At 39.6% G+C, this 72,089-nt stretch overlaps 4 protein-coding genes across 10 annotated transcripts in view; 2 read left to right on the top strand and 2 right to left on the bottom strand.

Annotated features, from left to right (window-relative positions):
• The window catches only part of LOC127444152 (poly(A)-specific ribonuclease PARN-like), an 11,610-nt gene extending 3,291 nt beyond the window's left edge, over window positions 1–8,319 (bottom strand). The window contains exons 1-12 of the mRNA XM_051703375.1: window positions 8,252–8,319; window positions 8,003–8,080; window positions 7,843–7,922; window positions 6,923–6,990; window positions 6,028–6,109; window positions 5,891–5,951; window positions 5,644–5,806; window positions 2,168–2,230; window positions 1,977–2,015; window positions 539–581; window positions 382–459; window positions 233–289 (exon numbers count right to left, since the gene is read on the bottom strand). Coding sequence (XP_051559335.1) covers window positions 233–289; window positions 382–459; window positions 539–581; window positions 1,977–2,015; window positions 2,168–2,230; window positions 5,644–5,806; window positions 5,891–5,951; window positions 6,028–6,109; window positions 6,923–6,990; window positions 7,843–7,922; window positions 8,003–8,080; window positions 8,252–8,273 — 834 coding nt within the window. The 5' untranslated portion in view covers window positions 8,274–8,319. The remainder of the gene's footprint in view (window positions 1–232; window positions 290–381; window positions 460–538; window positions 582–1,976; window positions 2,016–2,167; window positions 2,231–5,643; window positions 5,807–5,890; window positions 5,952–6,027; window positions 6,110–6,922; window positions 6,991–7,842; window positions 7,923–8,002; window positions 8,081–8,251) is intronic.
• Window positions 8,320–25,634: 17,315 nt separating this feature from the next.
• On the top strand, window positions 25,635–27,226 carry LOC127444235 (axin-related protein-like). The gene is made up of 5 exons (XM_051703507.1): window positions 25,635–26,181; window positions 26,287–26,358; window positions 26,574–26,749; window positions 26,889–27,020; window positions 27,091–27,226. Exons 1-5 carry the CDS (start codon window positions 26,173–26,175, stop codon window positions 27,224–27,226), a joined length of 525 nt encoding a protein of 174 aa, XP_051559467.1. The 5' UTR covers window positions 25,635–26,172.
• Window positions 27,227–28,101: 875 nt separating this feature from the next.
• Window positions 28,102–41,848, top strand: LOC127443762 (general transcription factor 3C polypeptide 1). 5 transcript variants are annotated; one of them, XR_007897702.1, is made up of 11 exons: window positions 28,102–28,470; window positions 28,651–28,780; window positions 33,646–34,086; window positions 34,375–34,652; window positions 34,770–34,942; window positions 37,886–38,052; window positions 39,083–39,255; window positions 39,387–39,764; window positions 39,987–40,172; window positions 40,256–40,536; window positions 41,531–41,848. XR_007897702.1 is itself a non-coding variant. In XM_051702621.1 (5 exons), exons 3-5 carry the CDS (start codon window positions 40,103–40,105, stop codon window positions 41,735–41,737), a joined length of 558 nt encoding a protein of 185 aa, XP_051558581.1. In that variant the 5' UTR covers window positions 38,085–39,255; window positions 39,387–39,764; window positions 39,987–40,102; the 3' UTR covers window positions 41,738–41,848. The 5 variants fall into 5 exon arrangements, 1 of the variants encoding a protein (XP_051558581.1); XR_007897701.1 differs by lacking the exon at window positions 37,886–38,052 and having other exon boundaries at window positions 28,103–28,470; window positions 33,646–33,819; window positions 33,971–34,086; XR_007897700.1 differs by lacking the exon at window positions 37,886–38,052 and having other exon boundaries at window positions 39,087–39,255.
• A 185-nt stretch (window positions 41,849–42,033) lies between these two features.
• LOC127443759 (cytochrome P450 3A30-like) lies at window positions 42,034–57,642 on the bottom strand. 3 transcript variants are annotated; one of them, XM_051702616.1, is made up of 14 exons: window positions 50,613–50,787; window positions 49,390–49,492; window positions 49,159–49,252; window positions 48,831–48,883; window positions 44,878–44,977; window positions 44,584–44,697; window positions 44,396–44,484; window positions 44,013–44,161; window positions 43,713–43,840; window positions 43,520–43,607; window positions 43,274–43,434; window positions 42,914–43,140; window positions 42,660–42,822; window positions 42,034–42,470 (listed from the first exon to the last, which is right to left on the bottom strand). In XM_051702616.1, exons 2-14 carry the CDS (start codon window positions 49,458–49,460, stop codon window positions 42,363–42,365), a joined length of 1,545 nt encoding a protein of 514 aa, XP_051558576.1. In that variant the 5' UTR covers window positions 49,461–49,492; window positions 50,613–50,787; the 3' UTR covers window positions 42,034–42,362. The 3 variants fall into 3 exon arrangements, with proteins under 3 accessions (XP_051558576.1, XP_051558577.1, XP_051558575.1); XM_051702617.1 differs by lacking the exons at window positions 49,390–49,492; window positions 50,613–50,787 and adding an exon at window positions 57,572–57,642; XM_051702615.1 differs by lacking the exon at window positions 50,613–50,787 and having other exon boundaries at window positions 49,390–49,612.
• Between the last annotated feature and the right edge of the window lie 14,447 nt (window positions 57,643–72,089).

The raw sequence follows: 72,089 nt of genomic DNA, 5'->3' as shown, positions 1-72,089 counted from the left end.
GTATTCTTTTCCCACAAACTAGTTTACTCTGATAGTAACAATTAGATGGTAAAGGGAATAAGACTTCCTCTAACTAGGATTTGTATAAAGTAAACTCTTTTATAGAGTTTTAAAACTGATGTTTGTGTGTAAATCTTTCAGGATTACACAATCACACAGTTTTATACATGAGGCTCCTGGTGTTTTGAACACACACAAACAGAAATGTGTTAAAGCGGCTTGAGTGACGTACAGACTTTGAGATGATACGAATAACCCTGGAGAAGCCCACCGCATCATTCAGCTCTTCCTGTCAACAAACACAACATGAAGTGTGTCAGATATGACAGTCAATCAGCTGTAGAGGGACATGTGTGTGTGTGTGTGTGTGTGTACGAGCACCTGTTCTCTCTGTTGTTTCTGTTGTTCTCTGCTCTTCCTCTCCTCGTCATCGACTTTACTGATCTGAATGAAACGCTCCTTCAACAGAGACACACACACACACATAAACTACATGTACAGATAAGTGTATGGAAGAGTAATAAGTGTGTGTTTGTACCTTGTCAGTCTCAAGTGTCTCCACATGAAGTCCTTTAGAATATCTGGACACAAACAAACAAACAATAAATCCTTGTTTACACCCGATATCCAAATCACATGAATTCAGTGCTAAATACAGGTGATTGAATCACTGAAACTACATATTAAAAAAAAAATGACCACATTGCATTTGATCTTTAAACCCTAGGGATGCACCGATACCACTTTTTTGTCTTCCGACCCGATTCAGATACGGGTCAGGAGCTTCAGTTAATGTTCACATCAACCATCAGAATGGGGAAAAATGTGATCTCAGTGATTTAGAGCGTGGCATGATTGTTGGCCGTTCTAAAGTGAACCGAACTATTGAGCATCTGCATGCGAGATGTTGTTCGTGAGTAGCGCTCAAATATTGCTCACCGCGTGAAGGCTAAAAATAGTCGCGAGTGTGTGTGTGTGTGTGTGTGTGTGTGTGTCTCAGAGCAGTGCAATTCACTGCATTTTATATATTTACTTATTAAACACAGCCTTTTGTGATTCACAGAGCTATTGCACATCTTCAAGCAGCTTTGAATAAAATGCACGAATCATATGAACTACTTTGTGTTCAGTATCGGATTAGGATCGGGCTCGTCAGACCGATACCCGATCCATCTAAAAACGTCAGTATCGGAGCCGATACTGATCCAGGTATCAGAGACATACCTAGACACTAATCCGTTTGAAGCAAATATACATTCAAATATACATTCACGTGAACTTGACAAATCTTGTCATCTGTGTCACTGCATGTTAATATCAGAAACACTGAAGAAGCGCACACATCTGAAGCTCAGTTAATACAGGTACTCAACTAAAATATTGCACTGTTGTTTAGATTAAATAAATGTATAACCGGGGGCCTGGGTATCTCAGCGAGTATTGACGCTGACTATCACACCTGGAGTCGTGAGTTTGAATCCAGGGCGTGCTGAGTGACTCCAGCCAGGTCTCCTAAGCAACCAAATTGGCCCGGTTGCTAGGGAGGGTAGAATCACATGGGGTAACCTCCTCGTGGTCGTGATTAGTGGTTCTCACTCTCAATGGGGCGTGTGGTGAGTTGTGTGTGGATCGTGGAGAGTAGCATGAGCCTCCACATGCTGTGAGTCTCCGCGGTGTCATGCACAACGAGTCACGTGATAAGATGCGCGGATTGACGGTCTCAGAAGCGGAGGCAACTGAGACTTGTCCTCCACCACCCGGATTGAGGAGAGTAACCGCGCCACCACGAGGACCTACTAAGTAGTGGGAATTGGGCATTCCAAAATTGGGAAAAAAAAATAGAATAAAATAAAAATATAACTGGAGAAACTGTCAAAGAAAATTGTCCATCATCATGCGGTAACACACTGACGTAGTGATTGATCTCAACATGTAATCATACTCTCCCCTCGATCAGTGGACACACAGATACTTACTTTGAGTTGAGTGTCTGATAGATGAGTTTCCTCTGAAAACTGAAACACACATGATCATACTGAGTGCTGGATCTCTATCACACACACACCTGCACCTCAAACACCCTTTCACTGGAGTACGACACACACATTATATAATAGAAAATACAGTCATATAAAAACCCAGATCAGCCAATGAAATGGTGTCTCACCCTGTACAGGGCTCCAGGTCCAGAGATTTCTCAGAGTTCTTCAAAAGATCTTCAACCTTCTTCCTACACACACACACACACACACACACACACACACACACACACACACATTTGAACACTCCACTACAGTACAATACTGATATCTCACTGTATCAGTGTTTGTGCAGTATTACAGATGGGAATTGTAGATAACTGAATGATTCCAGTCATGATCCCGGTTCATTTAAGATTCCACATGGCAATAAAGTGTGAAGTACTAATCAGTGATGCGTCACATGAATTATCCAGTAATCATTAGACGTAATTCAAAATATTAGTGGCAAACAGGGTCAAAGTTGAAATGGCCTCGAGCATCACATTACTACACTGAAGCAGCACACATCACTATCAAACAGACACCTGTTTTCAACGTCCAGTCTCCAGTGTTTTCACTCGCACCGGCGCATGTTCCAAGCAGATAATGTGATGTTTAGAGCAGTGTTTCCCAACCTTTTTTCTGCCACGGCACACTTTCTACGACTAAAACATTCTACGGCACACCACTATCCCACACAGGCTAACCATCCTCAATATTTTTCCTTTTCAAGAACTTGTCCATGTTTTCTGTCCATCTTAGTAGTGTGTTTACTTGTAATGTTTGAAATTCAGCTATGCAAAAAAAAAAAAAAAAAAGGTAGGCTACGCTGTGTGATGTCACAGGGGTAAAGTATGTAAGTACTTTCATTACTAAATGGGTAAAGAAAAAACAACAAATTACAGGGATGCAAACTCACGAGGGGTGAAAAAGGTAAGACAATCACTGGTCCACGAAAACATTTTCTGGGGATATATTTTTTAAAGAATAAGATAAAAGCACCAATTCCAGCTATTTTAGAGATTCATGTTTATTCAAGTTTACAATTGTGCAGAATTAGCTGCAAAATAAAGAGTATTTTGGTGAGGCTTGCTTCTGTTTCACAAATTTCTTCAATTTTATTATCTGATTAGTTCAGTGACCCCTTCTGGAAATGTCTCTAGGTGGTAACAAATAAGCATCTTATGTGCTATGAGTCAGTGAATCATTTTCAGTCTATAGTCTATAGTCTTCCTTCAGTCGGAGCATTATTTTTCATCCAAAAAGACAACAATAATAGTCTAATAATAGTGAGTTCCTTCTCCTCTTTTAAAACTTGCATGATTATAAATCTACTGACTTCAGTATAAGAATTATAAACACAAAGCAGATCTATGGTATCATTTTCCTACAGTATTTAAACTGCTGAGCATGACTTTTATCAGAAAAGACCTCAATAATAGACAAATAATAATCATTTGGAGTTTCAATAATGTTCTTTTGTCATTGTAAAGCTCATTTCACATGAGTTGAGTCGAGGCGTCAACGCTCCGTTCAGCGCCAGCGTCAAGCGCCGCATTGCCCTCCACATGACAAGAGTTGCAGAAGCGTCACAGAGGGGCAATTTTACGAGTTTGTCACGTATAAAAGCGGGAGGTGTGCACAATAAACATTGAAAACATGTATTTGGAAGAGAGAAAAAAAAGCTTGCAGTTGCTTTGATAGCAGAAAGTAATAAAAGGACTTGTTTATGTTTAGGCGTTTTCTTGGTGAATTTAAATGAGTTCAATAACTGGGGTCTCTGATATTTGTAAACGAGGTAATATTTAATTAAAAGAAATTATGAGACATTCAATGTCTCTTCACACATTTGGACAGTTTTTAAATATTTCTTGTTGCTCTCAAAGACATTATTGGTGAAGCAAAAACGTGTGTGTGAAAAACACTTTGGTGTAAAGTGACGTCACTTCATAGACTTCAGTGTATTCTGCAGCGCTGACACGAGTCATGTGAACGCCCCTTAATGCGTATAAATATCACTCACTTTTACACATTAATCATTGCTCTTCACAATCACAAAAGTGACCAATTATGGTTTCTAAACGGTGAATTTCTCCGAAAGGTGATGAGTTTGTATCCCTGAAATTATTATTTTCATGCATTTATTTATTTTGTGGAATTTGATAATTTTCCACGGCACACCTGACAATCTTTCACAGTGGTTGGGAAACACTGGTTTAGATTATTACATTTGTCAGATAAGCACATGGCACCTTATTGCTGATACTTCAGAGTCGTCTGATACCGGAGTAGGTAGATTTCATGAAGTGATGGATAGAGGTTACTTATGTTGATTTCATCAACTTTGACAACTCTGTGGAACTGCCAGCAGGTCCAAAAGGGGTGATATAATTCGCAAAAACCATTTACGCTTAAATTGCTCAAGTCCCAGAATACATCAGTCAGGTATATGAGGTATCATTTGAAAGCTTAGAATCTGAACTTTGAGATAACATCACTTCTGCATTTATGTTACAAAAAATAACAAAATAAGGCCTTAAAACATCCGTGGCACAAATAAGCGCCATCGAGTGGTTATGTGGTAGAAATATGAATATAAGTCTTTAAAATAGCACTTAAATAGACATATCAAATGAAAACTCATTCTCAGGAATGTTATTTTGTTGCACTAATACCAGTTTAAAAGATTTTCAAAAGAATCACAAAGTGAAATATGATTTCTGTCTTCATCAAATGACCACAAATAATTAAAAACTTTATATCTGCTTTTACCTTAGAGTTTTTTACTTGTCTGTGAGCTTGTTTGTGTGAATAATCCAATGTTATATCTTAGATGTCCAGAATAAAATATGCCATCCAGAAGAAAAAAACATGCAAAACATATCATAAAAATATGTTTTTTTACTATTGAAAATGTTAAAGGGGAGGATCTCAGCTTTCTAATGACACCTAGATTGAGCTTCTAGTCCACTCAGAGGACGAGATATTCAATTGAACTGAACATTAGACTGAATGTCTATGGACGAGCACATCTGTGAGGGATAAAATGTGTTAGAGCGCCACCTACATTTCAGATCTGTATAGTGATATTACAAAAATATACATTTTTGTAGTGATTTCCACCATCTAGTGGAATAAAATGAGACTATTTGGAGAGAGATGGAGTGAACAGAACCAGAATTACATGTTTCAAAGTTAGAATTTAAAAAGGAGAAATAGTTTTTGTAGTCCTAATCATCATATGATTGTTAACATATTCAGTATTATTTATTAATAAATTGGCAGTTAGTCCACAGTGTGTGTGAATGGTGAGCTTTTAAATTTGTGAGTGAAAAACTGCGGCGGCTTCAGTTTTGGAACAGGTGAACTGCTTTATGATCGCAAATAACTGCACAAGCGGAAACTGAAATTCATTTTTACTCCAACTAACACTTAAATGATTGTTGTTCTCGGTCCAGATCACTTGTTTTGGTAGTTTTTACATTGCTTCCTGACACCAGAAACAGAAAACAGGCCATTAGAATCATCATGGCGCCGCCCACAGTATCTACACATCTGAATCATTTCAATAATTCAGTTCAAACAAACATCTCCCGGAATAATACATGTGTAAGAGACTCACTCCACCAGCTTTATAAACTCTCTCTGCTCTTCCGGTATGTGCTGGACACTCGTGCCGGAGGTGGGCGTGTAAGTGGGCGGCCCCGAGCCGTTGCTCTGACCCCGCCTTTCCTCGTACTGTTCCCTCAGTTGAGACTCCTCCTCCTGTGTCAGATACGGGATACCTACGGCAACCACAGCAGTCAGTTGTCAGTCAGTCACACCAGACTCACAAATGATCACATTTATCTGTGGAAACACACACTGACCGCTGCGGAAGACTTTGTTGAAGTCGAATCCTTGACTGGCCAGGAAGTCAATGCTGGAGCTCTGAGGAGGAAACACAATCAAATATTACAGATAGTGTTCAGTACGGGTTTATCAACAGCTGATCATGGTTTCTCACCTGACAGATGAATTTAATATCTGGAGACATGCGGTTGAAAGGTTTTGGAAAGACATAGAAGTTGAATGTTTTTGTGACATATCTGTAAATCAGAAAGAGAATATGCACATAATATACATGTTTAACAGTCAATAAACACACAATTAATTCTTCTGTCTATTAAATGAAAGTGAATAGTGAGACTGAATCCTTTTGTGTTGTGAAGTCATACAGGAACAACATGAAAGTGAGTAAATAAATACAATTGTAATTTTTTTGGCTGATATTAGAGGTCGACTGATATAGATTTTGTTGTTCAGTAGATATAAGTTCATGTTAATTCCATGTTTTTATTACCGGATGGCTGATGATCTGCTATTGATGTATTCCTGTATTTATTAGCCTATTTGACAATGTTTAATTTATAGTGTTTATATTGTAATACATTGTACATGATTGTAAGGGGGCATGTTCTGTTTCCCATGCGTGTTTGTGCGAGCACATTTTTCAAAATAAGAGTCCCCTGGTGTATTTTGTGCGTGTTTACAGTTAAAAGTCCTGCGATATGGACCAAATCTTATTTTTTGTTTTCTGGTTATTTTGATGATTTTGGTTGCAAAATAAAATGCATCTGGGATTTTATTCATTTTAGACTATTGTGGCCTCAGAGTCTGTGCCTGTAAGGAAAAACTATTTTTTTTTTTATCATTCAATAAATCGATTTTAAAAACTATCGGCCTTTCCCACCAGCTTTGTATCAGCTAAGTCCACTATCGCTCGAGCTTGACCTCAAATTCCCAAATGGTGTTATTGCAAGTGCTTCAATTGTAAAAAATGATTCCTGATCTGACTTTCTTCAGATATTAAAGTTATCAGAGCAGTGTGGATTCTGATATGATGAATGTGTTTAACTCACGTGGATTTGTTGTGGTCGTATCTGAAGGTGCAGATGCCAAACTGAAAGAGCAGGAAGTTCATGGAGTGCTGCAGAACATCAAAACATCATCAGGTCACAGCTCAAACTACACACAAAAAATTGATGCATGTAAGTGTGTATGTGTCCATCTGAGTGTGTGTGTGTATGTAGTGCGTGTGTGTATGTGTCTGTCTGATTGTGTGTGTGTGTGTGCGTGCCTGAGACTGAGTGTGTGTGCGAGAGAGTGTGCGTGCGTGCGTTTCTGAGTCGGAGTGTGTGTGCGCGTGCCTGAGTCGGAGTGTGTGTGCGCGTGCCTGAGTCGGAGAGTGTGTGCGCGTGCCTGAGTCGGAGAGTGTGTGCGCGTGCCTGAGTCGGAGAGTGTGTGCGCGTGCCTGAGAGTGTATGTGTCAGAGTCCGAGTGTGTGTGTGTGTCCGAGTGTGTGTATGTGCGTCCGAGTGTGTGCGAGAGAGTGTGCGAGCGTCTGAGTCCGAGTGCGTGAGAGAGTGTGTGTGTGCGTGTCTGTCTGAGTGTGCGTGCATGTCTGAGTCCGAGTGTGCGTGCACGTGTGAGAGAGTGTGTGTGCGCGTCTGTCTGTTTGAGTGTGTGTATATGTAGTGTGTGTGTGTGTCTGTCTGAGTGAGTGAGTGAGTGAGTATGTAGTGTGTGTATGTGTCAAATCAAAATCAAATCACTTTGTCACACAGCCACATACACAAGTGCAATGGTGTGTGAAATTCTTGGGTGCAGTTCCGATCAACATAGCAGTCGTGACAGTGATGAGACATATACCAATTTACACTAACATCAAATTAACACAACACAATTTAAACATCTGATATACACATAATGTGTCGGAGTATGTGTGTGTGTGTGTGTGTGTGTGTGTGTGTGTGTGTGTGTGTGTGTGTAGAGAGTGTACCTTCCTGAGTTTGCAGTATCTCTCTTCAGGTGTGTCGAGTCCATTGGTCAGAGCACTGACTGACGGTCCATCACTGATTCCTACACAACAACACACATTTATCAATACATTGTGTATTAATACCGTATAACACACACATGAATGATTTTTAAACACCGGCCTGTGAATTCTCCGTCTATAGAGATGAAATCCGCCTCCTGTACAGCAACACACACCTCTGGAAGAACCTCCTTAAAATCTACACAAACACATCACCGCTCAGTATACACAATAACACAACACTATAAATAATAACACTCGTGGATACACACACATACACTACAATCACACCGTCACATGAACTCACGCAGTCGCTCGTGTATGTGTTCTATATTAAAGTGGAGTATATTTGTTAATTGTTTTGTCTTACTCTGTCTCGTTACTTCCATCATGTAAAACAGCGACAAACACAAACACTGGAAGCTTTAACCCCCGCCGCCGGAAGCACTGTCACAAACACTTCCGCTCACAGTGACACGTCATTCGGTGTTCCTCCTGCAGGGAGCGCGCGATGGCCCAGAGTCACAAACCTCCATAGAGTCTCATTCAAATATCACGACGAGCTCTGCCTTACTGGAGACACGTGCGCTCTAAATAGTACATTTTTTCAAATATATTCATTACAAGTATTGATACATGACATATAAATGTAAATTTGCTTTAGTAATCTATGTTAAATACTGAAATATAAAACGCTTAACCGGGATCCACAATCCATTCTGATTGGTTCATTCTGAAGAGCGCTTAGAAAAGTAACAGGTATCACGTGCTGCTTCAATGATTAAATTGCGTGCCAAATTCAAATGGGTGAAGAGGAAGAGCTTGAAGTACACTCGCTAAACAGAGACGGAATGTGTCAAGGGGATCAAACAAAACCCGCTTCGGAGAGGCGGTCCGGTGTGCCACCGAGTTTACGACCCGTTTCCACCTGGTATTAAGATATGTCTCGGGTGATCCGATCACATGTGGTCAGGTGAGACACATGACTGTTTACACCTGGTCACTTAAATGCATCTCTTGTGACCACTTGTGTTCGGATTTGGAGGGGAGGGTCTCTGTTTCATGACGACATACATCAGTCACTATGTCAACGTGTTACTGCATGATATTAAAGCGCAACAAAGCCATTAAAGACAATGTTTCAACCAGATGCAGATAAAATTTAATCTAAGTACAAACACAACATGTCGAGCAGAATTATCTGTTATTTTAGTGGATTACCTGTATTAAAGGAGCTTCATGTGTTCGTGATTGTCATCTGTGTTGATATCAGACACACTAAAGAAGATCCGTGAAGCTCTCATGATTGTGTATGTATCCATTTTTTTTATTTTCAGATCTGGTGGTTATTTCCTTTTAAATCTGCTTTTATACAGCAAACTTTAAACTCTTGTTTTAGCACAGCGGTTCATTGACAGGTGAGGGGTGACGCTTCACTGCTGCTGGGACGCATACAGGACGGATTAGCATTTACACCTCAAATGTGATGTGGTCACGAGCGTTTTTGACCACATTCGTATGTAGTTTTTGTGCTTTGATCACAAAACATTTTAGACGCCATTTAGACCTGAATTTAAGGGTGACCACATGTGATCGGATCATCCGAAATGCATCTTAATACCAGATGGAAATGGGGTCTTAGCCCATTGCACACTGCAGCAAAAAGTCTTTATTTTTTTTCAATTGTTTTCTAATATAAATATCTAAAACTCCTTTAAAACAACGTACATTTACTTTAGCAGCTATACTGCAGAAGAAAATAAAAATTGTTGTTGTCTAATAGTCGTTTGATCTCATTTAACACAACATGAGATCATATGAAATTCTAATGATGACAGCACTATAGCTCGTGTCTGATTGAGGAGAGAAAACACAGATCACAGTCCAGATGCACTCCAAACTGTCCAAACAGCCAAAACGGTGATGTAGATCATAAAGTATGAGGCAATTACAATGAAAATATACAAAATAAGTCAAATAGAAGCTGCTGGAGCAAAACTCGCACGTCAGGGTGTCTAAAAAGGAAACACCCCGGCGTTATATCTTTAATGCATCCTTTATTAAAGTTCAAATAATAAGGAAGTGGGTCATGAAAATAAACTCAGAAACTGGCCTTTCTCTGTGCGGTCAGAGCAGCTTCTATGAGTTGTGTGAAGTAACACAATTTAAGGGGGAGAGACTGAAACTGCACACAGAGCATGTACACTCTCGTCCCTAGCACACGCTTGCTGCAGTTTGAAAAGAAAAGTGATGGCTCGTGACGTATTGAATCATAATAAGTGTGGCAGTGTGTATCTTATCTAGATGTACACTCTCATTATTGTAAATGTTGCTTCTCAAGTAAATGTATCCATTTTAAGGATTTTAAGAGAATTTTAAATAGAAAACAAGACAAAAACCTTTGATAACAATAAGAATTTGATCTTGATAACAATAGATTTTTTTTTATTATTCAAACTTAATAAAAAATATTTTTTCCTTGTAATTCAGTGATTGCCATTTAGAGGTATTTTTAACCCTTTAAGCTCGGAAGCTAGAAAAAAATAGTCGTAATATATTAATAACTACAGTCTTGACCAACACAAAATAGGTATCATTTGAAAGTTTAGAAGCTCTACTTTCCAATGCATGTAGATATTATGACCAAAACTGAACAAGTGCTTTGAAATTTTCAGACAAATCAGAAGTGTTCCATTTTGATAATTTATTAATAATTTTGCACTGTACATATTATTGTAATCAGTAAAAACATCAAACTCATCAAATAGTCATGTGTCATATGTTGTTGGAAAGCTCTCAAAGAGTAGAATACAACCAATTTTTTTTACTCACAGACAAAAATATAGTGAGTAATAGCTAAGTATATGTCTTTGACAATTACTGTATGTTGGTATTGCTTATATGCCGTGTTTTTGCTTATAACTTTACGAAAAATAAACAGAACATAAAATATCATCACATACCATTAATTAGAGGAGGTGATTATCTTTCAAATGAGTCTGGTAATCAGATGCATAGATCATTAGATAATCCACATGAAGCACAATGTTACATATGGCCACCAGGAGATGGCGCCAAATACATGACACAGACTCAGTGTTGACTCAAATGACACAGAATGAAACTCATTCTGTGAAATCTCATTACTAAAATCATGTCTGCATGCTATGTAAACCTTTAGTCATTGTTGTGTTTGCATGTGTAATTAGTTCTTATGTACAATTATTATGTTTTATTTGTTTGGAGATGTTTTTGGACACTAGGATAAATTATTTTTGTAATGTTATAACTTTTGATTGCTTTGTCTTATCAACACAACATTTCTCTCAGATACAGTTGACATGATTGGGAACAAAACAAAAGCAGTTTTTCTGAGCCACCTTATTTATAATGTCAAATCAGAAAAATAAGAAAAAAACTAAATTTTTGGCTCATTTTGTTTTTGTGATTTTTTCAGCAGTTTCTTAGGTTGAGATTCTCAGAATGTATCATAATCTATATCATTAAAAATTAAAAAATGTTTCTGTTGAGCACAACATCACTGTTCAGCTACAATAACGCCTTCCAAAATAGTCAGAAATCTAGGTGTAACAACTGAAAACTAACTCACTTTTACTGACCATATCTTTTATTTTATCCCTTTTTCTCCCAATTTGGAATGCCCAATTCCCACTACTTACTAGGTCCTCGTGGTGGCATGTTTACTCACCTCAACCTGGGTGCCGGAGGACAAGTCTCAGTTGCCTCCACTTCTGAGACAGTCAATCCGCGCATCTTATCATGCGGCTTGCTGTGCATGACACCGCGGAGACTCACAACATGTGCAACCAGGCCAATTTGGTTGCTTAGGAGACCTAGCTGGAGTCACCCAGCACACCCTGGATTTGAACTCGCAACTCCAGGGATGGTAGTCAGCGCCAATTCTCGCTGAGCTACCCAGGCCCCCTACTGACCATATCTTAAATACAGCACGATCATATAGATTTACACTCTACAATATCAGGAAAATAAGACCCTTCCTCTCTGAACATGCCACACAACTTCAGTCACTTGTCATAACTAGACTGGATTACTTTAATGCTCTCATTGCAGGCCTCCCTGCATGCAAATGATCCAGAATACACGTCTGGTCTTCAACGAACCAAAGAGAGGGCATGTTACACCATTCCTTGTCTCTCTTCACTGGCTGCCAGTTGATGCACGTATCAAATTCAAGGCTCTGATGCTGGCATACAGAACAGTCAGTGGGTCTGCTCCAGTGTATCTAAAATAATTTCTGCAGAGCTACATTCCAGAAGCCTGCGGTCAGCTAATGAGCGCAGTCATGTTGTACCAACACAAAGAAGCACCAAAACACTTTCCAAGACTTTCAGTTTCACTGTATATCATTGGTTGAATGACCTTCCCAACTCTAACCATGAAGCAGACCTCCAGACTGTTGTATGTGTGTTATGTGTAAACCCTGAAATTTAGTTTTTTAATCTTGTGGAGTTTGTTCATTCTCTTCTGATTGAGATTCATATATGGCTGTATTTGAGGGGTTGCATGATGTTAGCCAACCAGAACAGTGGGTGTTTACGTTGAAGTTTAAAGGAGGCGCTAAGACCAAAACCGAGCGTTTCAGACAGAAGGCCAGAGATGACCATATATTACTAAATTATGACAGTTTTGGTGCAAAACAACTTTACTAACTGTGGTTTTGTGGGCGTGGCCAAGCGATGTCTGTGGAGAGCGAGGCCGGGAGAGGAAGAAAGGTAAGGATAGACACCTGTGGGGATTTATCTCTAACAGCTGTTCTGTGTTTCAGTGAGAGCTGGAGGGAGATAAAAATGGTGTCCAGACTGCCGGAGGGGAGAGAGAGAGACACACAACGTTGACGGAGTGTGATTCTGTTTGGGCTGAAAAGCCATTCGTTTGTGTGTTGCACTGAAAGAGTCTTGTAAATAAAAGACTCACATTGGATTGCTCACCCGGCTCCCGCTTCCTCCTTCAGAGTGTTAAAGAACCTTGTCACAGTGGTGCCCAAACCTGGGATTGTTTGGAGGAAGGAAACGTCGTCATGGAGTCCTCGCCGCTGGCCGAAATCTTCTAGACCCTCGCTGGCAGCCACCAGGCCCTGCTTGAGCTACGCATGGAACAGTAGTGGCGATTCCAGGCACTGATCCAGGCTCAAGCAGAGGACTGGCAGGTGTTACGGCATTTAGTACACCTGGAGGTATCTTCCAACATGACCCCAGCTGTGACTACAGCCACGCTCGCTAAGATGGGACCACAAGATAAACCTGAGGCTTACATCGAGCTGTTCGAGCGGACAGCCGAAGTGTGGAAGTGGCCGAACTCTCAGTGGGTGGTCTGCCTACTGCCGCTGCTAACTGGGGAAGCCCAACTCACGGCTCATCAACTTCTGGTCAACAACCTCCTGGTGTACAAGGATCTGAAAAGAGCTATCTTGCAGCGGGTCAGCCATAGCCCAGAGCAGCATCGCCAGCACTTCCAGTCACTGACGCTTGGTGAATATGGCCGCCCGTTCACCGTCTCTTGACAGCTCTGTGATGCCTGTCGAAGGTGGATGCTGGCTGAAGATCGCAACGCAGAAGAGCTACTCGATCTGGTGGTACTGGAGCAGTTCATCACCTGGCTACCGAAAGGGACTGCAGAGTGGCTCCAGTGCCACTGACCGGTGTCGCTGGATGGGGCAGTCCAGCTGGCTGAGGACCATATGGTGGCATATTCAGCCGGTGAGCCCTCTTCTTCTTCTCTCTCTCTCCCTCCCCCTCTCTCCTTCCCCTCATCCTGTTCCTTTTCATGGAAATGGAGAGTTCCTACCCTAAAACCAGTCCCCCGGTCCCGTGGGCCGTTCATCCCACTGGTTTCCACTAACCCTCTCTGCTCTCCCCCACTGGCTGGTGAATCCGCTGTTGCAGGAGTGCTGGAGCTACGGAGAACCTGGGCATTTCAAGGACCGATGACCCACGATGGAGGTGGAGACATTGGTCCGGGTCCCAGACGCACCACAGACTGTCCCCAATTGAGCAGGAGCATACCGGATACCTGTGAAAATTAAGGGGGGTACATATCGAGCCTTGGTGGATTCAGGTTGTAATGAAACCTCCATTAATCAAAGCTTGTTTCAATCCGAGGCTTTGGATACAAGCCGGCGGGTGAAGGTAAGATGTGTGCATGGGGATATTCATAATCACCCCTTAGTGCCCATCACTATTCAATTCAAAGGGCAAAAGCATAGAGTATGCTCCCCGCCTCATCCATCCACTAATTTTGGGTACGAATTGGCCGGAATTTACAACATTATTGAGGGGAATTTGTGTGGATGGGTCCTGTAAAAAAGTGTATCGGTGTGTGGGGTGCGATTCACTGGCTGGGGAGGCAGTGCGGTCTACGTCAGCTCCTCGTCAGGATGACGCAAGAGAGGGGGAAGCCCCTCTAAGCCCCTTAGAGGATTCCCTGCAAGGGATTTACCTCTGGAGCAGATGCGAGACGAGACCATTAGGCATGCCTTTGTCCAAGTGAAAGTGATTGACTGTCAACGCCTCCAGCCAGACATTGCACTCCCATACCCGTATTTTTCGATTATTAAGGATTGGTTATATCAAGTGATGCAGGACACTCAGACAAATGAGGATACAACCCAGTTGTTAATACCAAAGGGCCGTCGGGGAAATGCTATTCCAGACAGCTCATCATAATCTGATAGCGGTTCACTTAGGGCAAGAAAAAACACTAAACCGTCTAATGGCCCGTTTCTATTGGCCGGGCATTCACGGGGATGTCTGCAGGTGGTGTGCGGCATGCGGTGAATGTCAGCTGGTGAATCCGCCGGCCACCCTAAGAGCACCATTGCGCCCCCTTCCATTGATCGAGGTCCCCTTCGAAAGAATTGGCATGGACCTCATCGGGCCATTAGAGCGGATGGCATGCAGAGATCGCTTTGTGTTGGTTCTGGTGGACTACGCAATGCGATATCCGGAAGCAGTGCCTCTGCGCAACATCTCAGCACATAGTGTTGCGGAGGCGCTTTTCAGAATAATCTCCCGAGTGGGTATTCTGAAGAAATACTCACTGATAACTGCACAACGTTTATGTCACGTACACTACATGAACTGTACGAATTATTGGGATTAAATGGATTCAAACCAGCGTTTACCACCCCCAAACGGACGGCTTTTTTGGGAGGTGACCTTCAAACAGCAAAAACAAAATTCAATACGTTCTTGACCTGAGAGCAAAACCCCACACACTGGGGCAATTAACACAGGAGAATTTGTTCCAGGCTCAAGAACGCCAAAGCCAGCTGTATAATAAGGGTACTCAACTATGGGAATTTGCACCGGAAGATAAAGTTCTTGCATTACTCCCCACATCAAGCTCTAAATTACTCGCCAAGTGGCAAGGGCCCTTTGAGGTCACACAGCGAGTCAGGGAAATTGATTATGAGGTTAAATGAACGGATAGAGGTGGAGCACATCAGATTTACCACCTCAGTCTCCGAAAATCATGGAGAGAGTCGGTCCCCGTGACTTTGATGCGGTGGTTCCGGAGGAGCTCGAACCAGAGGTGAACTTAAAAGCCACCAATCGAGTCACCCTGGTCACTTGCTGAGACCACCTCTCACCGTCACAAGTCACAGAGGTTGCCAGGTTGCAAGGAGAATTCTCCAACGTCTTCGTCATTGAGACGAGCGGGATTCACAGCAAACCCAAAGAAGTGCGCAATTGGGTTGGTGGAAGTATGGTATCTGGGCTTCCACTTGGGTCATGGGCAGGTGCATCCCCAAATTGATAAAACCGCAGCATTTGCAGCCTGCCCGAGACCTAAGACCAAAAAGTAGATGAGATAATAGGCTGGCTATTATCGTAGGTTTGTGCCTAATTATTTGACCGTCACCAGCTCGCTAACTGATCTCACTAAAAAGGGGGCACCAGATCTGGTCCAGTGGATGGAGCCAATGCAGGCGTTCATGCATTCCCCTGACTTCTCTCTCCCTTTTTGTTGCAAATGGACGCATCCGACAGAGGGTTGGGGACTGTATTGTCCCAGGTAGTGGAGGGTCCCATGCTGTACATTAGTCAGAAGCTCTCGGTGCAAGAAACAAAGTACAGCATGATTGAGAAGGAGTGCCTGGCCATCAAATGGGTGGTCCTCAACCTCCGGTACTACCTGCTTGGGAGGGCCTTCACCCTCTGTTCGGACCACCCCCCGCTCCAATGGCTCCATCACATGAAGGATGCCAACATGCGGATCACCCGTTGGTATCTGGCTGTCCAGCATTTTAAGTTCGATGTGGTCCACAGGCCGGGGGCGCAGATGGCTTTAGCGGATTTCCTCTCTAGAAATGGGGGGAGTGGGGTGAAAGTCACAGGCCGGATGGCTCCCCGGCCTGAGTCGGGTGATGGGGGTATGTGGTGATGTGGGCGTGGCCGAGCAAAGTCTGTGGAGAGTGAGGCTGGGAGAGGAAGAATGGTAAAGATTGACACCTGTGGAAAAATGATCTCTAACAGCTGTTCTGTGTTTAAGGTAGAGCTGGAGAGGGATAAAAAGGGTGTCCAGACAGCCAGAGGGGAGAGAGAGAGAGAGAGAGAGATGCACGACACTGACAGAGTGTGATTCTGTTTGGGCTGAAAAGCCATTCGTTTGTGTGTTGCACATAAAAGACTCACGTTGGATTGTTCACCCGGCTCCCGCTTCCTCCTTCATAGTGTTAAAGAACCTTGTCACACTAACATTATCAGTGGATCTCAGGGAAGATAATAAAATGATAAAAAAGAGTATTTCATGATCCCTTTAAGATGCAAAAGGCTGCCATGTTTGTACCTGTGTAATAGACAAGTATAACAAGTGATCGCTGATGATCAATTTTTGATGAATTATTACTCATATTTGTATAATTCAATGTTTATAGTGTTTGCATTATAATACACTCTATATGATTGTAAGAGATTATAATTCTGTTTCGGGCTCGTTTATACTGTATTTTAGTTTTTTTCTACTTATTATTGGTATTTTGGTTGCACAAAAATTTGGTATGCACATATGTGAGACTTCATTCAATTTCTTTTAAGAAATTACTATCATAACTATTATGAGAGAGTTTAAACTAATAGATTAGCTCAAATGAGTGTGAAATGAAGATTGCTGGAGATGTCAGTATCTTCTCTCTTAGTGTAAGTGTGGAGTTATAGGTCACGGCGGCATTGTGAAACAATAGTGATTAGTCATGCCGTTCCCTCGAGATCAGGATTAGCATTCATCGTGACCTTTCCAGGAGTCAGGAGACACAGGTCACAGCAGGTGAAGAGGTCACAAATACTACATCATCATCATCACCACAACAACTCTGAGTAACTCAACATCAGCACAGTTTAACACACTTTAATGATCTTTTAATTCAGCACTGATCATCTGTTGAAGTGCACTTCAATGCCAAAGAGATATAAGAGATTCTTTCTTATGTGGAACAGTGATCAGGAGCAGTCAAACTCCAGAAAGGACAATAAAAACACCATTAAAGTCTTCTGAAGTCATATGATAGATTTGTGTTGGTCACCATTGACTTTCATTGAATGGAAAAGAGCAGCTTGGATATTCTGCTGTAAACATCTCTTTGTTTTGCACAGTAAAAGAAAGCTATTTCTTTAAATTAAATTAGATTTATTTGCTTAATTATTTTATTTACAACATACTTTATATTGCTTCAGAGTAGTTTTACAGAAAAACATGTCTTAATGTTTCAAAGCCCCCAGTGAGCAAAACCAAGACAACAGTGTGAGTGTGTGTGTGTGTGTGTGAGTATGTATGTTTGTGTAATTGTGTGTGTGTGTGTGTGTATATGTATGTTTGTGTGTGTGTGAGGTGTATGTGTGTGAGGTGTGTGTGAGTGTGTGTGTGTGTGTGTGTGTGTGTGTGTGTGTGTAGGTGTCAGATCTCCTGCAGTGTGTCAGACAGCGTGTGGTGTGTGTGACCTTTAACATCTGCTCAGTATAATTTGTTTCTTTCTCACCGATTCTTGAAGATTGTTCTGTGATATTGAAGGTGAATTTATTAAGTGCTCAGTTCTGTTAAATTCACATGATCATCTGTACACAACATACAAAACAACACCACACACTCAGAAACACATCAAACTGATCTATAACTACTAACACATATAACCTCATATCATCAGATGTGTTCATTATTCATTATACGTGTCATTTATTAAAAGCTTTGAAAATCATGTTGTCTTTCAAAATGTTCACCAATAAACCTGTTTTATTATTCCAGCTTTATGTTGAATGTTTCTGATTATATTCTCTCTCCGTCTTTATTTATAACACTGTATAATGATAACAGTGCAAAACTAAACTAGCATTAGTGCAGATAATTGTACTAATATTAATAAACAACATAGAAGTGGTGGTAAATAAAATAAAACAACAGTTTAAGTAACTTAGAAATTAGCAATCAGTGTTATATGAGGAATAAGTGTAGATGTGTGAGTTGTAGTAGTGATGATGACGATGAAGATGATGATGAAGATGATGAAGATAATGATGCGTATGAAGATGATGAAGATGATGAAGATGAAGATAATGATGCGTATGAAGACGAAGATGATGAAGATGAGGATGAGTATGAAGATGATGGTGATGATGAAGACGCAGCGCGCGCTGTGAGTGTGTTTGTTTGTCTCATGGCAGCAGCAGCAGCAGCAGCAGCGACTCAAACTCCTGTATCAGGTAAAACATTATTTTATTATTCTAAACTGCACAGACATTTACTCCACATCAGTGTTTACATCGATTAACTTACACTGATAATGCATTATAGACCGAGAATCATTTCAGTTATTATTTACATCTGTGTTTACTTTAATTACTGCATAATAACCTTTATCACATCTGTCATTAATTACACTGCGATCAGAAATCACATGATATTCTGTTTACATGGAAATGTTGTTTTTGTAATAACGGGTCTTTTGCGCCGATAAATTACGCTGAAATGTAATATTGCGAATATCAAGATGCTTAATTTCAAATGCAAATCAACAGTGACACGTAACTCATTTTTAAAGATTTTTTACTGTTAAAACAAACAAATATGAATAAAAAAGATATATCTTTAGGCTAATAGGAAAGTCGACAGATCAAATGTATTATGTTTTATTGCCATGACAAACTTACATGAGTGATTTCCAACCAGCTGAGTACAGAAGACAGTCAACAAATGTAACCAAATTTACCGAACAATAGAAGAATAATTAGAATGACAAAGATAATAAAACGGGTTTAGCTCAGATATTGCACTTTTATTGCAGTCCACAAACCTGGACTTAAAATGCGAAATAACCATATTTTATTAATTTATTTTTTATTATAACTGAACACTTACTGAGTTAAAACATAATGAGGTCGGATGACAACTTTGAAATGTTTATTGTTGCATGTTGCTTACTGTCTCACATACTATTTCTAAAAACTAGTATGTAGTAAACAGTATATAGAGTTCGGTGTGTAGTACACTAGTATTCCATTCTGTATACAGGCATACAAACATATATGTAGATACAATATATATATATACAGTGCATCCGGAAAGTATTCACAGCTCTTCACATTTTCCACATTTTGTTATGTTACAGCCTTATTCCAAAATTAATTAAATTCATTATTTCCTCAAAATTCTACAAACAATACCCCATAATGACAACGTGAAAGAAGTTTGTTTGAAATCTTTGCAAATTTATTAAAAATAAAAAACGAAAAAAATCACATGTACATAAGTATTCACAGCCTTTGCCATGACACTCAAAATTGAGCTCAGGTGCATCCTGTTTCCACTGATCATCCTTGAGATGTTTCTACAACTTGATTGGAGTCCACCTGTGGTAAATTCAGTTGATTGGACATGATTTGGAAAAGCACACACCTGTCTATATAAGGTCCCACAGTTAACAGTGCATGTCAGAGCACAAACCAAGCCATGAAGTCCAAGGAATTGTCTGTAGACCTCCGAGACAGGATTGTATCGAGGCACAGATCTGGGGAAGGGTACAGAAAAATATCTGCACCATTGAAGGTCCCAATGAGCACAGTGGCCTCCATCATCCGTAAATGGAAGAAGTTTGGAACCACCAGGACTCTTCCTAGAGCTGGCCGCCCAGCCAAACTGAGCGATCGGGGGAGAAGGGCCTTAGTCAGGGAGGTGACCAAGAACCCGATGGTCACTCTGACAGAGCTCCAGCATTTCTCTGTGGAGAGAGGAGAACCTTCCAGAAGAACAACCATCTCTGCAGCACTCCACCAATCAGGCCTGTATGGTAGAGTGGCCAGACGGAAGCCACTCCTCAGTAAAAGGCACATGACAGCCCGCCTGGAGTTTGCCAAAAGGCACCTGAAGGACTCTCAGACCATGAGAAACAAAGATTGAACTCTTTGGCCTGAATGGCAAGCATCATGTCTGGAGGAAACCAGGCACCGCTCATCACCTGGCCAATACCATCCCTACAGTGAAGCATGGTGGTGGCAGCATCATGCTGTGGGGATGTTTTTCAGTGGCAGGAACTGGGAGACTAGCCAGGATCGAGGGAAAGATGAATGCAGCAATGTACAGAGACATCCTTGATGAAAACCTGCTCCAGAGTGCTCTGGACCTCAGACTGGGGCGAAGGTTCATCTTCGAACAGGACAATGACCCTAAGCACACAGCCAAGATAACAAAGGAGTGGCTCCGGGACAACTCTGTGAATGTCCTTGAGTGGCCCAGCCAGAGCCCAGACTTGAACCCGATTGAACATCTCTGGAGAGATCTGAAAATGGCTGTGCACCGACGCTCCCCATCCAACCTGATGGATCTTGAGAGGTCCTGCAAAGAAGAATGGGAGAAACTGCCCAAAACTAGGTGTGCCAAGCTTGTAGCATCATACTCAAAAAGACTTGAGGCTGTAATTGGTGCCAAAGGTGCTTCAACAAAGTATTGAGCAAAGGCTGTGAATACTTAAGTACATGTGATTTTTTTCGTTTTTTATTTTTAATAAATTTGCAAAGATTTCAAACAAACTTCTTTCATGTTGTCATTATGGGGTATTGTTTGTAGAATTTTGAGGAAAATAATGAATTTAATCCATTTTGGAATAAGGCTGTAACATAACAAAATGTGGAAAAAGTGAAACGCTGTGAATACTTTCTCGGATGCACTGTATATATATATATATATATATATATATATATATATATATATATATATATATATATATATATATATATACAGTATGATTTCTCTTTCTTTTTTTCAGATGACATAATGAGTTTGCCGGTCTTTGGTTACCATGGTGACGTGTGTGCTAACTTTAACGAGGACGGCCCTCGTCCTCCAGTGCCCGGTGAGGAGGGGCGTGAGGTGGTCTGGGTGAAAGAGGGTGGGCAGTGTTCCAATAAGTTGCCCTCTTATTGGACGGAGGGTTTGGCTGCCATGCCCCGCCACTGTGACCCAGGATTTGAACCGTATGGCAGCGCGTCACCGGGTGTCCTGTACAAGTCTTGGTCAGAGATGCTGCTTGCGCTGCTGGACGATCAGGATGGCACAGCGCTGTTTCTGCACTTCCTGCGGGCACAGGGCTGTGCGGAGCTGCTGGAGTTCTGGTTTGCCTGCAGCGGATTCCAGAAGATTCCAGAAGATGAGACAGAGCGGCGCCTCAAACTGGTTAAAGTCATGTACCACACCTACCTGTCCGGGCGCAGTGGCAGCGTCGTGTCACATGAGATCACCGCAGAGACGAGGTGCGCCGTGAGAGACGGCATTCGCCGATTGCAGCTGGACTCTGCACTTTTTGCACAGGCGCATGCGGAGGTGCAGGCGGTGTTGGAGCACAGATTTTTCCCACTCTTTCTCAGGTCAGACGTTTACCTGAAACACGCTCAGACTGCCGGCCAGTCCCCAAGAAAACTTCAATCGTCACCAGGCAAACAAAAGGAGCCGTTACCAGCATACCTGTCGATGCCCTCGCAGGAGAAGAAAGGGGCAGAGCCTGAGACAGAGACCCTCCCTCCACTCAATGCAACCAATCAGAAGAGCCCAGATGACCAAAAGCACAGGTAGCAGCTCTGTTCCAAAATCTAGTGAGCTGCCTATGTAGACAGCATGTTAAGGAATCATAGGCATGCCGGTATGTCTCGCAAATAGTGCGGGTGATGGAAATTCCGTCATCAGCACAGTACGCTTAGACTGTCCGCATGCTGATGAGTTTTTCTAGACACGCGGACAGTCCTCGTCTTTGCACGTCATCTGTGTATGCACCTGCAATTGACTGTGCTAAAAGAGTATCGCAAAGCAATCGTAGTGGATATGCATCGAATGCATTTGTATGAGCTCACAGATAAAACAGTATACTATGAAACACTGAGCACTCGACTGTGCGTGAGTCGTCATTTTTATTTGTAAAGCGCTTTACACAACATACATTGTTTCAAAGCAGCTTTACAGAAAATTATGCCATAATATCTTCAATGTCATCATTGTACGATTTGATAAAAACTTGATTATTGGGGCCTAGGTAGCTCAGCGAGTATTAACGCTGACTACCACCCCTGGAGTCGCGAGTTCAAATCCAGGGTGTGCTGAGTGACTCCAGCCAGGTCTCCTAAGCAACCAAATTGGCCCAGTTGCTAGGGAGGGTAGAGTCACATGGGGTAACCTCCTCGTGTTCGCGATTAGTGGTTCTCGCTCTCAATGGGGCGTGTGGTAAGTTGTGTGTGGATCGTGGAGAGTAGCATGAGTCTCCACATGCTGTGAGTCTCCGCGGTGTCATGCACAACGAGTCACGTGATAAGATGCGCGGATTGACGGTCTCAGAAGCGGAGGCAACTGAGACTTGTCCTCCGCCACCCGGATTGAGGTGAGTAACCATGCCACCACGAGGACCTACTAAGTAGTGGGAATTGGGCATTCCAAAATTGGGGAGAAATGGGGATAAAAAAAACGTGATTATAAATTGTGCCTTAAAAATAAATAATAATAATAATAATAATAATAATAATAATAATTAAATAAATATTTAAATAATTATATTTATATTTAGACTGTGGTAAGGAACACAAAACTCCATAAGATGTTGATTAATGGAGAAAAATAACCTTGAGAGAAACCAGACTCACTGTGGGGGTCAGTTCCCCTCTGACTAACATCATGAATATAATGACAATATTAGTTATTTATGTGCAGTGCAAGTCATGGTTAAAGATTAGTAAATTAAGTGTGTTAAGGGCCAGTGTTTAAAACAAAGATTTTGTATGAACTGTAAGATTAATTACTAATGTCTTTGAAGTCCATCCTGGATTAACTGCAGAAGTTCATATTGATGCATTGTCCTTTGTTAGTTGGCTGATGAAGGATTTTATTGGCAATTAAATGATAGTCTATGTATTCTATTATAAGAGTGTAGTCCATCATTAGACCAAGGTGATGCAGGCAGAGATCAGTGAGGTGCATCACAGTTCAACCAGCAGGTCATTTTGGTGAGGTTCAGTGGGGCCCATCCTAAATCCAAGGTTCAGGCAGTGGCATATGAAGTATCCCATGTCTTATGGTTGGAGTTGGCATCAGTTCATCCTCTGAAGTCCATCGTAATAGACTGAAGTGATGTCTGTCTAGCACCGGCTGCATTTAGTCGTCATCACTCAGTGACACGCAGCAGTGGGATTTGGACATCAGGCAGGACCAGAGCTGGATCTGGCCGGCTCTGGTAACCTCAGGATTTTATTTAATAATTTTATTTTATTTATTAATCCCAAGGTTAAGACAGGGAGACAAATATATTAATAATTAGCGTAGATGTCATTCACTTTAAAACAGGATTATAGAATATGAGATGTGTTTACAGTTTTGGCAGACCTAACTAAAGCAGCCGAATTGTGAGTTGAAGGATAAATTAGGTGTATGTCTGGCTAAATAGATGAGTCTTTAGTCTAGACTTAAACTGAGTGAGTGTGTCTGCATCCCGAACAGTGTTAGGGAGACTATTCCATAGTTTAGGAGTCAAATAGGAAAAGGATCTACCTCCTTTTGTGGATTTTGATATTCTAGGAACTATTAACAAGCCATAATTTTGTGATCATGATGAACGTGATGGAATATAGCGTGTCAGAAGGTCACTTAAGTACTGCGGAGTTAGACCATTCAAAGCTTTGTATGCAGTTAACAGAATTTTAACATTAATACAAAATTTAACAGGTAGCCAGTGTAACAATGGGGCTAATGTGATCATATTTCTTGGTTCTCGTCGGCAATCTGGCTGCTGCATTTTGAACCAATTGAAGTTTATTTATTGATCTTGCTGGACATCCTCCCAGTAATGCATTACAATAATCTAGTCTTGAGGTCATGAACGCATGAATTAGTTTTTCGGCATCAGCAACAGAGAGCATGTGTCGTAACTTAGCAATATTTCTGAGGTGGAAGAATGCTGTTCTACAAACATTGGAAATTAGATTTTCAAAGGACAGATTGGTATCAAATATAACACCCAAATTCTTCACTGTTCAAGACGATGTAACAGTACATCCATCGAGAGTCAAATTATATTTTAGCTGCTTATTTTTAGAGGTTTTTAGTCCAATAATTAGTACCTCTGTTTTGTCAGAATTGAGTAGAAGGAAATTTCTGGCCATCCAATCTTTGATTTCATTGATACACTCTGCTAATTGGGAGAATTGTGAAATTTTGTTGGGTTTAGAAGAAATATAATGTTAGGTATCATCGGCATAACAGTGGAAACTTATTCCATGATTCCTGATAATATCTCCCAGGGGAAGCATGTATAAGGAGAAAAGCAGAGGCCCTAAAACTGATCCCTGTGGCACTCCATACTTAACTGTTGATTGTTTTTACAATTCCTCGTTTACACATACAAAGTGGTAGTGGTCTGATAAATAGGACCTAAACCATGCTAATGCAAGTCCACTAATGCCAACATAATTCTCCAGCCTATTCAAGAGAATGTCATGATCTATCGTGTCGAAGGCAGCACTAAGATCTAAAAGCACCAGAAGAGAAATGCAGCCGTGATCAGATGATAAGAGCAAGTGATTAGTAACTCTGATAAGTGCAGTCTCTGTACAGTGATGGGGCCTAAATCCTGATTGAAATTGTTCATATATACTATTTCTCTTTAGAAATGAAAATAATTGGTAATGATTTCTAGTATTTTTGACATAAATGGGAGATTTGAGATCGGTCTATAATTAGCCAGTTCTCCAGGATCAAGTTGTGGCTTCTTGATAAGCAGTTTGATAACTGCTATCTGAAATGTTCTTGGGATATGCCCTAAGGATAATGAAGAGTTAATAATATTAAGAAGAGGTTCTGAGACAGGGACTAACATACATGTTGTTGCTTTTGATGTTTCAATAAGTTTTGTTAGCTCTTCATGACCTATGACAGCGTAGGATTAAAGTTGTTCATGGGGACTAATATGAGATACTGTCTTCTGAGGTGCCATGGCAGACAGTTGCATAATATCAATTTTGTTTCTGATTATTTCAATTTTATCAGTAAAGAACACCCAAAGGAAGGAATGAGGCAAAAAATAAAGATTTATTAAATAAGTAATACAAACAGGGAAAACAAAACACTCTCAAGGGAGAAAACACCTACAGATAAAAAACAACAAAGAACTTAAAACTGAAAAACAAATTACAAACCGGACTGGAGAAAGAGCAACTAAACACAGACTGAACATGAAAACAAAATGATCCGACAAACACAAGAGGAAAAGGAGCACAATATATACAGGTAGGGCACATGAGGAACAAGTGAAGACAATTAACAGAACAAGGGCTAAGCGATAGAGCACATGACAAGAGGCTCACAATCGACGAGACATGGAGCATGAGTGTCCGGATCCCAAACCAGAACAGAAACCCAACTAGTCAGGACCCAGACACCACAAACATGAAAACAAAAACACAGAACATGAGTGTCAGGATCCTGTCACCACTAAAAACATGACTGACAAAGTGACAGGATCCTGACAGGAATGGCAAATGGAAAAAAAAGTTAAACTTAGCCTCAGCTCAGTAGTGTTTGAACAGAGGCAGACTTCATTCATTCAAACCGTTTCACTGTAAGTATGCCAGAATATGTCCACAGTGTCTTTAAATGTCTTTCTCTGGACAGACATCAGCGTCACACGTGTGATAGACGCCACAGAACATCAGGAGACAAGAGACACACACACCTGCCACACACACCAGTGAGTCAATGAGTGTGTGTGTTTGAAAATCATCCATAAATAAAATAATGTGTTGTGTAAGTTTTATTTAAGGGTTCTTCTTTAGTCATTATAATCACCTTTATTTAAAAACAATATTAGTCTACATGATGTTTGTGTGTATGCGTGTGTGTGTGTGACAGGTGAAGAAGGCTTCACACACGTTTGCAGCTGAACTGATGAGACGTTTGCAGGACCTTCAAACACAAACACAGGTGATCTCTATATACTGTATACTACATACTAGTTTTTAGAAACGGTATGTGAAACTGTATGCAGTATGTTGTATCCTGTACACATTGAGAAATGTAGTATGCATACAGACAATTCACATACTGTAATAGTGTGAGTAGTATGTGTAATGTGAGTATACTATCCCAAACATATCCTGTGTATAAATGAGTAATAACATACGTTTCTGTTCTGACAGGAAGAGGAAGTCGATAATGATCTCACTAATGTAACCTTGTTATCCCGAAATATGGCGCTTAGTCCTGCCCACTCCCACTGTTGCTGTGATACCGTCAGCCAATGGCAGGACACACATAAAGTAAACGTCACTGAACACGTGAAGAAGAATCCTGCACACACACACACAGATTATGGGTGAGAACACACACGTCAGTGTTTGAATTAAACAGTTAGTGTTTGCTTAGTCAAGCATCACTAGTACTGTACATACATGCTCTAACAGTCAGTATTAAACATTCACTGTGTGTGTGTGTGTGTGTGTGTGTGTCAGCAGGTGTGTGTGTGAGAGCGTGACAGTTGTGTATTATTTGTGTGGAGAGTGTATCCCGTACAGGACGAGTGTTCAGGGTGACGGTGTGACTCTGGCTCAGTTTAAATCACTGCTGACCCGCAGAGGCCCGTACAGGTCAGTCTCAGTCTTCATCGTTAAACTCATTATAGAAGTGAATATTTCATTATTTCTTTCTTTCAAACAGGTTTTATTTTAAGAGAACGAGCGCTGAGTTTGACTGCGGTGTGGTTTACGAGGAGATACGTGAGGATGACGCTGTCCTGCCCACGTTTGAAGATAAAATTATTGCAAAAGTGGAGAGAAGAATGGATAAATATTAATTCGATTTAATTAATAACTGAGTGAATAAATGCATCACTTGTTGCATCCAAGCATTGTGTTGTTTACTGTACAGTCAGTGTGATGTAATATGAGGTTCAGCTGAGAATGATAAAGACACTGACATTTCAATGAAGACTTTATTATTGTTAATAAATAAAGCGTCATTCACTTCAGATTCCGTTTGTGTGTTTTTATTCCAGTTATTTTATCAACTTACATAAAAATAATAATAATAATAATAATAAAATAAAAAAATTAAAAATACCATGATAATCTCAGGCCAAAATAATACTACAATGAAACTATTTCTAAATCATTATTAAATAAAATCAGCTAAATGGATATATGTAAAAAAGAATATTCCATGTTAGTTTACTCATATGATTTTACAGTAATAACAGCTGTAGTAACTATGGGATTTGAGCAGAAACTGGTTAAGATAACCTTTTTTGTTTGTTTGTGGTGCCTATTTATATGGTGAAGTAGTTTAGCTATACTATTGTGAATATTTACATTTTATAGTGTTATAATAATGTTTCTATGAGGGAACATTAGTCTCATCACACTTTCATTTGTGAATCCCATTGAATCTGACTCAAATGCTGAACATTTGACAACTTTGAGTTTTCTGCTATTTACATTTCAAGTCTCTATTTTTCAGACTCTTAGTAAAATAAATAATAAAAAATTAAGTTAACCGTGACACATCTGTGCTCATTTTATTCTTCACATTTTTCTTGTATTACATTCTTCATTATTGTATTGTATCCTCCATTATTGTATTTTATTTGAATGTTTATTTGATGGTTTTAATGTGTTTTGATGGTGTAGTACCGCAGGTGTCCGCAGGTGTCAGTAAAGAGCGTCAGTGTTCAGATGTTCAGGGACAGAAGCAGTGCTGATAGCGGAAGCAGCAAATGTCAACTCGGTTCTGTTTGATGATGATGATGATGATGATGATGATGGACCCGCTGGAGGCGGATCTGGATGAAGTGGCTCTGGAGGGTTTGGACGGCATCAGTGTTCAGACTCTGTGGTTGAGGCTTCAGACGCGTCAGCCCGTGTTCGGAATGAATCTGGACCCGCTCAGTTAACAGTTCATCTGGAGCGCAGTGAGCCGAACACCTGAGATCCGATTCTACCTGCTGCCCGAACCCAGAAAACCCGTCAGTCTGTTAATATAGTAACACATTCATTTAAGACTCATTTAAACCATAAACTAATATCCCCAGAAAATTGCAGGGTAAGTCTGACAACATAATAAGAATTTATAAAGAATGGAATATTCATTACAATGAGTCACTTACAATGGAAGTCAATGGGGTCAAAGCTGGAACAGGCCCAGACCCGGTGAGACACGCTCAAGATGATGTGCAGGCATCACATCGGGCGACACACTGATGGGCGTTTCTGTTGTTTTCAGGTGGGGTGAGAAACTGGTGATGGTGGCATCTCAGGAGGTCCGTCGAGCTCTGATTGGGCCGGAAGGGAATTCTAAGCTCAAGCTGCGCACATTCAAGTATGTGTATCAGTACAGGTCTGCAGCTAAGATGGTGAGTGTACTCCAACAGGAGTCCCGTCAAAACACAACGAGGTCTGAGAACACACGAATACTCCTAACATTACCACAACATTTATATAACATTACTTTAACATTACAACAGCATCAAAAATGACTGCAATATTACTTCAACATTAAGACAGCATCAAACATTTCAACAACATTACTACAACATTACCAAAACATCAAACATTACCACAACATCAAACATTACTTCAACATTACTTCAACATAACTTCAACATTGCTTCAACATTACCACAACATCAAACATTACCACAACATCAAACATTACTACAACATTACCACAACATCAAACATTACTTCAACATTACCACAACATCAAACATTACTTCAACATTACCACAACATCAAACATTACTACAACATTACCACAACAACAAACATTACTACAACATTACCACAACATCAAACATTACTACAACATTACCACAACATCAAACATGACTACAACATTACCACAACATCAAACATTACTACAACATTACCACAACATCAAACATGACTACAACATTACCACAACATCAAACATTACTACAACATTACCACAACATCAAACATGACTACAACATTACCACAACATCAAACATGACTTCAACATTACCACAACATCAAACATTACTTCAACATTACAACATCAAACATTACTTCAACATTACCACAACATCAAACATTACAAAAACATTACTACAACATTACCACAACATCAAACATTACACAAACATTACTACAACATTACCATAACATCAAACATTACAAAAACATTACCACAACATCAAACATTACAAAAACATTACCACAACATCAAACATTACAAAAACATTACCACAACATCAAACATAACTTCAACATAACCACAATATCAAACATTACTTCAACATTACAACATCAAACATTACTTCAACATTACCACAACATCAAACATTACAAAAACATTACTACAACATTACCATAACATCAAACATTACAAAAACATTACCACAACATCAAACATTACAAAAACATTACCACAACATCAAACATAACTTCAACATTAACACAATATCAAATATTACTTCAACATTAACACAATATCAAACATTACTTCAACATTACCACAACATCAAACATTACTTCAACATTACCACAACATCAAACATTACTTCAACATTACCACAACATCAAACATTACTTCAACATTACCACAACATCAAACATTACTACAACATTACAACAACATCAAACATTACTTCAACATTACCACAACATCAAACATTACTTCAACATTACCACAACATCAAACATGACTTCAACATTACAACATCAAACATTACTACAACATTACAACAACATCAAACATTACAAAAACATTACCACAACATCAAACATGACTTCAACATTACAACATCAAACATTACAAAAACATTACCACAACATCAAACATAACTTCAACATAACCACAATATCAAACATTACTTCAACATTACAACATCAAACATTACTTCAACATTACCACAACATCAAACATTACAAAAACATTACTACAACATTACCATAACATCAAACATTACAAAAACATTACCACAACATCAAACATTACTTCAACATTACCACAACATCAAACATTACTACAACATTACAACAACATCAAACATTACTTCAACATTACCACAACATCAAACATTACTACAACATTACAACAACATCAAACATTACTTCAACATTACCACAACAACAAACATTACTACAACATTACCACAACATCAAACATTACTACAACATTACAACAACATCAAACATTACTTCAACATTACCACAACATCAAACATTACTACAACATTACAACAACATCAAACATTACTTCAACATTACCACAACATCAAACATTACTACAACATTACAACAACATCAAACATTACTTCAACATTACCACAACATCAAACATTACTTCAACATTACCACAACATCAAACATGACTTCAACATTACAACATCAAACATTACAAAAACATTACTTCAACATTACCACAACATCAAACATTACTTCAACATTACCACAACATCAAACATTACTACAACATTACTTCAACATTACAACATCAAACATTACTACAACATTACCACAACATCAAACATTACTTCAACATTACCACAACATCAAACATAACTTCAACATTAACACAACATCAAACATTACAAAAACATTACTACAACATTACCACAACATCAAACATTACAAAAACATTACCACAACATCAAACATAACTTCAACATAACCACAATATCAAACATTACTTCAACATTACAACATCAAACATTACAAAAACATTACCACAACATCAAACATAACTTCAACATAACCACAATATCAAACATTACTTCAACATTACAACATCAAACATTACTTCAACATTACCACAACATCAAACATTACAAAAACATTACTACAACATTACCATAACATCAAACATTACAAAAACATTACCACAACATCAAACATTACAAAAACATTACCACAACATCAAACATAACTTCAACATTAACACAATATCAAATATTACTTCAACATTAACACAATATCAAATATTACTTCAACATTACCACAACATCAAACATTACTTCAACATTACCACAACATCAAACATTACTACAACATTACAACAACATCAAACATTACTTCAACATTACCACAACATCAAACATTACTACAACATTACAACAACATCAAACATTACTTCAACATTACAACAACATCAAACATTACTTCAACATTACCACAACATCAAACATTACTTCAACATTACCACAACATCAAACATGACTTCAACATTACAACATCAAACATTACTTCAACATTACCACAACATCAAACATTACTTCAACATTACCACAACATCAAACATGACTTCAACATTACAACATCAAACATTACAAAAACATTACTTCAACATTACCACAACATCAAACATTACTTCAACATTACCACAACATCAAACATTACTACAACATTACTTCAACATTACAACATCAGACATTACTACAACATTACCACAACATCAAACATTACTTCAACATTACCACAACATCAAACATAACTTCAACATTAACACAATATCAAATATTACTTCAACATTACCACAACATCAAACATTACTTCAACATTACAACAACATCAAATATTACTTCAACATTAACACAATATCAAATATTACTTCAACATTACCACAACATCAAACATGACTTCAACATTACAACAACATCAAACATGACTTCAACATTACAACATCAAACATTACAAAAACATGACTTCAACATTACCACAACATCAAACATTACTACAACATTACTTCAACATTACAACATCAAACATTACTACAACATTACTTCAACATTACAACATCAAACATTACAAAAACATTACTTCAACATTACCACAAAATCAAACATTACTACAACATTACTTCAACATTACAGCATCAAACATTACAAAAACATTACTACATTACCACAACATCAAACATTACTTCAACATTACAACAACATCAAACATTACTTCAACATTACCACAACATCAAACATAACTTCAACATAACCACAACATCAAACATTACTTCAACATTACCACAACATCAAACATTACTTCAACATTACCACAACATCAAACATAACAAAAACATTACTACAACATTACCACAACATCAAACATTACTTCAACATTACCACAACATCAAACATTACTTCAACATTACCACAACATCAAACATTACTTCAGCGTTATAACAACATCAAACATTACTTCAACATTACCAAAACATTACTTCAACATTACCACAACATCAAACATTACTTCAACATTACCATAACATCAAACATTACTACAACATCAAACATTACTTCAACATTACCAAAACATTACTTCAACATTACCACAACATCAAACATTACTTCAACATTACCACAACATCAAACATTACTTCAACATTACCACAACATCAAACATTACTTCAACATTACCATAACATCAAACATTACTACAACATCAAACATTACTTCAACATTACCAAAACATTACTTCAACATTACCACAACATCAAACATTACTTCAACATTACCATAACATCAAACATTACTACAACATTACCACATCATCAAACATTACAACATTACTTCAACATTACTTCAATATTACCACAACATCAAACATTACTTCAACATTACCAAAACATTACTTCAACATTACCACAACATCAAACATTACTTCAACATTACCACAACATCAAACATTACTTCAACATTACCTCAACATCAAACATTACAAAAACATTACTACAACATTACCATAACATCAAACATTACTACAACATTACCACAACATCAAACATTACTTCAACATTACCACATCATCAAACATTACAACATTACTTCAACATTACTTCAATATTACCACAATATTACTTCAACATTACCACAACATCAAACATAATTTCAACATAACCACAATATCGAACATTACTTCAATATTACCACAATATTAATTCAACATTACTAAAATATTACCCTACAACATTACCTCAACATTACCACAACATCAAACATTCCTACAACATTACTTCAACATTACTACAACAATACCACAATATTACTACAACATTTTGACCATTCTCATACACAGCTGCAATATTTTTTAAGAGTCTTGACTGGTTTTGGGGGGAAAATATCTGATTCCACACTTGTTCGAGTCCGGTCTCATGTACTAGAACACTGATCAAACATTATCACAACATCTATACTGCACTCTCTCAGAGTTCTCTTGTGTGATTGGCTCTCTCTCAGCGGTCTGTCGTCTGATTGGTTGTTAGGCACAGACGCGTATGCTCGCTGTCTGAAGCTGTTGAAGCCTTACGGACAGAGGGAGGATTATGATGATGATGATGATAGCAACAATGATGAAGGCGATGCGACCGTGAAGAGGAGCATTCTTGCCGCGCCTCGCATCATCGAGCGTGACGTGATCACACAAGCCTACGATATCGGTTCAACTTCATTTCCCTGTCTCTCAAACACAGATTTATACTTCACTTTGATCTGATTTTAGTCCTCCTGAATTTCACTGTAAATATTCACCAGTACAGTGTGTGTTGTTTGACTGACTGTTGTCCTCTGCGCTGTGATTGGCTGGTCCAGTGGTGTCGACCGGGATTAGAGGGATCTCTCAATCAGCGTTGAGAGGTCGACTCAACTTCAGGAAACTGGAGGGACGAATGATCTGTAAATTACTGGAGCAAATCGATATGATCAAGGTAACATGCTGTAGACACAAAAACATTATTATTATTATATATTTTGCATAAAATAAAGCTTATGTTTTGGGGCCAAAATAGTTTTGCATTGTATCATTGTGTTCAAGAGAACTAAGCACATTTTCCACCTAAATTCTCATTATTGTGATGCAAAAAAATAAAAGAAACATTTTACTTTTGAGTTTGTTTCAGGGTTCCATTTGACATTTAAATTGGTATTGGCCTGGATATGTGTTCTCATGAGAGTCACACTCTCTCTCATTGTGTATATGTGTGTTTTTCTCTCAGGGATTTATGGTGGACGAGGGGCGTCAGAGAACCACTAAATACATCAGCAAACACTTTGTGGAACAGAGTCAACTCAACTTCAGGTTCACTAAAGAACAAGAGCGCAGCAAACACCTGCGTACCACACACCTCACAGAACCAGATCCAGAACCAGCCAGAACCGGATCAGCTCATGGAGGCCTTGGAGGAGGTGCTGAAGGGCAGTTCTGAGGGGCAAGAGACACAGACAAGACTCCAGATACCCCTGCAGCTCAAACAGTCCAAACTCGTCTTCAAGAGTGAGTGACGGCTCAGCTCCAGTGCTCATGGAAATTCATGCAAATTGATGTTGTAAATTTAAATTTGCCATCTTGTGTTGTTTTACTGTAATTGTAATTTTTTGGTGTGTTATTCAGAGAAGCCTCCGTCTTCACCTCAAGTGAGCGGATCTAAATCCTCACAGAAGGCTAAAGTGTGTCAGGAAACAGATGATTTGTGCCCCATCCCCACTGAACACGCCCCCACCACGAGTGCCAGCCAATCACATATGGAAGACACACTGTTGGTGTTAGAGGAAGTGCTCACAATGGTCAGTGTTTGTGTGTGAGTGAGTTTATTTCACAGGGTTTGTACCTCACACATGATTGATTGTGTGTTTCTGACAGGAGACGAAGAAATCTAAAGTTCATGAGACGTATCGACTGCTCAAACGCAAGAACATGATCATTTAGGCTGTACGCTGCAGCAAAGTCAAGGGCTTTTACTCATAAGATCCTCCTTGTACTCATGCGTGCATGCATGTGTGTTTAATGTGTGTGTGTGTGTGTGTGTGTGTGTCAGGCTGCAGAAGTTGTTGACTGAAGTGAATAATGTTGATCATCTCCTAACAAGACCACATGTCAAGGTCTGGGTAGATTTAGATGATAAGTGAACAATCAGTTCTTGTAGTCAATATGTTAAATGCAGTAGAAATGGGCAGGAGTAAAGACCTGAGCGACTTTGACAAGGGCCATATTGTTATGGTCAAATGATGGCAAGGCTTGTGGGGTGCTCCCGGACAGCAGTGGTGAGTACCTACTAGGGATGGGCATTTTGGTCATTTTGTCCATTCGAGTACTTGAGGGGCAATGACATGTACATAACTGTATATATAATAACATGTCTGACAGACGTCTTTATCTGCTGCATTGCATCTTGTTGTTCCAGTGTATCGTCTATTCATTATTATAGGCTCTTATAAAATAATCTGTTACAAAATGTACAAAAGATTGCATAATCAAAATATAATGCATCATATTTTGTCAATATATGAAGATTCGCTGCCCAACTCAATGACAGAATGTGCCCAACGCACGTCTGTCTGTTCTTCCTTCAGGTTACCGTAGTAATCATAGTACGGTATGATTTGTTTTGTGTTTCCTAGTTATCTTACTGTTTAAATGTTTGCTCTGTTACTGGGGCATGTTGTCAAAATAAAGTCAACAAGTGATCAATGAATCAATGAACAGTGCAAGTGTTCAATAGTTAGCTAATACTTTTAGGTGTGTTCCAGTGAAGAAACTGAATTTCAGAAATAAACCTACCCTATTATATAGAAACATAGCCCAGTCTACCATATTACATAACCACATAGTAATGTCCAGTTTTCAGTAATCTAGTGACTGAAATACTTAATGTCAGCGGCTTGATCTCATTTAATATTTCTAATTTTCACAAATAAAAGCAAATTTGTGGTATCAGTGCAAAACATGTCGTTCTGAGGAAAATTCATCGCCAATCGTGGTTCAATTTGTCACTTTTCATGTCGTAATTGGATATTTGAAGACATAAGATTTGTGTTTGTGTTTTAGCCCAGAGGACATTCATGTTCTGGTGCTTCTTAATTTAATTCAGAGTACTCTAGTGTTGACGAACGCCCAAATGAAGAACTACAGAGCCTTCCCGGTACAAACACACATTTTCATTTGTAAATGTTAGGGAAAATCCACAGCTAGGTGTGTGTTAATTGAAATAAATGCACGACATGGAGGCAAAGAACCACCTGATGTGAAGTGCATTAAAATTTGTATCACACACAGCTAGCAGTGGATTATCCAGCTAATACTATGGTCACTTGCCACCATTAGATTATTTAAAGCTATCGTTGAGTTTTACAGAATAATAATAACGGTTAAATGTATCTACATGTTGTTAGATCAAGAGTACTGCCCATTCTAAAGCAGACACAGAGATAAAGTAGTGTGATAATATTATATTTATTTGAATTAAGTAAATAAAAAGCTGTACGAATAATTAGAAAAATGGAGGTTTTTTTTTTTTTTTTTTTTTTGTAGACCAAACACTCTTTAAAAACTGAATTTAATTTCTCAATCCAGAAATAATAATAATTGCATAATGTAGAAGGGTTGGCACTTCTAAGAACATGTAATAGTTACAGTTAACTGTTACATGTTCCCTAACCTTTACATACAATACATTTTAACTCAGTTTTTCACAATTCCTGACATTTAATCATAGAAAACATTCCCTGTGTTAGGTCAGTTAGGATCACTACTTTATTTTAAGAATGTGAAATGTCAGAATAATAGTAGAGAGAATGATTTATTTCAGCTTTTATTTCTTTCATCACATTCCCAGTGGGTCAGAAGTTTACATACACTTTGTTAGTATTTGGTAGCATTGCCTTTAAATTGTTTAACTTGGGTCAAATGTTTTGTGTATCCTTCCACAAGCTTCTCACAATAAGTTGCTGGAATTTTGTCCCATTCCTCCAGACAGAACTGGTGTAACTGAGTCAGGTTTGTAGACCTCCTCGGATTGAGGTCAGGGCTTTGTGATGGCCACTCCAATACCTTGACTTTGTTGTTCTTAAGCCATTTTGCCACAACTTTGGAGGTATGCTTGGGGTCATTGTCCATTTGGAAGATCCATTTGTGACCGAGCTTTAACTTCCTGGCTGATGTCTTGAGATGTTGCTTCAATATATCCACATCATTTTCCTTCCTCATGATGCCATTTATTTTGTGAAGTGCACCAGTCCCTCCTGCAGCAAAGCACCCCCACAACATGATGCTGCCACCCCCATGCTTCACGGTTGGGATGGTGTTCTTCGGCTTGCAAGCCTCACCCTTTTTCCTCCAAACATAATGATGGTCATTATGGCCAAACAGTTCAATTTTAGTTTCATCAGATCAGAGGACATTTCTCCAAAATGTAAGATCCTTGTCCCCATGTGCACTTGCAAACTGTAGTCTGACTTTTTTATGGTGGTTTTGGAGCAGTGGCTTCTTCCTTGCTGAGCAGCCTTTCAGGTTATGTTGATATAGGACTCGTTTTACTGTGGATATAGATACTCGTCTACCTGTTTCCTCCAGCATCTTCACAAGGTCCTTTGCTGTTGTTCTGGGATTGATTTGCACTTTTCGCACCAAACTACGTTCATCTCTAGGAGACAGAATGAGTCTCCTTCCTGAGCGGTATGATGGCTGTGTGGTCCCATGGTGTTTATACTTGCGTACTGTTGTTTGTACAGATGAACGTGGTACCTTCAGGCATTTGGAAATTGCTCCCAAGGATGAACCAGACTTGTGGAGGTCCACAATTTGTTTTCTGAGGTCTTGGCTGATTTCTTTTGATTTTCCCATGATGTCAAGCAAAGAGGCACTGAGTTTGAAGATAGGCCTTAAAATACATCCACAGGTACACCTCCAATTCAGTACACCTCCTATCAGAAGCTAATTTGCTAATTACCTAAAGGAAAACAGTTGAATGTAGTTGTGTCATAAAAAATGTCTCGTGTCATGCACAAAGTAGATGTCCTAAACGACTTGCCAAAACCATAGTTTGCTAATATGAAATCTGTGGAGTGGTTAAAAAATGAGTTTTAAAGACGTCAACCTAAGTGTATGACTTCAACTGTAATGTCTATTATTTGCCATTTTCACATTAATGAGGAAAAACCAGTTTTGCGGATGTGACGGTAGTAAAAGTGTTACTTGCATGATGAGGGAAAACCATCTAAAAGCTGCATGATTGATTGAATTAAGAATGAAATCACAAAATGGCTATGCACGATTATTAAACCATAAAAGGCTGTGTTTTGTAAAGCAGTCTGCTGTCAGCGATTCTGTCAGTGATGCGTGAGCAAATGACGCCTCTAGCGGGTGTGTGCTGAGGAGCGCAGCAATATTAGATTATGTTTATCATATTACAGTTCAAATTGTGCTGTTCAAATCGTCTTGCCTGTTGATGGGTCACAAGTCTTATGGGTGTGTAAGTGGAAAGTGCAGATTTTTAATTATCTCCAGGTTGGACTCTGTAATGCTGGGCTGATGAACACTTGTCTTTTCTGTGTTTCCTGTAGCAGTTGATTTAAAGACAATTTAAAGATGAAGTTGCATGATTTATTCGGTTGTGATTGATAATGCAACAGTTAATCCAGAACTCATCAGACTTACTAAACTATAAAATTGCATCTTGAGGTTGTTTGAACAGAGGCATAAAACTCTTACAATGTCTCATTATGCAGGACAGCAGAGTAGGTGCATTAATATAGAACGGTGATTAAAACTGCCTGTGCATTAAACTGTTTAACACACTCATTTCAGCCAATCAGAAATGAGTATTCAAATAGACCATGGTAAAAATGTTTGTATACAGTATGTAATGTTATGAGTACAGGATTATTAATATGTGTGTGTGTGTGTGTGTGTGTGTGTGTGTGTGTCAGACAGTCTGTCTGTACATGCGGTATCGAGAACCAGTGTTGTCTCAGGCGTTTCAAATAAGTCAGAGACGGGGATTAGTGAACTGTCGCCGCCCTGCCGCCATCTAAGGCCTGAAGAAGTACCACACCCTCCCGTTCCTGCCCATGTCCTTTCAGCTGTCACAGCACTATTACAGGTACAAACACACCCTGCTGTATGAACTCCGTGCAGTGTGTGTATGGAACACCCAGATGATATTCTGCATATGTGCACTGCATGAGACATTGTATGAACTGTATGTCTCTCTGTTTGTCTGTGTGTCTGCAGGGTTTTCACATGCCGTTTCCCCAGCACCTTGTGTAATGATGTGTTTGATCTGATGATGGGTTTATATGAGACCGGCGGCAGCGACAGACCTGACAGCTTCTCCTTCCACAAAGACCCAGAGAATGACCGAGATGAAGACCAATGACAGGAGGAGGAGCAGACGGAGGTTCTTGAGCAGGTGGAGAAGCAGAAGGAGACGTAGGATGGAGGTGTCTCCTGCAGACACACAGGGAATGTTGGATCTCCCAATGGACTCTCCGGGAGGCACCTGTGCATGCTGTCTCTCATGACCCTCGGACTGCTGTCTGTGGACGTCAGTATTCCACAACAGATCGTCATCATAGACAGCAGCGTTAACGACAATGACATGCTCAAGAGGTACAAACGCACACATAAAGACATGGACAAAAGAGATGAAAATTCTGTTTCCAGAGGTAAAAAATCTGATTCATTTTCTCCATCGGTGAATTGATTAACAAGTTATAAATTATAAAGACAGACCTGCCGTGAGCTCTGAGGTTGTTAATCTATGATATATGCTTCTGTTGAAGACATCAGTCCACATGCATGCAGTGACTTGGTGTTTGTCATGTTTTTCAGTCTGACCAAAGCACTGGAGGAGGAAGAGGACGATGATGAAGAGAGGAAGATTTTATGCTCCGGGAACCCTGCGCTCACACACATAAACACACAAATCCAACTGCACTGACAACATCATGATCAGTGCCTGCACCGTCCACATTCAGCTGAGACAGACACCCAAACACACACTCTTCACACAAGACGGTCCGTACACACACACACACACACACACATAATCTGTATGTGTGATCAGTTTAGTCTTCTGAAACATTCTCTCTCTTCTGCAGCTGATGCCGTCTCAGCGCTCGCTCCATCCTGTCCTCCGTCTCTGCCAGCGTCGTTTACGCGTGTGTATCCCTTAGCAGCGGTGGATCTGCAGCCATTCTTGGACAGGTGTGGGAGCTTGTTGGGATACGCACCGCAGGACGTTCAGGCGGTCCAAGAGATCAGAGATGCCGTGGAGCAGGAGGCGGAGTTTGGCATTGATAGACAGGACCTGTGTGAGCGCTTTGTACACCTGGAACAACATGAGAATGGCCGCAACAGAACACTACAACAATCTATACAGGTGAGACAGAGACTCTCTACAACAGCATCCAGGTGTTTCTTCAGCTTCAGGCTCTTTCATGTGTGAAGGGTTTGTTCAAAAGTTAGTGTACTTGTTAACCAAGTGGACAGAAGTGTCGGTGAAGAGCATGCTTGAGATTAAATATTCAAGGGAAATCTCACTTTTTTGGCTGTAACTCCCTATCAAGTTGTAATTTTATGCAAAAAGTGTGAAAATAAGATTTAATTGTGTGTATTTGGGATACATAAAATGTTAGCTGTGAAATTAAAAACATTTAAAATGTCATTTCCATCAGTGTCATTTCCAGCGCAGAATTCTATTAAACACAATCCAGAATTTGAGATGTGCTGGAAATGACACTGTGGTGGGATTTCTCATGACTTGAATGACATAAACCTCATGTGATGCATGTAAACAAATTAAATAAACCTGTGTGTGTGTGTGTGTGTGTGTGTGTGTGTGGGATCTGGTTGATGGAGAGCAGCTTTATAAAATGCTACAAATGTTTTTCAAAAATGTATGAAACCAGTTTGTACACAAAGATTACATTTCTACCCACCTAACAGGGAACGTTCCAACAACTTTGACTAACATTTAAAGGTTTGGAACAATTATTGTTTATAAAACATTAATGGAACATCCTTATAACATTATTAACCTTAAATAACGTTCTACTAACTTTTAGAAAACTGGACATTTTCATGTTACCATAACCACAATGTAACGTTTGGAAAATGTTTTAAGAACATAAAGTTACTAGCTGGGTACACACTTGACACGTGTGTTTAATCTACATTTTTAAAATATCTTTTTTTATCACCTCACACAACCTTATTTGTCAGTGACCTTTTTAATAGCGTTTATTTAAACTTCAGCAGCAAAAACGTTTGAAGTTAATCCGTTCAAAACCTTTGATTCAACTATTTGTCCGTCCTTTAGTGAAAAATGGTGTAGAACACAAATCTTGACTGTTTGTAACATTTTGTGTTTTCAGGTGTTGATTGAGTTGGGCTGTGTGAGGAAGCGCTACATCGTGCACCAGCACAAGACGTCGCTGTTCTCCGAACCCAGAGCGCCACAGATCAAAGGTCAATCGGAGGTCAGTGTGAGGGACGCGGTGAACTGTACACTGAGACTGGCACGAGTCTTTCCTCATGAGCTCAACTGGAAGAAGTGGGTTCAACTCTGTCTACGACTTTGACTGAACACGCGTATGAAGACGTTAATGAATCCTGTTTGTATTTTGATGTTTATTCAGATTTAACATTGTCTGCTTGTTGCACAAAATAAAGAAATGTTTCATCACACAACAGCTTTTCTTGGATTTGACATTTTCTCATTTTTTAGTTGTGCTGCAGATTAAAATGAGTCACCTGACAGATTCACATTCATATTAATGTGTTTTATTGTGATTAAATTCACAATGTAGTTCGTCCTTGAGAGCTTTATTGATCTTAGAAAACTGCTATTACATAATGAATATATGAAGGGCACAAATTTTCATCATTAACATGATTTTATTTTGATCATTCATGAAGTGTCATCCTTCCACCAGAAAATCTCATCCCCGAAATGTAAATTGTGGTTGTTCTCTGTGGGTGCTGGATCTAATTACAATCATATTTATTTTTAACTTTCATGAAAATTATTTCATAACAGGTTAATCTCATTTCTTCAGGTTGTAATCATCTGGTCTTACAGCCCTAAATATGAATTTCTCACAGTATCGGCTTTACTGTTCTCAACATCTCGGTGCTTAAGGGATAATAGCAGTCTATTAACTATAATAATAACTATATGTGAGAAGGACTGTTCTGGAACCTCTGTCAGGATTTGTTGATATAAATATCATCTGAGAGAATTTGAGGGATGAGTTTCAGTTTGATGGGGTCTTTGGGAGCGAGGAAACCACTGATGCCGAGCTCCAGAGGAACCTAAGAAAGAGAGACAGTCATTGTCAATGTAAACATCTTTATTGTAAACCATGAGCATTGGCAAAGCAATGTGTATAGACGTTTTTCATACACAACGGTAATTCAAAGTGCTTTACATAGAAGTCAATTTTAAATTCACTTCAGAAAAAGAAATACAAATAAAGAGTAAAAAGCAATCTGTCTTTTCACCTGTGTTTCTTTACACACACAGACGTCAAACCTCTGCAGGATCTCTACGATGGCCAGTTTCATGGTCATCTGAGCGAATCGCATCCCGATGCAGTTCCTGGGTCCAGCGCCAAAGGGCATGAACATGTAGGGGTCTATGGACTCCTTATTTTCTTTAGTAAACCTGATAAAGCAAAAGAGGGCCATTATTGCTTGGAAAACTTATACTAAGTTACCTAGTTAAGAACTATTGAGATGAAATAGGAAAGTCTGACCTCTCTGGTTTGAAGCTCTCTGGATCTGTCCAGTATTCCGGGTCTCTGTGAAGGGCATAGATTGGTATCATGACGACTGTGTCTTTGGGGATGATGAGGCCGTTGATTTCCACGGTTTTCTTGCAGACGCGTTCAAGTCGAGCACCAACAGGAAACAGCCTCAGGGACTCATTTAGCGCAGCATCCAGATAATCCATGTTCATCATCTTTTCATAGTCCACTGGAGCCTTCAACACACAAACTGCCACGGTTAGAACTGCAGTCTTAAAACACTGAAGACATTATAAATACAGCCCAGAATCCTCACACTGATGCCGACTAAAAACTTTAATTTCTCATTTCATTTTTTGTCTGTGCTACCTGATTAGGGAAGGTTTCATTGATCTCCTCCTGCAGTTTCTTCTTGGCCTCTGGGTTTGTTGCAAGATTGTAGAAGAAGAACGCTAGAGTACTGCTGCTCGTCTCATAACCAGCAAAGATGAAGATCATGGACTGTGACAAGATCTCATGATCATTCAAACCTGGACAGAATACAGAGTCTAAGCTGTGTTTTTCTAATATGTCTCAATCAATAGAACATTTCAGGGCTAAAACGCTACAGTGTACCTTTCTCTGTGTGTTCCTCATTGTTTCCATGTTCAGCTTTTCCTGCTTTCTGAGAATCAACCATCAACTGCAGGAAGTCAACTCTCCTCTACAGGAAGTGAGAAACATGCAATTATAACTCTAAATAATACTATACAGTTATTCATGTCTATATACTGTACAATGTCTAAATGCAAAAAGTGTTTCACAGTACCTTGTGGTCATTGGCCACTCTGTCAGACTTAATCTTTTGTAAGGCGGCGTAGAAGAAATCAGTCACAGATGTTGGAAAAAGGGAAAAATCCATTTTGTCAAGGATGGGGGCCGTGAAAGGAAATAAAGCTAACAAAGAAATTGAAAAAGATCTTAAAGAACTTTCTGCAACCTAAGAAAACAGGATGTTAGAGTTCATAGAGTTTCCTACATTAACCGTTTGAAAAACTGTTTGCAGTATTATTGCAGTGGAGTCAGTTTGTGATTAAATGACTGTATTATTTCAGTGTTGACACTTTACCTGCGAGCAGGAACAGAGGGTTGAAGAAGTCAAACTTGAGCATTTTTTTAATGTTTGTCACAAATTGATCTTTGGGGTTGTTGAGAGAGTCGATGTCCACACTGAACGCTGTGCTGGTCACCACATCCATGCTGTATGCTCCAAAGAACCTGGAAATAACAAGGATTATGATTCTATGAAAATGATCTGTAAATATCTTTAGGTTATGAAGGATTATATGTTTTGTATATGAACACCTTTGCTCTGTCAGCTTCAGTAATATTAAAGCAACTATTATCTCTTTAGACAACAGAAAAGCACCACAGTAAATTTGATATTATGTAAGATGCTTCTGTGAACTGGTTACGATCTCTGAAAGTGTGTGTGAAAGCTCTATGACTCACTCTTTAATATTGACTGCCTCTCCTCCCTTCACTGTTTTCCCCAGATTATGAACTAAACTTCTCGAGTGTTTCTTCATGATGCCAAACATCTGGAGAAACCACAGCACATCATCATCACTCCTTTTGAAACACTGAAGATAGTACTCTAAGGACAAAGGGTTTGTATGAATGTTTCTAGACTTACACACCTCCTTTAACCTTCCGCTGGTGAAGGAGGGAGACAGAACGCTGCGGATTCTCCTCCAGTCATCGTCCTCAACGATCGACACAGCATCATACAGCGGTCCGTTCAGACGGAAATTCTGACAGTTTAAAAGATAGATGCAAAAAGTGTGAAGACAAAATCAAAATACAGTTGTTTCATTTGTCCAAAATAATTACAAATATTTAAAGAAACAACACTAAAAAATAATGCAATAACACTTTTCAAAGTGTTTATAACACATTTCATCATTAATTTAGAATGATGATGATGATTTTACCCTTCTGTTGGTGAAGAAAGAGTAACATTCTTTTATCAGGATGGTCTTAAAGATGGATGGGTCCAGAATGCAGAGAACTGGCTGCCGTGCATCATAAATGCTGTAAGAAAAGGAAAGATTTCATAAAAACAATTCTGATTTTCTTGTGTATTATTGTTTCTGAATCATTCCTTGATCACAGTGATGGAAATAAAATTCTCTGAGTTACAAGAGTGTCGGATGCTGAGAGACGAATCGATTATTTGGAGTCTTCAGAGAGGGAATTAACCGCTAATCCACCCGCGACCAAAGTTGATCTGGAACATCTCCTTGAAAAGCTTGAAGATCTTGAGAATAGATGCCGCAGGAATAATGTTCGAATTGTTGGAATTCCTGAGCACGAGGAGGGCAGAGATTTGGTGAAATTCCTAGACAAGTTTTTCCTGAGTCTGCTCGACATCGAGTGAGCTCACAGAGTCCCGGCTCAGAGATCTGCTGAGGGAGACAGGCCCAGATCGATTCTGGCCAGATTTCATCCGATAAAGATCTTGAGTTGCGTCAGGCGAGGAGCAAAGGGAAGCTTTCTTGGAAGAGCCATAATATTTTCTTGTTCCCGGACTTTGCGAACTCGACAAGAGAGAAACGCGATCGGTTCAAGGAATATAAGAAACTCTTACATCAGAAAAAGATCTCGTTCGCGTTGATGTTTCCAGCCAAACTGAGAATAGAAACGAAGGTCGGTCGCAAAGTATTCACATGTCCAAATCAGGCAATGTCTTTTATAGAATCAATGTCTGAGTAAACCATTGGATGTTTCTCATGTGAGTGGGCCTGACTCGCTGTACTTACTCTTGAGGAAGCTGGGCGACATTTTAAGATATTGCGTTGGCTCCGCCGAGTGGCTGGAGCTTGTTTTGTGAATAACACTTTTCCTTAAAGAAACTTTAGCATTTAAGTTCCCAGACAGATTGAGAGTGGACACTACAGATGACCTCAAAATATCTACATGCTCACACAAAGGATGTCTTTTATAAAGCTGACGGATTGTGTAAGTCATGGTATATATGTTTAAGCGGCCTCCGAGTGAATTGACTCGATCATCCGAGGAACCGGGATGCCGGTTTTGTTTCTTTTTGTATTGGTTCCGACCTAGTGGCTGGAGCTTGTTCTATTGAATAACACTCCTTTGGAACAGCTGTGGATTAATCTGTTCGTTCTTCATGCTTATTCCTCCTGCTGGCTGTGGTTTGTTGAGTATTTTTATGGGACATTGGAATGATTAAGTCATCCGCTGAACTCATAACAGCCGGCTCACTGAACATTCGTTTGTCTCTCTGAGGAATCTGAACGATTTTATATCGGCTAGAATTTGTTTTGTGGAAGATCACATCTTTGAGACAGTTCTGTGAATGAATCTTCATGTTCTTTGTGTTCATTCATCCTATTGACTGGGTTTATTTCACAAAGTATTTTCTGTTATGTAATTTTGCTTCACAAATTTGTGAGGCAAAATTGAGCAATCTGATGGCAAAGTTGTCGTGGGGGCTCGTGGGCATTCATGGACCTTTTGAGTTTTGAGGGATTGTCGCCGGTTGGTGCTGTCGTGCATGGGGTTAATGTGCACGTTTTTCTTTTTTCTGTTTGTTTTGTTCGGGGGGAAGTTCGGGGGTTGATTGTTTCACTAATGGGGAATGTGGTCTTCATAATTTTGTTTTTGACACACAATTTATTTTTTCTATTATATCAATATGTCAGTTGTTAATATGAGTGGATTGTCTCTCCCCACATGGAATGTGAATGGGTTGGGGCACCCCATAAAAAGAAGGAAGGTTATTTATTTTCTTAAATGTAAGAAATATGATATAGTGTTTCTTCAAGAAACACATCTCTCTCTGCAGGAAGCTGAAAAATTTGGGAAGATATGGGGTGGACATGTTTTCTTTAGTGCTGGCTCAAGTAAGAGCAGGGGAGTCATTATATTGATTAATAAACATCTACAATTCAAATGTCTCAAACAGATTAAAGATAAATTAGGAAGAGTCATTATTGTTTTAGCTGAAATTCAAGGGCAAAGGTTGATTTTGGCTAATATTTACGCACCTAACGCTGATGATCAGGGCTTTTTTATAGATCTTGAAGGGATGTTGCAAACCGTTGGCACCCCTCATGATATAATATTGGGAGGAGACTTTTATATTTTGATGGATTCAGTCCTTGATCATAGTGAAGCAAAAGTGTGTAAGCCCCCTAGAGCAACACTGACACCTCACAGGATGTGTAAAAATCTTGTTCTTTTGGATATTTGGAGACTTTTGAACCCATCCGGTAGGGACTATAAATTTTTTTCATCAGTCCATAAGATTTATTCTAGAACAGATTTTTTTTTTTTATATCCAAATCCCTCATTTCATCTGTTGTGGATTGCTCAATTGGAAACATTTTAGTCTCAGATCACTCCCTGGTGAGTTTAGAGGTGTTGCCACATATAGAGAAAAATAAATCATATAGTTGGCGCTTTAATGTATCCCTTTTGCAAAATCCTGATTTCCAACAAATGCTAAAGGCTGAAATCAATGTATATTTGGAGACCTATTGGTCCTCAGTATCCTCTGTGAGCGTGGCTTGGGAGGCACTTAAGGTGGTTCTTAGGGGTCGGATCATACAGTATGCCTCATTCATCAAAAAATCCAAAGCACGAGAACTCGTGGAGTTGGAAGGAAATATTAAAAGTGCAGAGGAAGAGCTGAAGCGCCGTATGTCAGCTGATGACCTCAGAGAATTGACCCAACTGAAATACAGGTATAATACTATTTTGTCATGGAAAGAGTAGTTTTGGTTATTCAGGGCAAGACAGTCATACTTTGAGTCGGGGGACAGAGCAGGGAAGCTTTTGGCTACATATATAAAGCAGAGAGAGTCTTTTTCTACCATTCCCTCAGTGAAATCTGCTGGTGGTGAAATATTTACCTCAGCCATTGATATTAATAATGCCTTTAAAGAATTCTATCTTGATCTTTATAGTTCCACGTCTTCGTATACTGATGAAGATATTAGAAAATTTGTGGAACCATTAGATCTCCCTAAACTGATGATTGAGCAAAAAAACTCTCTTGATTCTGAGATAACCCTGGAGGAGCTTAACGAGGTAATTAAGTCCCTACCTACTGGCAAGGCTCCGGGGCCAGATGGATTTGCTGCAGAATGTTTTAGATCCTATGCTATAGAACTGGCTCCACTTTTGTTAGACATTTATATGGAATCATTAAAGAATGGAAAGCTTCCGCCAACCATGACCATGACATGAAGCCCGGATCAGTCTGATTCTTAAAAAGGATAAAGATCCAAGTGAGTGTAAAAGTTACCGTCCAATTTCCCTGATCCAACTAGATGTAAAAATATTGTCAAAAATGTTGGCTAATCGATTAAGTAAAGTTATGACATCTCTTATACATATAGATCAGGTGGGGTTTATTCAGGGCTGTAGCTCTTCTGATAACATTAGACATCTCATCAATATCATGTGGTCAGTAGCGAATGATCAGTCTCCAATCGCTGCCATCTCACTTATTGTTTCTGAATCATTTTCTGCTGCACTTCTGTTTATTATTATCATGAGATCAGCAGAACCTTAAGAATGATTATTCATGAACCTCGTAGAGTCTAAATACTGAACTTCATTACAGCTCTCATAAAGTTCTCTACTGATGTCATTAAAACAACGATATTTAACATCTGAGCTTCACAGCTTTTCATTTGATTTTAAACTTACACTGACTCAACAGTTGAATGGCTATAATTTATTTGAAGCTTTAGTATGTAACTTCTTCAGTGTTAAAATACGTTCACCCATCCCAGTTTAATATGCAGAGACAACTATAAGCAAGCAATTCATAGATTCATTTTCTCAAAAACTGTAAACACTGCGATTGATCTGTTATTTATTCTAATATTTCATCTGTAAATCTCTAACTTACCCCCAAATTCTTCCATACTTCTTGAAACACTCAGCATCGAAATTTTGAAAACCCTGAAAGCACAGAGACAGATGTGCTCATGTTTAGACACGTTCAGAGAGACAGACATAAAAACCCCACTGTGACGGGATATGAACTCGTTTGTAAGACTGATAAGAAACAATGCACTAACATAAAAAGATCTGTTAAAAAAAAAAACGTATGCATGTTTTGAAGTCTCAGATGGACTAAAAGTTAATTGATGTGAAATTGAAATGATGGCAAAGATCAGTTAAATAAAATATCAGTTAAATACTGTATATTTTTTTATAATATATAAAAACCTCACCTTTCTATATTCCAGCATGGTTCCAAAGAATGGAATGGGTTTTGGACCTGGAATCCCCAACTTTTTGAAGAAACTATGAGGCCAGGACCCATACCTACAGATGGTAACAGGTACATTTACAGAGCTGTTCTCAAACCGACATTATGACATATACAAATCATTAATTAATAAGTCATTATTATTATTATTATTCACTAACTATAATCACTCAGTGTGTAAAGAGTAACTTACATAATGAGCAGTGCCACACACAGCAGGAGAAGAGCCCATGTTTCAGCTGAGAAAAACAGACTGTAACTCATAGTTTCTGCTGTCAGAACCCTCGATGTGTCATCTGTATGTTAGACGGGTGAGAAACTAGAAATGCAGCGAGTAACAGGACCTTTATTGTGCTCTAAGATTACACATTAACTAGCAGGATTGTTGAAGAGAACACACAAACACAAACTGGAGCTGTAACCCCTGTACACACTACCCACTCAGCTTTAAACACACCTACATACACACATCACATACACTTCATTCAGATTTACTGTTATTATCAGTATTCATATTATTCTTCATTTAACAGCAAAAATAAAATAATAATCTCATGCTAATCTCATGATCTCATACTATAATTGTTTGTTTTAACAACCATTTTGTAAACAAAAAACAAACAAAAAATACTTCTTTCTCTCAGGCCAAATTTACTCTTTTTTTATTTATTTACATTTACTCCCATTTATTTTCTCAAAATGAATCATTATTATTATTACATTGTTCATGTAAATTTTTTTAAATTGTAACCAACAATCTCTTTGTTAAAAATACTGCTTGGATCTGCTTGCATGCTTTATTTCAGCTGTGTGCACTCACGGAATCGTGTCTGACCAGACTGGTGGGTTTTTATTTAGGACTACAGAGAACAAGCCGTAAACTCAAATAAGCCTAAATGCCTTTCCAAATGCACAGATAATGTGGGATTTACCCTTGTATACCCTTGTATACGACTCTTATTGTCTAAATGTATTCATCACTGTTATGCATATGAGCCACAGTATACATAACCATAGAAATGACAGAACATAAACATTATTTTGTTTTGTTCATAATTCAAAATTATAAATATAATTGGGCATATAAGACATTGCTTAAATCTTTAACTCTAGTAACTATTAAAAAGTTTTCTAAATCTTTCTTCTATTCAAAAAAAGTTTCCTTTCAAGAGTGGAACTCAACACTGCGTTAGTAGCTGACGCTGTGGGGAAGGCTCCTCTAGGAGGCTGCACCTTGGGAGGCTATACCATCACGCCAATTTGATTGGCTGGTGTCGCTTGATGTTCCGCCCATGTTAACACACCATTTGTATAAGCTGGAGACCAAGCAGCACTTTCTCCGAATTTTCCTCTTTCAGGAATGCATGTATATCTCTCGTGCTTCTGAAACCCTACAATCGCTTGAGCTGTTCTTACTTGCATCCGGTCAGCGAGATGATCCTTTATTCTCCCTGTGTGCTACAGCAAAGAAAGCGGACATCTGACAAACTCTTCTTGGCCTCTGGGTTTGGTGCAAGATTGTAGAAGAAGAACGCTAGAGTACTGCTGCTCATCTCATAACCAACAAAGATGAAGTTCATGGACTGCGACAAGATCTCATGATCATTCAAACCTGGACAGAATACAGAGTCTAAGCTGTGTTTTTTATAAGATGTCTCTCTCAATATAGATATTTAGGGCTAAAGTGGCAAAGCATTCACAAAGATCTTGTGGTTAAAGTAGGAGGTCGTGTTTAAAACGTTTGAAATTCTTCACTTTTATCTGTGTGTTCCTCACCATTTCCATGTTCAACTTTTCCTGCCGTCTGCAAATCAACCATCAACTGCAGGAAGTCAGTTCTCCTCTACAGGAAGTGAGAGATAAGCAATTATAACTTTTTACCTTTTTTAACATTTTTAAATAGCATAACTGTATAGATATTAATGTCTATATGCAATATCTAACTACAAAAAGTGTTTCACAGTACCTTGTGGTCATTGATGACTCTTTTAGCAGCGTAGAAAAAATCAGTCACAAATGTTGGAAATAAGGCAAAATCCATTTTTTCGAGCATAGGGGCGGTGACAGGAAATAAAGCTAACAAAGAAATTGAAAAAGACCTTAAAGAATTTCCCCAACCAAACAGGGTGTTAGAGTTCACATAGTTTTCTACATTAGTCAGGTGGAGTCATTAGAAAAGTTAAGCCCAGATTGTGATTAGCTGACAGAATTATTTCAGTGTTGTGTGTTGCAGATGGGTGTTGACACTTTACCTGTGAAAAGAAACAGAGGGTTCAGGAAGACAAACATGAGCATTTTTTTAATGTTCGTCACAAATTGATCTTTAGGGTTGTTTTTTTGTTATTAAAATGTTTACAAATTAAACAAATAAACATAAAATACAGAATCAAATTATATACATTAAGCCCCCTGACACAAACGCACACTACAGTGGTCATAAATTATTAGATCATTATATATATATATATATAATTTAAAAAAAACAATAAGAATGCACATACACATTAAAACTACAAATCCCTCTCCACTACCCCTCCCTGAGAACCCTCCAAAAAAGACAAATATCTACCCAACTTCCTGTTAAACAAATCCCATTTTCCCAGCCGTCTCTATATTACCACCTCGAATGCCGCCATCTCTGTGCACCACTCCTGAAATGATGGTGCTCCACCCAACTTCCATCCCCTGAGAATGATCCATCAGCTGATCATAACTCCGGCTAGAACCCAACTTTTTAAATGTCTATCCCCTATGTTAATGACCGCTCCATCACCTAAAATACAGAGTCTGGGGCAAAATGAAAATTAAGTGTCCAATAATCACACATAAAACTCTGAACCCTCAACCAAAATTCTTGGATCTTAACACACCACCAAAAAACATGGGTTGTGTCCCCATATTCTGATTGGCATCGCCAGCAGGTGGGTGTGTCTTTAAGACCAAGCCTATACAATCTAGAGGGGGTCCAATAGAATCGATTGATGCAATACTTAAATTGCATCAGGCGCACCCTTGCATCTCTAGATGTAGACTTGACGTTTTTTAGAATCCTAGCCCAAACTCCCTCCTCCAATACCAAGTTTAAATCTTTCTCCCATAATCTCTTGAGAGAAGTTGAAGCTCCGTCCCCCAGACTCTGAATTAGCAGGGAGTAATACACTGATGCCTCATGACCTTTTCCAAAAGCAGTAATCACCTCTCCCAGAGTACCTGCCGCTTTAGGGGGGTGTATGCTACTCCCAAAAATAGTACAGAGCAGGTGGCGCAGCTGTAAATACCTAAAGAACTGAGATTTGTGAGTCCTAAAATGTAGAACCATATTTTCAAAGGATCTCAACACTCCACTGTCATACAGGTCACCGAGTGTAGTAACCCCCCTCACAATCCACTCTGACCAGCAGAAAGGGGACTTATTAATACATAATTTTGGGTTTAGCCATATGCTTGAGGCAGCATTTAAATAAATGTCAGAATTAAACACTCTGGACACTTTTGTCCATGCCAATTGCAAATGCGAGATAACGGGGTGTAACTTAACTTCTCCGATTAGTTTAATAGTAAGGCTTTGCAATGGCAAAATAGGGGCAAGAACTTCCTGTTCAATACAAAACCAGGGAGGGGCTCTCTCAGGTGGAAGTGACCAATGAGCCAAATGTCTGAGACCGAATGCATAATAATAAAACAAAATCTTGGGTAAGTCTAGCCCACCTTTGTCAATCAGCCTATGCAAGTTACTGGAATGTAATCTGGTACGTTTACCATTCCAAATGAAGGACTTCGCTACGCTATCAAATTGCTTGAAATAAGAGTGGGGGACATCTACAGGGAGAGATTCATTTTAGTAACATTAACCTTCCCAATCATAGATAAATGTAATGAAGCCCAGCTGCCCACATCGCTCGAAAACCTTTTTATTAAGGGGTCAAAATTAACTCTAACTAAATCAGACAAATTTGCTGGGAATAAAATGCCCGAATACTTAATGCCCTGTTGGGGCTAATGGAAGGTGGCCGGCTGAAAAGCCGTTACTGGGCAGTACGCTGTCAGAGCCAAAACTTCAGATATAGACCAATTGACTCTGTATCTTGAGAACTTAGAAAAAAGGAATTAATAATTCTGTGTAGGCAAGGCATAGATCTAGTAGGGTCGAAGACGAATAGGAAAATATCATCTGTGTAAATCAAAAGCTTATGCGCCACACCTCCCGCCATCACCCCTGGAAAATCATCTTCCTTTCTTACTGCGGCTGTTAATGGTTTCAGAGCAAGACAGCACAATAATGGGGAAAGAGGGCAACCCTGCCGGGTGCCCCTATCCAGAGTAAAATAATCTGATTTTTTTGTACCGCCGCTACCGGGTGTCTATAAGTAACTTAATCCATCCGATAAAAGTATTCCTGAACCCGTATATTTTCAAAATCTTAAAAAGATAATCCCATTCTACCATATCAAATGCCTTTTCGGTGTCAAGTGAGATGGCAGCAACCGGAGTCTGATCATTTGCCACTGACCACATGATATTAATGATAATGTTGTTGAGAGTCAATGTCCACACTAAATGCTTTGTCTCAAAGTCCATACTGTACGCTCCAAAGAACCTGAAGAAATGCAGAACACATCCATGTTGTCAAGTCTATTTGTATAGTGCTTTTCACAATACAAAACATTTCAAATAAGTTTTACAGAAAATCTTACATTTTTGTAATGTCTTAGCACCCAGTGAATAACTTAATTGAAAAACATAAATGAAAATCATGCCTTAATGTCTTTGTCTTTAAGCTTTAATGTCTTTATCTTTATATTGTATGCTGTAAATAACCTAAACACATAGAGAACACATACTGTACACCCCAAAGAACCTCAACACATACAGATCACATCCATATTGATCATTTAAAAAAACCTGTACACATACAAATCACATCCATACTGTACATTCTAAAGAACATGAACACATACAAAACATATCCATACTGTATGCTCTAAAGAACCTGAACATATACAGATTACATCTGTACTGTACATTCTATAGAACCTGAAAATGTACAAATCACATCCATACTGTACACTTTAAAGAACCTGAACACATACAGAACACATCCATATTGTACACTCCAAAGAACCTGAACACGTACAGATCGCATCCATACTGATCATTTAAAAAAACCTGTACACATACAAATCACATCAGTACTGTACACTCTATAGAACATGAACACATACAAAACACATCCATACTGCACACTACAAAGAACCTGAACACATACAGAACACATCCATACTGTACACTCTATAGAACATGAACACATACAAAACACATCCATACTGCACACTACAAAGAACCTGAACACATACAGAACACATCCATACTGTACACTCCATAGAACCTGAACACATACAAAACACATTCATACTGTACACTTTAAAGAACCTGAACACATACAGAACACATTCATACTGTACACTTTAAAGAACCTGAACACATACAGAACACATTCATACTGTACACTTTAAAGAACCTGAACACATACAAAACACATTCATACTGTACACTCTATAGAACATGAACACATACAAAACACATCCATACTGCACACTACAAAGAACCTGAACACATACAGAACACATTCATACTGTACACTCCATAGAACCTGAACACATACAAAACACATTCATACTGTACACTTTAAAGAACCTGAACACATACAAAACACATTCATACTGTACACTCTATAGAACATGAACACATACAAAACACATCCATACTGCACACTACAAAGAACCTGAACACATACAGAACACATTCATACTGTACACTCCATAGAACCTGAACACATACAAAACACATTCATACTGTACACTTTAAAGAACCTGAACACATACAAAACACATTCATACTGTACACTTTAAAGAACCTGAACACATACAGAACACATCTAATACTGTATGTGAAACATTAAAGCTAATAGGCTGAACACAAAAAGTTTGTGTTTCCCTGGTAGTTTAGGTGATATTGCCTCTACAGTTCATGTAACAATTAAAAGTGTTGCTTGTTGATGTTTCAGGAAAATCTTCTGAGCTCCAATTCCATATTTTTGACTGATTGAATGTTTTAAATTTAAATTCAAAATCAAACTGAATTGTTGTTTGGTTATACCATAGAACAGCCTTTAAGTCATGTTGAATGTGTTTACGGAATGAACATATTAAAAAGGCAAAGCAATGCCCTTGCTTCATCTCAGAGCTTTTGAACTGTGTGCAAAAGATCTGCAGGGCCCTCATGTCAATGAAGGGCTTAATGCTTATTGTGAATCTGTGTTTTCATCTGAAGATTTATAAGGGCTATAAAATTATATATGGAGGGACAGTGGATAAGGTCCACAGAATAAACTTCTGTTTAAATGTTTCTAGACTTACACACCTCCTTTAACCTTCCACTGGTGAAGGAGGGAGACAGAACGCTGCGGATTCTCCTCCAGTCATTGTCCTCAGTGATTGACATAGCATCATACAGCGGTCCGTTCAGATGGAAATTCTGTCGGTTTAAAGAATAAATGCCAACAACATGAAGATTGTTTCAATAACTGTTGTTGTCCCCCTTCCTTAAAATATGTAAAGAAACCATTATTTTTATTTTATTTTTTTTGCCTCAAAAGACATTTGAAAATAATGCAATAACACATTTCATCATTAATTTAGAATGATGATGATGGTTTTACCCTTCTGTTGGTGAAGAAAGAGTAACATTCTTTTATCAGGATGGTCTTAAAGATGGATGGGTCCAGAATGGAATGGAATGGAATGTACTTTATAGTCTCCGTTTGGGGAAACTTGGGGTGGACTCAATAGGCAACATTTCTACATTTCAGCATCACCCGAATAAAAGATAGAAAAATAATAATACAATGGATATATCAAACACACAACAATTCAACACAGCATACATATCCATCAATCGTAATATATATCCATCAATAAATACATCTAATACATAAAAGATTCAAACACGATAAAAGCATACAATCTAAATCATTTGGCATCATTTAACAATTTAATAGAAAAAGGCAGAAATTAATTTTTAAATCTATTCAATTTACACCAAAGAGTTCTAAAACATCTGCCCGAAGGTAACAGTTCATAATTAACAAAAAGAATGTGAGATGGATCACTTAAAAGTCTCCTAGCTTCCCTTAACGTACACTTCATACAGAGACTTGATGCTATAATAATCCTTCTGTCCTGTCAATTTCATTGCAGTGTGCATCAGGTGCGTCAGGTGCATCAGCCTAGATTTTGATTTCACAGTAAGGTTTCCATACCATGTGGTTAAACCATATCTAATAACACTCTCTTATATAGCTTGATAAAAAAGCAGAAGGATTTTGTTGTTCACCCTATAATATAATAGTAGATGCAAAAAATACAGTCTTTGATATAGTCGACTACATACCCGATCAACATGTTTGTACCAAGTGAGCGAACTATCTATATAGACAAATTTCCTGGCTATGTATGAATACAGGGCTATGGTCACTAATGCCTCTAGGATCAAATATATTCTCCTTCGTTTTGTTTGTATTTAAATTTAAATGATTGGTATCACACCAACCAATGAACGACTCAATTTCAGAATAATAAATAGAAGCGCTATCATGTTTGTTTAATAAACGTAATATTGCAGTATCATCTGAATATTAGAATGCAGAGAACTGGCTGCTGTGCGTCATAAATGCTGTAAGAAAAGGAAAGATTTCATAAAAACAATTCTGATTTTCTTGTGTATTATTGTTTCTGAATCATTCCTGCTGCTCTTCTGTTTATTATTATCATGAGATCATCAGAACCTTAAGAATGATTATTCATGAACCTCAGATGTGCTCACGTTTAGACACGTTCAGAGAGACAGACATAAAAAAACACCACTGTGATGGGACATGAACTTGTTTGTAAGACTGATAAGAAACAATGTAGTAATGTAACTAGATCAGTTTGTAAAAAAAAAAAAAAAAAAAAAAATCATGTTTTGAAGTCTCAGATTTACTAACGGGGAACCAAAAGTTAATTGATGTTCAAATGATGGCGAAGATCAATTGAATAAAATAAAGTTCAATGCTTAACATGGTTTTATGATATACAAACCTCAACTTTCTATATTCCAGCATGGTTCCAAAGAATGGAAATGGGTTTTGGACCTGGAATCCCCAACTTTTTGAAGAAACTATGAGGCCAGGACCCATACCTACAGATGGTAACAGGTACATTTACAGAGCTGTTCTCAAACCGACATTATGACATATACAAATCATTAATTAATAAGTCATTATTATTATTATTATTCACTAACTATAATCACTCAGTGTGTAAAGAGTAACTTACATAATGAGCAGTGCCACACACAGCAGGAGAAGAGCCCATGTTTCAGCTGAGAAAAACAGACTGTGACTCATGTGTCATCTGTATGTTAGATGGGTGAGAAAATAGAAATGCAGAAATGCAAAGGAGGAGTCAGGAGACAGCGAACAGTCAAAGGTGAGTGTTTTATTACTCTCTCTCAGTCTTAATAAAACTTAAACAAAAAGGGCTCTTGATGGCCAAACACACAAACAGCTTCACGAACAGGTTCTGGTCTCTCTCTCCATTCTGACGCTCTGGCCTGCCTTTTCAGGTCTCCCTCTGCCATAACTATAATGAGAGACAGGTGTTAGAGATAATTACGACCCAGGTGACGAGCCTTACTGCTCTCCCTCTCCCACAGACCGACACCTGACCACACCCCCAAGGCCACATACCCCCACTGCCAACTCAGGCCAGGGCTACATCCGGCCTGCCTACTCGCCCCATTTCTGGAGAGAAAGTCAGCCGCTACCATCTGCGCCTCCGGTCTGTGGACCACCTCGAATTGAAAGGGCTGAAGAGCCAGATACCAACGGGTGATCCACGCATTAGTATCCTTCATGCGGTGGAGCCACTGCAGAGGAGCATGATCGGAACAGAGGGTGAAGGCCTGCCTCAGCAGGTAGTAGCGGAGGGTAAGAACAACCCACTTAATCGCAAGACACTCCTTCTCGATGGTACTATATTTTGTCTCGCTGAAGGAGAGCTTGCAACTAATAAATAGCACTGGCCGTTCCTCCCCTCCCATCTCCTGCGAGAGCACCGCACCCAGCCCTCTGTCAGATGCATCAGTCTGCAAAATAAAGGGGAGAGAGAAGTCAGGTGCATGTAAAAGTAGCCCCCCACACAGTGCAGACTTTACCTTAAGGAAAGCCTGTTGGCACGACTCTGTCAACTGGACTGGATCAGGAGCCCCCATTTTTGTAAGGTCACGAGTAACTTGTCAATTTGTGGCATTGGATAAGCGTCAAATTTGGACACCGTGTTCACTGTGGTAGTCAACACAGAACCGGACCGAGCTGTCGCTCTTCGGTACCAGCACTACCGGGCTGGCCCAATCGCTGTGCGACTCTTGTATTAAGCCCATTTCAAGCATTGCCTCTAATTCTTCCTGAACAATCTTGTGTTCAGGAAGATGATAGGGGCAGCTACGAACCACCACCCCGGGGTGGTCTCAATATGGTGCTCTATAAGGTTCATGTGACTGGGAAGGGGTGAAAACACGTCCGCGAATTCCGTTTGCAACTGGGCAATGTCTGTAAGCTGCGACAGTGAGAGGTGGTCTCCGCAAGGGACCAGGATGAATGAATTTGGTTTGGGAGATATCTCCGGCCCAAGCTCCACCCTCTCCAGAACTACTGTCAACAAGGCTACAGGCACTGCCTCCCTCCATGGTTTGAGGAGGTTGAGGTGGTAGATTTGATGTGCCCCTCCTCTATCCATTTGCTTAACCTCATAATCAAGATCTCCAACTCGTCGTGTGACCTCAAAGGGTCCTTGCCACTTGGCGAGTAATTTGGAACTCAAAATGGGCAGCAATACAAGCTCTTTATCTCCCTGTGCGAATTCCCTTAGTCGAGTGCCCCTAGGTTATGGCTCTTTGGTAATAATAGCTGTGTTGTATTCTCTTTGGTCTGAGTGTCCTGTGTCACTCGATACAACCGCTCTTAAATAATAGAAAAGAATGGGTATGTGAGCGCAACATTAGGCTGGAGCTGTTGACCATCAAATATTTTCATCTGGTCAATGGTGTGCTTGAGGGACTCATCATATGACTGCTCCAGAGGGAAATCCTCCTAAAAGAAGCCCCTGAGTATAGGAATTCCCTCGTCTGTGTCATCATGATGCGGAGCAGACATTGGCGACCCTGGTACCGCCTCCCCTGCCATAGCATCACACGTCACACACTGCAACACTATTTTGCAGGACTCATCCACACACATTACCCTCAATACATTTTTAAAACCAGGCCAATTTGTTCCCAGAATTAGTGGATGGGTGAGGCGGGAATTAACCGCCGCCTCGACTCTATGCCTTTTCCCCCTGAATCGTATCTCAATGGAAACCACTGGATACTTGTGAATGTCACCATGCACATACCTCACCCTCACCCACTTATTCCTATCCAATGCCCCGCCTTGCACCAAGCGTTGGTGGATCGAGGTTTGAGAACAACCCGTATCCACCAAAGCTTGATGTTTATCCCCTTTTACCAGTATCCGATACACCCCTGCCCAATCGGGGGCGGCCTGTGTTTGGGTGGCTTCCACCCCATCTTCATTAGGGCCGTGGGTGGGGTGTGTTCTGGGGAGGTTGTAGCGCCAGCCCCCTCTCTGGCGATCAGGCTCCGGAGCACCTGCCAGCCCTCACCTTGGCCCTCATGGATGTACGCCTGGAGCAGGAACAGCATTTCCAAGTCCTGCTCCAGGCGTACGTCCATGAGGGCCTGGTGTTGAGTCTGCTGGATGCTGGCGAGGGTTTTGAAGACTTCGCCCAGTGGTGAGGACTCCATAATGGCGTACTCTTCCAAAGCCGGTTTTCGGCACCACTGTACCAGCTTTCTAAGTTCTGGACAAAGGAGGAGTCAGTTGACAGCGAACAGTCATAGGTGAGTGTTTTATTACTCTCTCTCAGTCTTAATAAAACTTAAACAAAAAGGGCTCTTGATGGCCAAACACACAAACAGCTTCACAAACAGGCTCTGGTCTCTCTTTCCACTCTGACGCTCTGGCCTGCCTTTTCAGGTCTCCCTCTGCCATCACTATAATGAGAGACAGGTGTTAGAGATAATTACGACCCAGGTGACGAGCCTTACCGTTCTCCCGATACCGATTTACCAATTCCTGGTTGTGGAATATGGGACAGCCCCCTCCCAGCAAAAATGAAATTGACATATCCTTACCTAGGCACAGATCAATGCGAAGTAGAGTGTGCATCCACATCTGTAAAGGTTGTCACCTTGTACTTTTCGCTGGCAGCAATTTTCCTTAGTGTGCGCTTGTCTTTCAAGAGGTTAATGTAAAATGCAGAGCAGTCCAGTCCAAAATTAAGACCTACGAAAAGCATTGCCTTCATTACTGTTACACTGAGTCAAGATTTATCTGGTGTCTATGCTGCGTTCATTATTGAGAACACAAGCTCCACGGATGCAGATGTGCCAGGTAGGCATAAAACAAACTCCACGACCTTGGCTAAGACTCTGAAGTTGATGGCCTTGCTCTCCAGCTTACGAAAAACATCTGTCCATCTCTCAGACACAGCCGTCTTGTTCATGTTCAACTCAGTGATGCAACAAGTGACAATGTTTTTCATGCAAGCCCACTCATCCAAGAGTGTGGTTTCATCAATCAAAATGAGAGCGGGGATTCTGGAGTATAGGTGTTCAAGGCTGCTCTGAATGTCTTTCCACTCTGGAATGTCTCTCAGTAGGACCCACTCAAAGTTCGCTAAATGAAGCTTAACATTGTCTTTGTGTTTGTTTTTGAGTTGCCACAGTATGCAATAGACTGGCATGTCTTAAGGTCAATATTAGGTCAAAAATGGCAAAAAAGAAACAGCTTTCTCTAGAAACTCGTCAGTCAATCATTGTTTTGAGGAATGAAGGCTATACAATGCTTGAAATTGCCCAAAAACTGAAGATTTCATACAAAGGTGTACACTACAGTCTTCAAAGACAAAGAACAACTGGCTCTAACAAGGACAGAAAGAGATGTGGAAGACCAGATGTACAACTAAACAAGAGGATAAGTACATCAGAGTCTCTAGTTTGAGAAATAGACACCTCACATGTCCTCAGCTGACAGCTTCATTGAATTCTACCCGCTCAACACCAGTTTCATGTACAACAGTAAAGAGAAGACTCAGGGGTTCAGGCCTTATGGGAAGAATTGCAAAGAAAAAGCCACTTTTGAAAAGGTTCGAGTGGGCAAAGAAACACAGACATTGGACAACAGATAATTGGAAAAGAGTGTTATGGATCTTAACCCCATTGAGCTTTTGTGGGATCAGCTAGACTGTAAGGTGCGTGAGAAGTGCCCGACAAGACAGTCACATCTATGGCAAGTGTTACAGGAAGTGTGGGGTGAAATGTCACCTGAGTATCTGGACAAACTGACAGCTAGAATAACAAGGATCTGCAAAGCTGTCAATGCTGCACGTGGAGGATTTTTTGATGAGAACACTTTGAAGTATTTTAAGAAGTTCTGAAAAAAATTTTCAAATTGTAATAGTAATTATTAATGTTATTAATGTCCTGACTATACATTGTGATCAGTTGAATGCCACTTTGGTGAATAAAAGTACCAATTTCTTTCCATAAGAGCAAAATCTGTACATTATTCCAAACTTTTGGTCGCCAGTGTACATTTGTACGTCTGTTTGCGTTTTTGTGACGGCTGATGGGACAACAACAATGTAAAGGAGGAAATATAGACATTATTTTGAATTTGTTAAGCAGAAGAACAAACTTTTCTGTTAAAATTTTTTTTAAGAATGTAACTTAAAAGTAAATTAAAAGTAATTTATAATGTAATTACTTTCCCCATGTTGTAATCAATAAAGTAAAAGCAGAAGTAATTACTAATTTGTAGTGGAGCACTAATTTTGAGTAACTTACCCAACACTTTTTAATATAATATTAGTCATGATCTCAAACTATTATCATTTGTTTTAACAATCTTCTTGTGAACAAAAAATACGTAAAATATTTTTTGTATCTCTGTTTCTTTGAGACCAGATTCACTCCATTGAGTAATGATGATAAAAATTAATTATATTATTCTTTATATAACAACTACAAAACAATTTCAGATCTGTTGTAGTCAGTCTTGTTGTAAACCAAACATTGGCTTAAGTTTTAAAATTTCTCTGTTCATTGGAACAGCATAAGTTGTGTATTTTGTTTCATCTGATGAGTTTGGTCTTCTTTGGTTTGCTCTGGATTCAGCTGCCGTCTATAGATCTGTTATGTAAGTGTTGACATCACATGTTCTAGACAAGAGCTTTACCTCTGCACACACTGGCCTGGGTTTTATTTCAGCTCTTTAACTCTAGTTTAATATGTGTACAAGATGAATCACATTGTGTATCATAATCAGTGTGTGACTGGGCTCATACAGGCATATTTTATTGCAAATAGTTTGTGTTTTACAGAATTAAGTTAGCATTGAGTATTTGTTAACTAGAACTAAAAAACAATCTCCCTTATTATTTCATAAAACATAATTTCCAGGAAAAATCATTATGTATTCTGAAGTCCAGGCTTTATCAAATAGTTATTGATAGTGATTAAGTTTTACAGACATATAAGGTCATTGTGTTGATGGGTGTGTACTGTAGTTACCGTGCAGAATACGCTCAAGTAACCCGATAGCAGGAGGAAGACCTATTTACACCTGCTTTTAAGATCACGCAAAGCACTTTCAGAGCTAGTCAGAAACACATTTGTAGTGAAAACACTCTTGTAGAATCCAACCAGATCAACAAGGACCTGCAACAAAGCAGCTCTGTTTTTCCCCACATTTAGTCACATGTTCTCTGGGAACATAGAAGGAGTGGACTGATTTTTGGTTTTAAACCTGTTCCGCCCAACAGAGGGATTAGGATCATGTTTAGGTTTCAGGTCTCTTGTTGGCACTGCATTGATATTGTCAACACAAGATTCACAAGACAGGTCTGGACATGTTCTCTGGGGAATACAGGAAGAAGCCCACAGCTATTAAACTGTAAAGCTGAAGTGGAAAATAGTCATCTGAGAATGTATATTATAATTGAGAAAATGTTATGTCTAATGGGTCATTATGCAAAATCAGTCCCTTTTCCATTTAAAAAAGGAGAAGGTTTTTAAAGTAAATTGTCTTTAAATTTTAATAAATTGCACTGTGCCATCTCAAGCTGAATGTAATGTTTATATATATATATATATATATATATATATATATATATATATATATATATATATACACACTGGCGGCCAAACGTTTGGAATAATGTACAGATTTTGCTCTTATGGAAAGAAATTGGTACTTTTATTCACCAAAGTGTCATTCAACTGATCACAATGTATAGTCAGGACATTAATAATGTGAAAAATGACTATTACAATTTGAAATTTCTTAAACTACTTCAAAGAGTTCTCATCAAAAAATCCTCCACGTGCAGCAATAACAGCTTTGCAGATCCTTGTTATTCTAGCTGTCAGTTTGTCCAGATACTCAGGTGACATTTCACCCCACACTTCCTGTAGCACTTGTCATAGATGTGTCTGTCTTGTCGAGCACTTCTCACGCACCTTACAGTCTAGCTGATCCCACAAAAGCTCAATGGGGTTAAGATCCATATCACTCTTTTCCAATTATCTGTTGTCCAATGTCTGTGTGTCTTTGCCCACTCGAACCTTTTCTTTTTGTTTTTCTGTTTCAAAACTTTTTTGCAATTCTTCCCATAAGGCCTGCACCCCTGAGTCTTCTCTTTACTGTTGTACATGAAACTGGTGTTGAGCGGGTAGAATTCAATGAAGCTGTCAGCTGAGGACATGTGAGGCGTCTATTTCTCAAACTAGAGACTCTGATGTACTTATCCTCTTGTTTAGTTGTACATCTGGTCTTCCACATCTCTTTCTGTCCTTGTTAGAGCCAGTTGTCCTTTGTCTTTGAAGACTGTAGTGTACACCTTTGTATAAAATCTTTTCAAGCATTGTATAGCCTTCATTCCTCAAAACAATGACTGACTGATGAGTTTCTAGAGAAAGCTGTTTCTTTTTTGCCATTTTTGACCTAATATTGACCTTAAGACATGCCAGTCTATTGCATACTGTGGCAACTCAAAAACAAACACAAAGACAATGTTAAGCTTCAACAACACGCTCAAAATGGTGGAGATGATTGTGGACTTTAGGAGGAACACCCCAACACTGACCCCCCCTCACCATTCTGAACAGCACTGTGGCAGCAGTAGAGTCATTCAGGTTCCTGGGCACTACCATCTCACAGGACCTGAAGTGGGAGACACACATTGACTCCATTGTGAAAAAGGCCCAGCAGAGGTTGTACTTCCTTTGCCAGCTGAGGAAATTCAACCTGCCACAGGCACTGCTGATACAGTTCTACTCAGCAGTCATTGAGTCTGTCCTCTGCACTTCAATATCTGTCTGGTTTGGTTCAGCTACAAAATCAGACATCAGAAGACTACAAAGGACAGTCTGGACTGCTGAGAGGATTATTGGTTGCCCCCTGCCCCCCCTTCAAGAACTATACACTTCCAGAGTGAGGAAAAAGGCTGGTAAAATCACTCTGGACCCCACTCACCCTGCCCATCACCTTTTTGAACTGTTGCCTTCTGGCCGATGCTTCAGAGCTCTGAGCACCAGAACCGTCAGGCACAGGAACAGTTTTTTTCATGAACAGTTAAATTGCCCCATTGAGCAATAACTATGTGCAATACACAGTTTAGTCTTTCTTATATTTATCCAACACATCCAACCTCTTCTGCCATTTCATTCCTATGAACATCTGCACTGCACATAACAGATTTGTATTTACACTGTACATAACAGATTGTATTAGATTTGCACTACCCATGTGTATGTGTGTATGTATGTATGTGTGTGTCTATACGTATGTGTATAATTAGTTTTTATTTTTTTATTATTATCTATGTCTTGCTTCTGTTTTTGTATTGTTTTTGTATTGTTGTACACTGGAAGCTCCTGTCACCAAGACAATTCCTTGTATGTGTAAGCATACTTGGCAATAAAGCTCATTCTGATTCTGATTCTGATTTAACGAACCAAATATCTTTCAGCTATGTTTGATATAATGGCAAGTGATTTTCTAGTACCAAATGATCAATTTAGCATGATTACTCAAGGATAAGGTGTTGGAGTGATGGCTGCTGTCTAGATTTGATCAAAAATGACATTATTAATGTCCTGACTATACTTTGTGATCAGTTGAATGCCACTTTGGTGAATTAAAGTATCAATTTCCTTCTGAAACAGCTAAATCTGTACATTATTCCAAACTTTTGGCCGCCAGTGTAGGTATGTTGGGATATAGCTATTCCTGTAACGGCATTGACAGCTTTACAAGGTGATAATGGAAAGAGAATTTAAGATGCTATTAAATTATACATTGTTGTGGCAAACACATTTTAAAGGCAAAAAAGGCACCAAAAAGTAAGAATGGTCCAAATAATTATGTCTGATATGATCTAACGCATTCTAGAAATACTATAAAATGACTGTGTATTCACAATGTTTGGCTCATTTATATTGTGTAGTGCTTGTCTGAGAGGAAACAGGCTTCGATAATGAGTCGTCGGAGGAATGGCATTGGGAATTGACATGAGGTGGATTCGAACTCGGTTCGCTCATTTATAAGCACCTCCACATGTCATGTCGGAGACCTAATAAAATATATGACACTGAAAAATGTCTCCCCTAAAGAAAATCAAATCTTGTTGACATCAAGTGAACATTCAGAAAGACTACAATTAACGTGAAAGTGTAAATGCTTCATGACTTGAGGAACATTTTTCACCCAGATTATGATCAGTCATAATCACTGCTCATAGTGCAGAAATGTGACCTCAGTTATTGTCTAGTTTATGTGATAACAAATGTTCAGAAAGAATGATCACCATATAGGGCAAGATTGGGGAAGATGCCGCTCCTTAAAAACAATGATAACATGTAGACATGGGCTTATACATCAAATGCAGCAACCAATAGATTAGTAGGAGAAATAAATGGAAACATATGCTAATTTAATTGTTATAGAAAAAAATGTTAAATGATAAAAGGGGACATTTTGCTTCACTTTTGGGCAGCTGACATGAGGTGTTATGCTATAATTCATTAAAATGTTTAAACAATGTTTTTTCTAATAATTGTATAATTATTCTATGTATAGATTTTATGAGCTCATATTAATAAAGACTTTATGGAATATTTGTTCTTTTTTAAAATTATTATTTTAACACCACAGTTTATGTGAACTGCAAAAAATCAAGTAGGTGATTAAAAATGAAAAACAAAATGATGAGGACAGTGCAACATGGGAAATGTAGTTCATGGTAAACTGATGACAGAAGACAAAAACTATATCAAAATAAGAATCCTTGAGAACATAGTGATACACTGTGACAGAACCCCCCCCCCCCCAAAGGGTGACTCCTGGTGGGCACAGACAGAAGAGGAGGGCAGGGAGATGCAGATGATGAGAAAGGATCCAGGGGATGATTATGGGGTCCAAGAGGAATTGGCAGACAATCCGGTGGCCAGGGAGGAGTCTGGGGATGATCAGGAGGCTAGGGAGGTGACCACAGGGCAGGGACAGGATCAGGAGTCCTGGGAGGTGGCCACAGAGCAGGGACAGGGTTGGGAGGCCTGGGAGACGAGGCCGTGGGAGGCGGAGTCATGGGAGGCGGAGCCATGGAAGGCCCGAGGGTCGGAGCCATGGGAGGTGGAGCCAAGAGAGATGGAGCTGTGGAAGACTCGAGGGACGGAGCCATAGGAGGCGGAGCCAAGGGAGGCAGAGCCATGGAAGTTTTGAGGGACGGAGCCATGGAAGGGCAGAGTCACGGGAGGCAGAGCCATGGAAGGTGGAGCTGTGAGAGGTTCGAGGAGCAGAGCCATGGAAGGTGGAGCTGTGAGAGGTTCGAGGAGCAGAGCCATGGAAGGCGGAGCAGTGAGAGGCTCGAGGGGTGGAACTGTGGGTCTTAGTGCCCGGAGAGCAGCCGAAGGCTCGAAGGACCATGATGGAGCTGGAGGCTCGGACAACCAAGGCAGCGGTGTAGGCTCAGAGGACCAAGGCGGAGCTGGGGAATCGGAAGACTGAGGCGGAGCCGGTGGGACTGAGGACCAAGGCGGAGCTGTAGGGATGGAGGTCTCTGGTGGAGCTGAAGGATCGTAGAGCCAAGGCATAGCCGGAGGATTGGAGAGCCAATGTGGAGCCAGGTGACCGACAGACCAAGGTGGAGCTGGGGGGACAAGGATCCCCGGTGACGCTGATAGGCTGGAGGACTACGGTAGAGATGAGGGGACATAGAGCCGAGGTGATGATGAGGGATTAGAGGGCCAATGCGGAGTCCAGGGCTTGGAGGGCCAAGGCGGAGTTGGAGGGTCGACAGATCCCCTTGTCTGGGAAGTCACTGGGGGTGATGGTCGAGCCAGTGACTTAGGGGGGAACCGGCTGATCAGGAGGAGGAGGAGCTAATGTCCTGGGTGGAGGCAATGGAGGAGAAGGGGCCATCGTGCTGGACGGAACCAGCAGTGGAGGAAGGGCTAGGGTGCTGGATGGAACCAGCAGGTCTATGATGCTGGACGGAACCAGCGGAGGAGGAAGGGCTAGGGTGCTGGATGGAACCAGCGAGTCTATGATGCTGGACGGAACCAGCGGAGGAGGAAGGGTACAGGCAGGAGGCGTGGGTGCTGGCTCGTTAGCCGTGGCAGGCGTGGGCGCTGGCTCGTTAGCCGTGGCAGGCGTGGATGAAGGGGCTGTGGATGGCTTGGAACAAGGGGCTGTGGACAGCTTGGCGTTTACTGTGGGAGGTGGTTCAATGAAAAGGGAGCCACAATGTTTCAGAGCCACCTTCACATTTTCACATAATGTCTAGGGAGGATTTAGACCTGCTCTGAAGAAAATCACCAGAGCGCGGTCATCATAGTGCACTAAATTAGCCAGTTCAAGAAACTCACGGACGTGATCCTCAACTGGACAGTCCCCTTGCGTAAGGAGGATAATCCTGACAGCCGCTAGATCCATATTTGGTCAGTTCTTCTGTCACGTGTTGTAGAGATGAGGTGAGAGAGCAGGATCTGTGTGCAGCTTTAGTTTAATCCACAATCAAGAAGTCAAGAATACATGGAACATGATGATGATGATAAAGGTTACAAAACAGAACAGTCGTTTCTAATAACATTAACACATGTAACAACGAACAGAACTGACAATGAGGGAACAAAACTAGAGGGTATTTATACAAACAGGTGATGAAGAGGGAATGGAGAACAGGTGATGAAGATGGGGAACAGATGGCAGTGATGAGGGCAGTTCAACATGGGAAATGTAGTTCATGGTAAACTGATGACAGAAGACAAAAAATATATATCAAAATAAGAGTCCTTGAGAACAAAGTGATACACTGTAACAATATATTCCATAGCATTTAATAATCTAGGTTAATGTTAGTTAATAAAAATACAATTGTGCATTGTTATTTTATATTAGTTCATATTGCATTAACTTATGTTAACAAACAACTATTGATTTGAAAAATGTATTACTTTACTGTATGTTGAAATTAACAGTAACCAAGATAATTAAATGCTGTAAAAGTATTGTTCATTGTTAGTTCATGTTAACTAATGTTGTTAACTAACTAGGTTAACAAATGGAACCTTATTGTAAAGTGTTACCAGTTTCCCTTATATATTCATATACATTGTAATCTAAATTGTTTGATTTTTGGAAAAAAGCTCACAAACATGTTATTGTTTTGTGCGCCGGCAGATGGCACTATGTTATTCATAATAATTTTGCTTTGTACATGCATCATGTATCCACACTGGGAATATATGACATTGTCTCGTTTATTACTTTTATGAAGCACTGACTGCAGATCTCTGATTAGAGTGGCTGATGCTAAAATATAAAGATTTGTCCAGTTACTTTAACAGTTTTAAAACACACTCAGAATAACAGTGTGACAGTCGGAATAGGAATAGATTTTTTATGGATACCTGATCATGTAGGGGTGGAAGGCAATAAAGAAGTGGATGATTTGGCCAAAGAGGCTTTAAAGCATCCAGAAAAAGATATAGGTAGGGGCCTGGGTAGCTCAGTGGTAAAATACGCTGGCTACCACCCCTGGAGTTCCCTGGAGTTCGCTAGTTCGCTAGTTTGAATCCCAGGGCATGCTGAGTGACTCCAGCCAGGTCTCCTAAGCAACCAAATTGGCCCGGTTGCTAGGGAGGGTAGAGTCACATGGGGTAACCTCCTCGTGGTCACTATAATGTGGTTTGTTCTCGGTGGGGCACATGGTGAATTGAGTGTGGTTGCCGCGGTGGATGGCGTGAAGCCTCCACACACACTATGTCTCTGTGGCAACGCACTCAACAAGCCATGTGATAAGATGCGCGGGTTGACTGTCTCAGACGCTGAGGCAACTGGGATTTGTCCTCCGCCACCCGGACTGAGGTGAATCACTATGCGACCATGAGGACTTAGAGCGCAATTGGGAATTGGGCATTCCAAATTGGGAGAAAAAGAGGAAAAATCCCCCCCCCCCAAAAAAAAAGATATAGGTACACCATTAAATAAATCAGAACTTAAGGGGTTAATTAAAGGTTAATTAAATGTGGCAAGAAATGTGGGACAGGGAAGTAGGTCACGAGAGAGCGGTTGATGGCAATCAAAGGGATGATAATGTTATTTCACATCTTTGTACAGGGCATATTGCATTGAATCAGTTACTAAATATTATTGGTAAACATGACACTGGTTTGAGTAACACATGTGGACTACCGGAGATGGTAGGTATAATATAATAGAGATATTATAATGAAAGAGCCCAGCTCGCAGAAGTTAAGTCCTTAGGTTTAAGTGGTATGACAGTACAGAACTTGTTAAGGAATACTTAAATAATATCTAAAGCCCTATTCGGACAGCAATTATTTTACATGGGGACGTGAGGAAATTCCAGCATTTACAGGGGGTAGTCAGTGATTTTATTGTGTCCAAATCTGAAATGTTGGTGTTTTATCTCCCACCTCCCGTGAGAAAATCAAATCAAATCAAATCAAATCAAATCACTTTTATTGTCACACAGCCATATACACAAGTGTAATGGTGTGTGAAATTCTTGGGTGCAGTTCCGATCAACATAGCAGTCGTGACAGTGATGAGACATATACCAATTTACAATAACATCAAATTAACACAACACAATTTAAAGTCTAATATACACATAATTACACACAACACAATATACAAATAATAACATACACTGTACAATATACAATACACACAATATAGATTATTCTATACATTATTCAATAAAAATAAATAAATAAATAAATAAAATGACCTACTGTTACGTACTGTTTTTTGACAAACACCAAGGTCCTGTGGTAATTTAATTACCGTTCGAATCCACATCTCTGAGTTTATAATCCAGAAGCAGTTTTGGAAATCCTTTTTGACCACTGCTATGTGCCGTAAGTTTGCGCTGCGTGTGGGAACAGCTCTGGCGGTAATGGACAGTTGTGAAAGTTGAAGGACTGTGTAACAGATATTTTTGAAATAATTCACAATAATAAATTACGTTGCCGCTCCACCACAGTGAGTGGGAACTTTTAAGTAGAAGGGAAAGAAAAATGAGAGCCAGATCTCGTAAACTTATTAAATGGTCCATTATTATGGCAGCAATGTAATAAAATTGTAACATATCACATTTTAATGTAGAAACATTTTCTAAATACATTTATACATCGAGCTTGCATGACTACTAGTTTATACGGGAGGAGTAGTTCCAGAAAGTTGCCGGGTTAATGGCTATCTTTTTTTTTTTTTAAATTAACAGTTTTATTGATTCATAAACATATAACAAAATAAAAAACACAACATATACACACTGAATCAACATTTAACATTTAACCCCCTCTAATATCCCTCCCCAATCACCAAACCCACCCTAACCCCCAACGAATGCCCCTGTGGTCACAAATAGATACACACACAATAAAACAAGAGAGAAATAAACCCCAAACAAAAAAAATAAACATATATAATTAAAACTAAACTTCTCTCTCCACAGACCCTCCCCGAGAGTCCCCCAAAAACACCAAGTAATTGCACCACTTCCTGTCATACAAATTTTGAACCCCCAGCCTTCTGCTTGACATCTCTTCATAAGCAGCCACCCTCCCCATCTCCACACAACACTCCGGAAATGAGGGCGCCCTTTCCGACTTCCATCCCCTTAAAATAATTAGCCTGCCAACCATAATGCTGGTCAGAACCCAATTTTTTTATGTGTTTATCCCCAAAATTTATGACTGCCCCATCACCCTGAGTCTGGGGCAGAGTGAAATTTGAGTGCCTAAAATGTCACACAAAAAACTCTGGATCTTAACACACCCCCAAAAAGCATGGGTTGTGTTTCCATATTCTAATTGGCATCGTCAGCAGGTGGGTGTGTCTTTAAGACCAAGCCTATACAATCAAGAGGGTGTCCAATAGAATCTATGTAAAATCTTAAATTGCATAAGGCGCACCCTTGCATCTCTAGATGCAGACTTGACATTTTTTAGAATCCTAGCCCACACTCCCTCCTCCAATACCACGTTTAAATCTTTCTCCCATTATCTCTTGATAGAAGTTAAAGCTCTGTTCCCCAGACACTGAATTAGCAGGGAGTAATACACTGATGCCTCATGACCTTTTCCAAAAGCCGTAATCACCTCTCCCAGAGTATCTGCCATTTTAAGGGGGTGTGTGCC

Source organism: Myxocyprinus asiaticus, chromosome 7, assembly GCF_019703515.2.
Source record: "Myxocyprinus asiaticus isolate MX2 ecotype Aquarium Trade chromosome 7, UBuf_Myxa_2, whole genome shotgun sequence".
In the NCBI taxonomy this organism is placed as follows: domain Eukaryota; kingdom Metazoa; phylum Chordata; class Actinopteri; order Cypriniformes; family Catostomidae; genus Myxocyprinus; species Myxocyprinus asiaticus.
Note: the sequence above shows the minus strand (reverse complement) of the source record. Positions and strands in the feature narration are given on the sequence as shown.

Coding starts and splice junctions, on each gene's coding strand:
- LOC127444235 (XM_051703507.1), top strand. Junction 26,359..26,573: donor ACCTTCAAACACAAACACAG/GTGATCTCTATA, acceptor CTGTTCTGACAG/GAAGAGGAAGTCGATAATGA. Junction 27,021..27,090: donor ACCCGCAGAGGCCCGTACAG/GTCAGTCTCAGT, acceptor TCTTTCAAACAG/GTTTTATTTTAAGAGAACGA.
- LOC127443762 (XM_051702621.1), top strand. CDS start 40,103: ATGATCAGTGCCTGCACCGTCCACATTCAGCTGAGACAGACACCCAAA. Junction 40,173..40,255: donor CACACTCTTCACACAAGACG/GTCCGTACACAC, acceptor TCTCTTCTGCAG/CTGATGCCGTCTCAGCGCTC. Junction 40,537..41,530: donor CACTACAACAATCTATACAG/GTGAGACAGAGA, acceptor TTGTGTTTTCAG/GTGTTGATTGAGTTGGGCTG.
- LOC127443759 (XM_051702617.1), bottom strand. CDS start 57,642: ATGAGTCACAGTCTGTTTTTCTCAGCTGAAACATGGGCTCTTCTCCTG. Junction 48,884..49,158: donor CCATGCTGGAATATAGAAAG/GTGAGGTTTTTA, acceptor CTGTGCTTTCAG/GGTTTTCAAAATTTCGATGC. Junction 43,608..43,712: donor GAGTGGCCAATGACCACAAG/GTACTGTGAAAC, acceptor CACTTCCTGTAG/AGGAGAGTTGACTTCCTGCA.